This window comes from Equus asinus, chromosome 7 (assembly GCF_041296235.1).
Source record: "Equus asinus isolate D_3611 breed Donkey chromosome 7, EquAss-T2T_v2, whole genome shotgun sequence".
NCBI lineage: Eukaryota > Metazoa > Chordata > Mammalia > Perissodactyla > Equidae > Equus > Equus asinus.
In genome coordinates, this window is record NC_091796.1 from 60,529,475 (window position 1) to 60,601,563 (window position 72,089).

General features: G+C 41.3%; 1 protein-coding gene and 1 pseudogene across 3 annotated transcripts; both read left to right on the top strand.

Moving 5' to 3' along the window:
* Positions 1-23,281: 23,281 nt before the first annotated feature.
* Positions 23,282-47,021, top strand: LOC123287054 (uncharacterized). Of its 3 annotated transcripts, XM_070513574.1 has the most exons (4): positions 24,697-25,546; positions 25,896-26,213; positions 46,168-46,229; positions 46,696-47,018. In XM_070513574.1, exons 1-2 carry the CDS (start codon positions 24,771-24,773, stop codon positions 26,122-26,124), a joined length of 1,005 nt encoding a protein of 334 aa, XP_070369675.1. In that variant the 5' UTR covers positions 24,697-24,770; the 3' UTR covers positions 26,125-26,213; positions 46,168-46,229; positions 46,696-47,018. The 3 variants fall into 3 exon arrangements, 1 of the variants encoding a protein (XP_070369675.1); XR_006529974.2 differs by lacking the exons at positions 24,697-25,546; positions 25,896-26,213 and adding an exon at positions 23,282-23,414; XR_006529965.2 differs by lacking the exons at positions 24,697-25,546; positions 25,896-26,213 and adding an exon at positions 44,753-44,983 and having other exon boundaries at positions 46,696-47,021.
* Positions 47,022-57,168: 10,147 nt separating this feature from the next.
* Positions 57,169-57,958, top strand: LOC123286988 (protein angel homolog 2-like; annotated as a pseudogene).
* The last annotated feature ends 14,131 nt before the right edge of the window (positions 57,959-72,089 follow it).

The window sequence follows — 72,089 nt, forward strand, 5'->3', positions numbered from 1 at the left end:
TTTGTTCTTTAGTCGTGTGAGTTCTTTATATATTTTGGATATTAATTCCTTATTGGATATATGATTTGCAAATATCTTCTTCCACTTGGTAGGTTGTCTTTTCATTCCATTGATGGTTTCCTTTGGCATGCAGAAGCTTTTTTGTTTGATGTGGTCCCATTTGTTTATTTTTTCATTTGTTTCTCTCACTTGAGGAGACTGCTAAGACTGATGTCAAAGAGTGTACTGCCTATGTTTTCTTCTAGGAGTTTCATGGTTTCAGCTCTTACGTTCAAGTCTTTAATTCATTTTGAGTTAATTTTTGTGTGTGGTATAAGATAATGGTCTACTTTCATTCTTTTGCATGTGTCTGTCCAGTTTTCCCAACACCATTTATTGAAGAGACTTTCCTTTCTCCACTGTATGTTCTTGGCTCCTTTATCAACAATTAGCTGTCCATAAATGTGTGGGTTTATTTCTGGGCTTTCATTTCTGTTCCACTGGTCCGTGTGTCTGTTTTTGTGCCAGTGCCATGCTGTCTTGATTACTCTAGCTTTGTAGGATACTTTGAAGTCAGGGATTGTGAGCCTCCAGCTTTGTTCTTTTTTCTTGGAATTGCTTTGGCCATTTGGGGTCTTTTGTCGTTCCATATAAATTTTAGGATTCTTTGTTCTATTTTCTTGAAAAATGTCCTTGGGGCTTTGATAGGGGTTGTGTTGAATCTGTAGATGGCTTTAGGTAATATGGACATTTTAACTATGTTAATTCTTCCAATCCATGAGCATTCATCTCTCCATTTCTTTGACTTCTTTCAACAATGTTTTATAGTTTTTTGTGTACAGATCTTTCACTTCCTTAGTTAAATTTATTCTTAGGTATTTTATTCTTTTTGTTGCAATTATTGATGGGATTGTATTCTTGATTTATCTTTCTTCTAGTTTGTTGTTAGTGTATGGAAATGCAACAGATGTTCGCATGTTGATTTTGTACCCTGCAACTTTGCTGTAGTTGTTGATTATTTCTAATAGTTTTCTGGTGGATTCTTTAGGGTTTTCTATATACAGAATGATGTTGTCTGCAAACAGCGAGAGTTTCACTTCTTCCTTTCCAATTTAGATACCTTTTATTTCTTTTTCCAGCCTTATTGCTCTGACCAAAACCTCCAGTACTATGTTGAAAAGGAGTGGTGAGAGTGGGGACACTTGTCTCGCTCCTGCTCTCTGAGGGATGGCTTTAGTGTTTCACCATTAGGTATGATGTTGGTTACGGATTTGTCATATATGGCCTCCTTTATTATATTGAGGTACTTTCCATCTATACCCCTTTTACTGAGAGTTTTTATCATAAATGGATGCTGAATCTTGAATGCTTTCTCTGCATCTATTGAGATGATTATGTGATTTTTATTCTTCATTTTGTTAATGTGGTGTATCACATTGATTGATTTGCAGATGTTGAACCATCCTTGCATCCCTGAAATAAATCCCACTATATTGTGACGTATGATCCTTTTAATGTATTGTATTTGATTTGCTAACATTTTGTTGAGGATTTTTGCATCTATGTTCATCAGTGATATTGGCCTGTGGTTTTCCTTTTTTGTGTTGTCCTTGTCTGGTTTTGGTATCAGGGTAATGTAGGCCTCACTAATGAGTTAGAAACCATCCTTTCCCCTTCAATTTTTTGGAAGAGTTTGAGAAGGATAGGTATTAAATGTTCTTTGAGTGTTTGGTAGAATTTACCAGGGAAGCCATTTGGTCCTGGACTTTTGTGTTTTGAGGCTTTTTTTAAAAGATTTTATTTTTTTCCTTTTTCTCCCCAAAGAACCCCAGTGCATAGTTGTACACTCTTCGTTGTGGGTCCTTCTAGTTGTGGCATGTGGGACGCTGCCTCAGCATGGTTTGATGAGCAGTGCCATGTCTGCGCCCAGGACTCGAACCAATGAAACACTGGGACACCTGCAGCGGAGCGTGCGAACTTAACCACTTGGCCACGGAGCCAGCCCCTGTGTTTTGAGGTTTTTGATAAATGTTTCAATCTCCTTACTAATGATCAGTCTATTCAAATTCTCTATTTCTTCTTGATTCAGTTTTGGAAGTTTGTATGATTCTAAGAATTTATCTATTTCTTGTATGTTATCCAATTTGTTGGCATATAGCTTTTCATAGTATTCTCTCACAATCTTTTGCATTTCTGAAGTATCTGTTATAATTTCTTCTCTTTCATTTTTGACTTTATTTGAGCCTTCTCTCTTTTTTCTGGGTAAGTCTAGCTGAAAGTTTATCAATCTTGTTTTTCTTTTCAAAGAACCAGCTCTTAGTTTCATTGATCTTTTTAATTGTCTTTTTAGTCTCTATTTTATTTATTTCCACTCTGACTTCTATTATTTACTTCCTTATACTGATTTTAGGATTCATTTGTTCTTCTTTTTCTAGTTCCTTTAAGTGAATTGTTAGATTGTTTATTTAAGATTTTTCTTGTTTTTTTGAGGTAGAGCTGTATTGCTATAAACTTCCCTCTTAGTACTGTTTTTGCTGTATCCTATAGATTTTGGTATGTCATATTTTCATTTTCGTTTGTCATTTTCGTTTTGATTTCTTCACTGACCCAATGTTGTTCAGTTGCTTTTAGTTTAGTCTTTTCCAGTTTTCTTCTAGCAGTTGATTTCTAGTTTTATACCATTGTCAGAAAAGATGCTTGATATTATTTCAATCTTCTTAAATTTATTGAGAGTTGTTTCGTGGCCTAATATGTGATCTATCCTGAAGAACGTTCCATGTACATTTGAAAAGAATGTGTATTCTTCTGTTTTTGGATGGAATGTTCTGTGTATATCTACTAAGTCCATCTGATCTAATGTGTCATTTAATGCCAATGTTTCCTTATTCATCTTCTGTCTGTATGATCTATCCATTAATGTAAGTGAGGTGTTAAAGTCCCCTACTATTATTGTGTTACTGTCTATTTCTCTTTTTATGTCTGTTAATAACTGCTTTATATATTTTGGTGCTACTACATTGGGTGCGTAGATATTTACAAGCGTTATATCCTCTTGTTGAATTGTTTCCTGTATCATTACGTAATGCCATTCTTTGTCTCTCATTGTAGTTTTTTTAGTCTACTTTTTCTGATATAAGTATTGCTACCCCAGCTTTCTTTTCATTTCTGTTTGCACGGAATATCTTTTTTCTTCCCCTCCCTGTTAGTCTAGGAGTGTCTTTAGGTCTGCAGTGTGTCTTTTGTATGCTGAATGCATATAGGTCTTGTTTTTTTTATCCATTCAGCAACCTGTGTGTTTTGATTGAAGCATTTAATCCATTTACATTTAAAGTAATTATTGATAGTTATGTACCTATTGCCATTTATTACCATTTTTCTGAATGTTTGTAGGTTGTCTCTCTTCCTTTCTTCTTCTCTTAATCTCTTCCCTTGTGATTTGATGACTTTTTTAAGTGTTATGTTTGGGTCTTTTCTTTTTATTTTTTGTGTGTTTAGTTTTTGTTTGTGGTTCCTATGAGGTTCATATATAATGACCTACGTAAATATCAATCTATATTAAGTTGATGGTTTCTTAAGTTTGACCTCATACCAAGAGCCCTACACTTCTGCCCTGCCCCCCCATGTTTTATGTTTTGACATCATATTTTACCTCTTTTAATTTTGTGCATCCCTAACCTCTTATCATAGATATAGATGATTTTAGTACTTTGGTCTTTTGACCTTCATACTAGCTTTATAGATGGTTGATCTACTACCTTTACCGTATAATTGCCTTTACCAGTGATGTTTTTATTTGATAATTTTCTGATTTCTAATGTGGCCTTTTCTTTTCCAGTTAAAGAAGTCCCTTTAACGTTTCTTGTAAGGCCAGTTTAGTGGTGATGAACTCCTTTAGCTTTCTCTTGTCTGGAAAACTCTTTCTCTCTCCTTCCATTCTGAATGATAACCTTGCCAGATAGAGTATTCTTGGTTGTAAGATTTTTCCTTTCATCACTTTGAATATATCACGCCACTCCCTTCTTGCCTGTAAGGTTTCTGATGAAAAGAGAGCTCATAGACTTATGGGGTTTCCCATTGTACGTAACATGTGGCTTTTCTTTTACAGCTTTTAAGATTCTCTCTTTATCTTTAATTATTGACATTTTAATGATAATGTGTCTTGGTCTGGACCTCTTTGGGTTCATCTTGATTGGTGCTCTCTGTGCTTCCTGTACGTGGAAGTCTGTTTCCTTCCCCAGGTTAGGGAAGTTTTCAACTACTGTTTCTTCAAATAAGTTCTATGCCCCTTTATCTCTCTCTTCTCCTCCTGGGACATTTTTAATGTGACTGTTAGTATGCTTGATGTTGTCCCAGGGATCCCTTCAATTGTTCTTTTTAACTCTTTTTTCTTTTTCCTGTTCAGCTTGGGTGATTTCCTCTACTCTATTGTCTAGATCACTGATCCATTCCGTGTCATCTACTCTGCTGTCGATTCCCTCTAGTGAATTTTTCACTTCAATTATTGTATTCTTCAGTTCTGATTGGTTCTATTTAATATTTTCTAACTCTTTGTTGAAGTTCTCACTGTCTTCATCTGTTCTCCTGAGTTCAGTGAGCATCTTACGATACTTACTTTGTACTCTGTTTTTCAATTTTTATTTTTTACTTTGTACTCTTTGTCAGGTAGATTGTTTATCTCTGTTTCACTTAGTTCTCTTTCTGAGGATTTGCCCTGTTCTTTGATTTTGAACATATTCTGTCTCTTCATCATGCCTACTTCTCTGTGCTTATTTCTGTATATTAGGTAGACATGCTACATCTCCTGATTTTAGAAATGTAGCCCTATGTAGGAGATGTCTTATGGGGCCCAGCAGCATGCTCACCTCTCATCACCTATGCTAAGTGTTCCAAGGGTGTCTGCTGTGTGGGCTGCATGCGCCCTTCTGTTGTGGTAGGGCTACTATTGCTGTGGGTAGGTAGGAAGGTAAGGCTTGCTTCTGGGCCAGCTGGTTGCAAGGACCAGCACATCTGGCTGCTAAGAGTGCATTACTGGACAGGGCAAGCCCCTGATGCAGCTGGCTATGAGGCCTGGTAGTGCACAACTACTGAGGGTTTGCTGGTGAGCAGGTCAGACCCCCAGTGTGGCTGGTTGTAGGACCCACTGGTGAATGACTGCTGCAAACTCACTGGTGTGCAGGGCAGGCCCCCGGTGTGGCTGGTTGCTAGCCTCAGGAGTGTGCAATTACTTCAGGCACCCAGTGTGGCTGGCCGCGTGGCCTGGCAGTGTTTGGCTGCTTCAGATGCACTGGTGGGTGAGGCAGGCCATCCCCACCCCCACCCATGAGGCTGGCTGCTGGCCCATGAGGACTGATGCTAGTTCACTGGTGAGTGGGGCAGATCCATGGGGTGGGCTTCCTGTACTGCCTAGATGCACTCAATTGCCTCGGTGCTCTAGTGGGTGGGGCAGCCTGCTGCACTAACAGGCTAGAGGAAGGATTCCAAAATGGTGCCTGCCACTGTCTGTGTCAGCATGGCTGAACTGAGTCACAAAAATGGCTGCCACCAGTGTCTCAGTCCCTAGAGGAGGGGCCCAGCCGCCTCCTGCTCTCTGGGATGCTCTCCAAGCTTAGTAAATGAGTCTCTTTTACCAATGGAATACACACTTTTCTGTCTAGTGTTTTTTGTGCTGGTTTCTGGGTTGAGCGAGTCTGTGCATGGGATCTCTAAAAGCAGGTTTTCCTTTCCCTAAAGTTCTATAGTTTTCCTGGACATATTCTCCATTGGTTTTTAAAGCCTGGTATTTTTGGATCTTGTCTCTCTTGTGCTGCATCTAAGGGCTGGGGTGCCTAATGTGGAGCTCAAATCCCTCAGTCCTTTGGGAAAAGCTTCATACCTTTGAGAAATTGCTCCTGACTGTGAAGCGTGGCGGCCGGGGTGTGATTTTCCCTCAGCAGGGCTGTCCCTCTCCCTCTGCCCCGCTCTGTGTCGTCCCTTGTTGTGGGCATTCTTGTCACCCAGTTTCCAGATCTCTCAGGAGAAATTGTTCTACAGGGAGTTGTAGGTTTGTCATGTCTGTTGGAGGAGGCGAGCTCAGAATCCTCCTATGCTGCCATTTCCTCACTGTGGGGTTTATATATATATATTATATATATAAATATAATATATATATATTATATATATGTTAGTAATATATATATTAGATACTGCCTGCACCCCCAAAGAATTCTGTGAAGTTTAATGTATATTTTTAAAATAAAATACGAAGAATTGAAATCAGATTTTAAATTAGTTTTACCTAATCTGTACCCAAAGAAACTTATATCAATTAGTAAATTGACAAGCAGCTTTAGAATTATTTTAGTATTGAATTTAAAATAACAATCTCAGCACTCAAATATTCATTTATTGATGTCAAAAATAAGAAATGGTATTTTCTTATCATTTGGTTTAATATTTTGTTTTAAACTATGATTTATCAAAAATAATAAAGAAGCAGTTTTGAGCCATATAGAAACATGAATCTTTTACTAACTTTGGTCAGGGTAGACCTGGTAGTGGTACTCAGAAACCAGTTACCATCGAGGCAGTTGGATTTTTTCAGTTCTTCATTACTCAGAGACTCATGATTAGGGCCTCTTTCAAATATATGAGCAGAGAGCTTCATAAAAAGTTAATTAGAGAAGAATTAACTTATTATGCACATATAAGAACGGCCCAAATCCAAACTACTGACAGCACCAAACGTTGGTGAGGATGTGGAGAAACAGGGGCTCTCACTTGTTGATGACGGGAATGCAGGATGGTGCAGCCACTTTGGAAGACAATTTGGAGGTTTCTCACAAAACCAAACATACTCTTAACATATGATCCAGCCATTGCTCTCCTTGGTATTTACCCAAATGAGTTGACAACTTATATCTACACAAAAACCTGTACACAGATGTTTATGGCAGCTTCCTTCATGAATGCCAAAACTTGGAAGCAACCAAGGTGTCCTTCAGGAGGTGAAGGGATGAACACACTGTGGCACATGCAGACAATGGAATATTGTTCAGAGCTAAAAAGAAATGAGCTATCAAGCCAGAAAAAGACATGGAGGAAACTTAAATGCATATTACTAAGGGAAAGAAGCCAATCTGAAAGGCTACATACTGTTGTAGCCAACTATATAACATTCTGGAAAAGGCAAAACTATGGAGACAGTAAAAGGATCAGTAGTTGCCAGAGGTTGGGGAGGAGAGAGGGATGACTAAGCAGAGCACAGAGGACTTTTAGGGCAGTGAAACTTTTCTATATGATACTATAATGTCATTATACATTTGTCTAAACCCACAGAATGTATAACACTAAGAGCGAACTCTACTATAGACTATGAACTCTGAGTGATAACGATGTGTCAGTGTAGATTCATTGATTGTAACAAATGGACTACTTTGATGCAGGATGTTGATAACGGGGGAGGCTGTGTGTATGTGAGGGCAGAGAGTATATAGGAAATCGCTGGACCTTCCACTCAATTTTGATGTGAACCTAAAACTGCTCTAAAAAATAAATTCTATAAAAAAATAAAATAAAAAAGAATTAACTAGGTCTTATTCAAAGACTTTGTAGAAAATTAAGCTTAAGAAGAACTATAACTATATTTTGGTGATCGCTGTCTTCCCAGTCTCTCTCATTATCCTGTACATCCAAGAAACTAACCTGGGGAATGAGGGGGGAAGCTCTTGCTTTCATACGCTGGTAAGACATTCTAGTATCACCATGTCCAAATATAGGCTTTACAATTATAGCCCAGTGTGGGACTCTGCTGTTATTGGAAAATAAGTAGATCCATCTCTGCTGGTTAAATAAGAGGGGATATGTAGAAAATACAAGCAGGGTCAGAGCAGACTAAAGCAGTGCTTCTCAAACTGGAATATGAGTACAAATCACCCAGGGAGCTTGTTCAAATGAAGATTCTGATCCAGTAGGTCTGGGACAGGACTGGAAATTCCTCATGTCTGCCAAGCCCAGGTGCCATCTATGCTGCTGGTCCCAAGACCTCTTCGGTGGCAAGGATGTGTATCTATTGTTGTAATTAGTCTTCCTATTGGCCCCGAGACCTTCTTACTTGTTTTATGCTTACCAGCACCTAGAAAGTACCTAATATCAAGCTGACAGTCAACAAATATTTATAGAATGAATGAATCTGAGCCTTTTTTTCTATGGAAAATGGGGAGAGCACCTCTCTCAGATCTGGATGAGAAACACCCAAAAGTATGCCCTACTCTTCCAAGTTGGAAGGAGACCTGCAAAGAGAAAATCTGAAAATCTTCCAGCACAACACGTGCTCATCATTCTGCCCATATCCACTTCCTCTTTGTAGAAATGATAGATGCAAAAAGAAAGAAAATATCTTGGTGAGACTAGATGGTTACTCTCTAACCTCCCAGATTAGATGAGAAGATTCCAGAGGGTGTGAACACGGTAAGGGCTCCAGCTAGCACATTAGGAAAGAGTCCTTTTCCCAGCAGATGTAGTCAGGTGCCACATTCTAAATGGTGATTTGCAAACACAGCCATGAGAAACATCGTTAGAAACTGAACCCATATGTGCCAACATAACAATTTCCTTAAAATTGTTTGATTCTAACGAGATCAACAGAGAGTATGCATGTCCATTCAATGACATTCTGGGGCATTAACAAGCACACTGGGGATTATTTAATTCTCTAGGAGAATATCCTTGTGTTTGCCTTTGTGTTTACTATTTGAATATAGCCCAGACACTATGAAGTTATGTGTTACTTTATAGATTTCTGTCTAGTAAAAAAGATTGTCACAAAGGTTGTGGTCTTCTTGCCCTGTAGGATACGAAGCAGTTTTGTATCTAACCTGGCCATCATATTTGAACATCCTTTTTTTCAAAATGCCTGTAAATACCCAGATCCTCAATTTGTCTTTTGAACCATTTTTAACATCTTACTGGATCCCTCATCAATGGATAAATATTTGACACATGTTCATTTTGCGTTTCTATGAGAGTCACGTTTTTAACTTTTTGAAAATTATGTTTTGACAGAATGCATTCCCAGAAGTAGAACTTGTCTCCCTACTTTATGTGTCTTCAGATCAAGAGCTACTGTGCCCAGAGAGTCTACGTTCTTGACCATATTTGAGGAATCTCACTTGTAGCTGAAACAGATTCGATGTCAACATCCTGGATTTTCACTGACATTTTATAAGGATGAGACTTTTGGGGGATCTTGACAGGGGATGAGTGTATTTTGCAAGTGGAATGTAATTAATCTGTGGCCAATGGGAAAACTGTGCCAGTTTTTAAGATATGTCCACAAATTCTTTGATTCTCATCCCTTTGAGTGTGGGCTGAACTTAATGACTCACTTCTAATGAACAGAATTTGTTCATTTCATAAATGACATAAAAGACATTGTGGCTTCCATCTTGCTCTTTGATTACTTGCCCCAGGGGAAGTCAGCTGCCATGTCTTAATGACACTCAAGCAGGCCTATGGCCCACATGGCAAAACCAAGGCTTCCTGCCAACAGCCATGAGAACGAGCCATCTTGGGAGAAGATCTCCCAGCCCCAGTCAAGCCTTCAGATGACTGCAACCCCAGCTGACGTCTCAAGTGCAGCGTCATAAGAGATCTTGAGCTAGAGCAACCTACCTAAGCCCTTCTCAAATTCCACAGAAACCGGGAAATAATACATACTTATTGCTTCAAGAGACTAAGTTTTGGGTAATTTTTTATACAGCTATAGATGACTAATACAGCTGGCTCATCAGGCACATGTTAAGGCTTTTCATGTATATTGCAAAATTCCCTTCCTGAAATGTTATATCAATTTACACTCCCATCAGTAGTTTCATAATAGTGCTCATTTCTCCAATCACTCTTGTTAAATCCTACTATTTTTTTATCCTTTCCCAATATGAAAATAGAAAATGGTATTTCATTGTTTTATTGCTTTGATTTTTATCATTTCAAGTGAGGTGGAACTTTTTTCATATATTTATTGCCTATTTTGTGAATTTCTTGAGTAGGTGCATCCTTAGCATATATTTTAAATTGTGGCATTCATTTTTTGTTCATTGATTCCTTGAGGTCTTTGACTGTTAAGTGTTTTAACCTTTTGCCTGTCATTATGCTGCAATGTTTCCTCCACTTTGCCTATAAGTATCTAGATATCCTTGTGTAGTGGATATGGAGGTGCAGTGCCTGCAACCCTTTCAAGGAAGGACTTGTGCCAGCTGTCAATGATCTCCAGTTGCCCCTTGACTCATTTGCAGAGAGCTGACTTGCCCGAGTACATGCTCTTCCTGGGAGAACCGCATCCACTGACCGATTGCGGTAGGAGACAAAGGGCCAGCCATTTCATCCCAACATGGGACCCCTGTGACAGGCCATTTCTGCTCCAGAGCCCTCCAGAGGGTCACCATTGTTGGCCTGCAGGGTAGTTTAACCCTCAGACAAATCCTGCTTCCTTCCCCTCCATTCCACAGATGTTGATCTCTAATGGATACCCTGCACATCAACTCCATCTCAGCCTGTTTCTGGGAAACCCAGCCTGTGACATCTTGGAACTTAATTGCTTAATTAATAATTGACATAATATATACCTTTACATACAAATACACTATCCTTGAAACGAGTGTATTTTGTTTTTATCAAACGGGAAACTGGTTCTTTTATAGACTGATTATTGGAATGAAAGATTCAAAAGTTGAACACCAAAAAAGCCAGTTGAATTATCAAAACACAGTATTTTTCTAACCACTATTATACAAACCCATTATCTAAATTATGTTCCTCCAAATATAAACCACCCTTTTACTTGGGGATATATTCCCTATCACTGGTTACCCCATTTATCTTGCTTTATTTCTCTTCATAGCCTTTTCTTTGGATAACTTTTATATCTCTATCTGCCTCCCAGCACCTAGGATGGAGCATGACGTACAATAGGTGTTCAATAAACATTGGCTGAATACATAAATGAATAAATGAATAAGCGACTTAGGGCCAAAGGCAGATGAAACATCTAGAATAATACCACAATTGGGGTCCTTCTTCAGGAAAATGAAGCGCAGCATTAACTCACCTCATACAAAAGTTGCCCCAAATATTCACTGTGTATGCACAGATGTCCAGAGACCACTCTGGACAACATTTTCCTTTGCTTCCTTCTTTCTCCGAGCCTCACCCTTTAGTTGCAGGCTGCAGGATTGCATAGCTTCAGGGGAGCTTGCAAGAAGGTTGTGTTCAGCGGATCAGGAATGGTAACAGATGGCTAGATGGCCTCAATTTGCAAATGCCTCTATATCTGCGCTGCTTAAAAGCATTTTAACTAGTATAGGGTAAGATGTGTATTATCTTTTGGTCACAGCCCAAGTTTCTAGAGTCCCAGATTAGTGCCCAGTCCCCTAAACGTTGTGGCTGCTAATCTTCTGTGATGGTTCTCATGCACCTGTTGCTGTTTGGTACTTTCAGACCTCAGGGAGTTCTGCTTCATTATATCTCATTTGGGGCTGGATTTTCCCCAACATTAGATCTTTGGCTAATGTGGTCGGCTCATATTGTTTTGTTAGACTATTTAAAGACAAGCAAATAAACCTGAGGAGGTCAGTAAAGATGATACAGGAGACCCGAGATGGAGCTAGGACTTGCCCTCGATCCTAGTCATCAGAAGCAGTCACGAACCTTATCACTGTCGTGTGCCAGGATGGTGGGGAAGCACGGGTCGATTTAGAGATTTGGTAAAATGGGAACAGCCAGTCCCCAATTCTTCTGTGGAAGAGCTGACCCAAGAACATACCTGCAGTGCACGGAACATCAGAAAGGCACAGTCCGTGTTCATATTTAGGCTCGCCTGCAGCATTTTGGTCACCTTTAGCTACAGTCAGAAGACCTTTAAAGCTGGAATTGCCCAATAGCTTTCCATCTGAAAGAAATGAAGGTTTGTTATGCTCAATTTTTAAGCAGTAGAATCTTTCTTAGTTCCTAAATGAACCTTTTCCAGTTTAAGTAGTTTTCACGGGGGGAAAATGTCATCTTTTGTTTTTTTTCCTCAGAAGGAACTGATTAGACAGAACAAATACAGAGGCCCTAAATATCAAAATCAGCAGACGTTTAAATTGCAGAGAATCAAATTTCTTTAAAAATTTCTACCTGTGTTGCTCAAAGTAGAGCTCAGAAATCCATTAGCTCTTGGCCTTTTTTTCCATTTTTGTAATTATTGTTATCTTTTCCTCTATTGTAAAGTATCTATTATGCAAATCCCACAGGAGTGGCTTTTCCACCATAATCAGCTCATCCCCACTGTCAGCACAGAGCTCCCTGGAGCCCTCACTGGATGTCTACCCAGAGAAGAAAGGAGACGAGAGCTTGAGGAGTTTTGTTAGCGGGCGAGTGTTGCAGTCCCCATTGCAGCTGAGCTTTGCCGAAATGTTTGGGATGCTTTTGACATATGAAATCATCTCAGAGAAGATATCCAGGCTTTGGGGTATTTTTCATCCTTTTTCACAAAGACGTGACCAGCCACATTTTAAGGGCCACAGACGGAATAAAACCTTTTCCTCTGGTGGTAATTATTTTTGCTGCGTTTGTAATTTTAGAGTAACTGACATGGGGGGAAAAGTCCATCGCCCCCAGGAAGGCAAGTGGAAGACAGAACCTGACAAATCTTCTCAAAGAGGAGATTTAGGTAGACTGTAAAATCATAATCCTGAAGAATGGGACCATTCATCTGTCAATAATCTCTACTATGTAAGCCAAGATTCGAAGATGTCTCTCAATTAGGAACCAGGGAAGTAGTGTCATGTACAACAGAGAGTATGAGCTTTGAAACTGAAGGACTCTTACTGGCCACTAGCAGGGAACTAGTGAAGACAGACAGGCTTCTGGAAGTATGATTTTTGGTAAATATAGTTGACTAAGTGTGCATGGAAGAGATTTGTTGCCATCCCCCTACCATCTTTCTCTAAACATATATAACTCCCTAAAAATAGGTTTAAATGCATAGCCCAGCTTCCACAATTCAGGAATGTGGTCCAAAATAAAAAGGAAAGGAAAGCCAGAGCGGTAACTAAGAGGTGAAGCAGCATGGCCCAGGGAGTAGCATGCCCAAATAGAGGTCCTGTCAGCGGGGAGTTGGCGTTTTAACACATATTGGGACAGGAGGGTGCCTTCCAGGGCCATGGGAAAAGGAGACCCGCAAAAAGTCAGGAATCTCAAAATTCCATCTTTTTCATGAGTTTATGAATTAAAAAACTCTTCTTATTTGCCTGGGGAAGAAACAAGAATATTGCCATCTACTGCAGTCTTGGATAAAAAGAGCCACTCACGATACATCAAAATGGAGGTGTGACGTCTGAATTTACAATTTGGGTATGGTGGGGAAAAAACCCATGCTAAGAAATTAATGTAAAAATACAGAAATGCGTGAAGCCACTAGAAACACAGCAGAGGTCCATGCAAATCTATTCTATATAGACATTGCTTTACCCTCGTTATGCGCTGAATTATGTCCTCCCACAACGCATATGCTGAAGCCGTGGCCCCAGCATGACTGATTCAGGAATAGGGCCCTTAAAGAGGTAATTAAGATTCTGTGAGGTCATAAGGATGAGGCCCTGATCCAATAGGACTGGTGTCCTTAAAGGAGAGGAAGACACATCAAGGATGCTCACACACAGAAGAAAGACCATGTGAGGACACAAGGGTAAGGTGGCTGTGTGCAAACCAAGGAGAGAGGCCTCGGGAGAAACCAACCCTGCTGACCCCTGGATCCTGAACTGCCAGCCTCCACACTTATTTAAGTGGGAAACTAAATGATGGTTGTTTCAGCTCCCCAGGCTGTAGCGTTTGTTGTGGCAGCCTGAGCTGACGGAGACACGCCTGGGTACGTGGCACCCTGGATACCCTCACTGAAGATAAGTTCACAAGAGAAATCTGTAGACTTCACAAAGAAAGAGTCACAAGAAATGACAAACAAGAGAATTTTCACTCTCCCAAATGAAAGGTAATGGAAAAAGCTGGAAGTGGTTATAAAATAAGTTGGTTTAATATATTTAGAGATAAAAGGTGGTAAAGTGGGGCAGCCCTGTGGCATAGTCATTAAGTTTGCGCTCCACTTTGACAGCCTGGGGTTCATGGGTCTGGATCCCGGGTGCAGACATACACACCTCTCATCAAGCCATGCTGTGGCAGCAGCGTCCCACATACAAAATAGAGGAATACTGGCATAAGATGTTAGCTCAGCAACAATCTTCCTCAAGCAAAAAGAGGAAGATTGGTAACAGATGTTAGCTCAGGGTCAAAGATGTTAGCTCAGGGCCAATCTTCCTCACCAAAAAAAAAAAAGAAGAAGAAGGTATAAAAACCATAAGTACAGGGTAATATGGGAAAAGAACACCTGCTCTTGAAAGGCAGCCATATATAAACTGTGGAAATAAAAGGTATAACTATTGATATTAAAGATGTAGTAGGTGGGAAAACAGCATATTAGACCCAGTAAACAGAAAATTAGTGAATTGAAATATAAATCTAAAAAAATGTGTAGCATAGGGATAAAAATAGCAAAGAGAGGCCAAGATACATGAAGGATAGAATGAGAAATCCCCAAATACGTCTGGTAAGAATTGCAAAAGAACACAACAGAAAAAAATGGGGAGGGAGCAGTCTTTGAAAAGTTAAAAGCTAAAAACTTTCCTGATTGAGGAAGGAATCCATCTTCAGACCAAAGGAACATATCAGGACCTGAGCAGGAAAAATAAAACAAAATCCCATCTAAACATATTGTAATGAAATGGCACATTATCAAAACTAAAGAAAAAATCCTTAAAAACTACCAGGTCATTTATCAAAGAATGGCAATCATCCTGGAGAAGGCTTCTCAACAACAGAAATGACGATGGAGTGACATTTCAAAGTTCTGAGGAAAAAAATGACTGTCTCCCTAGCATTCCATCCAGTGTCACTATCATTCAAGAGAGAGCAAAGTAAAGATGTTTTCAGATGAGCCAGTTCACTAAGCGCGGACTTTCCCGAGACAACTGGCTAATCATCTACCACAGAAAGAATGAAGTTGAGTGGTGAGCAAGAAGCCCAGGGAAGGAGGTTGGTAAATCTAAGTCAGCATTTGCTGTAAATAATGATAGTGAGGATGCTGACTAGAGAGATGGAAGTCGGGGGTAAAAAAAAGGTGGAATTCAAGCACCAGCAAGTGAGAATGCGGCAGATAGAAGAGTTCCAAGGTCTTTATATCGTTAAGAAAAAGGATAGAAATATTGACTTTACAATCTAACTAAATATGTGTGTTAAAAGTTAAGAATAACAAATAATTTCTTAAATTAACGGAGGGGCGTAGAAAGGAAAATAAAGACAGACCTGATCAATTCAATAGAAGTCAGGGGTTGGGGGGAGGACCATGGTAAGTGGAAAGCACAGAGTAAAATGATAGAAAAAATCCAAAGTATCAGCAAGCAACATAAATGTAAATAGAATTCATTTGTCTGTTAAAATCCGGAGACTTTCAGACTCCACGTACAAAATCCAGCTAGATACTTCCCTACTCTTTCTGTCTTGCATTTTTACTGACGAGAAGTTAGTCTGCTGTCGTTCCTATCTTTGTTACTCTCTATGTAATGTGGGGTTTTTTCCCTCTGGCTGCTTAGAAGCTTTTTTTTTTTTATGATTTTATCTTTTTCCTTTTTCTCCCCAAAGCCCCCCGGTACATAGTTGTATATTCTTCGTTGTGGGTCCTCCTAGTTGTGGCATGTGGGACGCTGCCTCAGCGTGGTTTGATGAGCAGTGCCATGTCCGTGCCCAGGATTCGAACCAACGAAACACTGGGCCACCTGCAGCGGAGCATGCGAACTTAACCACTCGGCCATGGGGCCAGCCCCTAGAAGCTTTTTTTTTTTAAGATTTTATTTTTTTCCTTTTTCTCCCCAAAGCCCCCCAGTGCACAGTTGTACACTCTTCGTTGTGGGTCCTTCCAGTTGTGGCATGTGGGACGCTGCCTCAGCGTGGTTTGATGAGCAGTGCCATGTCCGCGCCCAGGATTCGAACCAATGAAACACTGGGCCGCCTGCAGCGGAGCACGCGAACTTAACCACTCGGCCACGGGGCCAGCCCCTCAGCCCCTAGAAACGTTTTTTAATTATTGGTTTTAAGCAATTTGATTATGAAATTATAGTGGCATTTATCCCCAAATTGACCTACAGATACAACACAATCATAACAAGCTTTTAAAAAAAATTTTGTAGAGCTTGATAAGCTTACTGTAAAATTTATGTGAATATGAAAATGACCTAGAATAGCTAAAACAACTTAGAAAAAAGTTGGAAAACTTATAGTACCTGGTTTATACTACCTGATTTCTAAGCTTATTATAAACCAACAGTAATTGAGCCAGTGTAATCAAGACAACAGATCAATGGAACAGAATAGACAGTCTAGAAATGGACCTACACACATATGGTAGATGGATTTTTGACAAAGGCAATTCAGTGGAGAAAAAAGTGTTTTCAACAAATTGTGCTGGAAAAATTGGATACCTATAAGACAATAAGAAAATGAACTTGAATCTATACCTTATACCATATACATAAATTAAATGGATCAGAGACCTAAACGTATGAACTGAAACCATAAAACTTCTAGAAGAAAAATAGGAGAAAATCTTTGGTTTGGTAAAGATTTCTTAAACAGAACAAACCGTGCAAGCAATCCCTCCCTCCCCTTTCCACCTCCCCCTACCTGTTTCCTATACCACTGATGTTCTTTCTGTCACTATGGAATAGTTTGAATTTTCTAGAAATTTCATATAAATGGAAACATACAATAGATAGTCTTTTGTGTCTGGCTTCTTTCACTTAGCAGAATGTTTTTAAGGTTCATTCTTGTTGTGTGTGTCTCAGTAGTTTTTTTTTTTTTAAATTGCTAAGTAGTTTCCCATCGTAAGGATATATTCCACATTTTGTTTGCCCATTTCCCAGCTAATGGACTTCAGGGTTGTTTCCACTTTGAGGCTATTATGAATAATGCTACTATGAATAGTCACAAATGAATGGATACAAGTCCTTGTGTGTGGACATATATTTTCATTTCTCTTGGAGTTTTTCAATTCCCCAGGAGTGGAACTGAAAGGTCATATGCTAAGTGTATATTTAACCATTTAATCAACTTCCAAAATTATTTTCAAAGTGGTTGTTATGTTACATTTCCACTAGAAATGCATTAGTGTTGCAGTTTCTCCATATCCTCATTAACACCAGTTATTATCTGTTTTTTTGAGTAGAGTCATGGGTGATATATAGTAGTACCTTATTTTTATTTTAATTTCATTTCCCTAATGATATTGGGTCCCTTTTCATGTTCTTACACATCATCAATATATCAATTTTGGTGACTATTAAAATATTTTGTTCATTTAAAAACTTGGCTTGCTTGTATTTGTATTGATTTATGAGTTTTTAAAAATTCTAGATACAAGTCCATTGTCAGCTATATAATTTGCAAAGATTAACTCCCAGTCTATGGCTTGTTTTTCATTTTTTTTAAGGTGTCTTTTGAAGGACAAAAGTTTTTTATTTTGGTGAATTTTAGTGTACCAATTTTTTTCTTTAATGTATCATTCTTTTGGTATCATATATAAAAATCTTTGCCTAGTCTAAGGAGCCTAGACATAATTTCTCCTTTGTCTCTTTCCGGAAGTTTTATAGCTGTATTTAGTTCTTAAATTAGATCTATGATACATTTTAAATTATTTTTTGGGTACTGACTGGGTTCATTAAAGACATTTTTTTTGAGTACAAAGACAGTCAATTGTCTGTGTCCTACATGTTGGATAACAAATACAACCAAAAAAAAAGACTGTCTTTATATACAAGACAGATTGAACAGTCATACATAAACACATAAACACAATTATAGTCTGGAAAATTTTATACCATCTCAAGACCTTCTGTTAGGAACAGGAAGCATTTATTTCAGCTCCCATCTCACACTGGTTAAAGTTTTGCCCCACGAGCACTAACTCTCTCACACTTACAGGTTGCACATACACGGACACTGAACATTTCCGAGGTGTTCTACACCCCGGGATCAACAGGGAAGCCCCAGGACAGGAAGCAAGAGGCCACAACACGTGCCTGAGGCAAGAAGCTCCCAGGCTGTACCCGCATGAAACTAGCTGGAACCCATGAGAACTGGTCTCAGTGGCTGGAATGCAAGTCAGGTAAACCAAGGGATCTTGAAGTGATGCACAAGAAGTGTCCGAAATAATGTCTTATCCCTGTCTCCAAAAAGAGGAGCTGTAGTTGCAGGACTATTTTTCTGGACCACAAGCAGCAGAATGCAAAGGTGGCATGGTTGAAATCCGATTGCACAGCAATAACAGCACGAAGCAAACTCTCTGTCACAGCAAGAGAGACAGCTGCATTAGCAGCCGAGACTAGCACCTTAACCTCGGGCAAAGGAGGCTTAGAGGGAGATTGGGGGCAAGACCAAGGGTCAGTATCAGCAGCAGTGACGCTCCCGAGCCCTCGGGTACCATCAGGGTGGCCTGACCAAGGATCCGTGACGAGTGCCGTGGGAACCAGGCGTGCCAAGTGCAAAACAGGAGTGTGGGGGACTACAGTGGCAAGACCTCTAGTTTCAAGGCTACTGTGGATTAATGGCTGTTAGGGAAGTTCATTACTTAAACATGCCAGGCAGGCTGTTGCCTCACCTAAGGTGTTACAGGGATGAGAATGACCCTACATTGAGAGAGGTGCCTAGGGTAGGAGGCTACAATGTCAGCAGAACAGTGCCTCCTGGCACTGGGGAGACAGACTGAGGTAGGTCTGAACTGTCCCAGCGAAGAGTGAAGCTAAGGTTGTGGCATGAGAACGTGTGTGACAATGACCATCTAATCCAAGGGTGGTGTTCAAAATACTTAACCGCAAGCAGGCACGGGTGCTGCCTAGTAAGAATGGATGCTGGGTGTAAAGAATCAGCGGGTCATACTGGGCACACGGATGAACACTGGCCCTGACCCGGGCCTTGTCTTGTGCCAGCTAATGCAGCTTACACAAGGGTAACATTAGGTTAAAACCAAGTGACAGTGGAATTTCTTCTTGTGTGCTAACCATGATCTATTCACAGTTGCTGCCTGGAGCGCTGTCAAGAAGAATTCTAGTGGTTACGTCCCAGCTTAGTGGGAAAGAATGTGTGATCAGTGATCAATTAGTGATGTCTGCTATGGTCAAGGCGCTGGAAATGTCAGCATTTGGGCTGGTACAGACTAAGTGGCCCTGGGTTAAACGTTTACATTCATTCATTCAACAAACATTTATTGCTTTTGTACTGTGTGTGTGGCCTCTTATTAAATACAAAGTTGATGCAAAGATGAAAAAGGCACAATTCCTACACTGAACAAGATCTTAATCTAGTTAGGAAGACAGGTATGTAAACAGATTATTTCAACACAAATAAGAATAGATCATTAGAGATATACACAAGGTATCACTATAAAAATGTAAAAGAACATTACGTTAATACAATTTTCCAGGCATATGAATTTAGATGTGGTAATAAATGTATTATATCAGAGTTCACATAAGGAAAAGAGACGGATTAGGGCAGAGAATGCCCACTTTATAAACTGACCTGCAGAATGCTGAAAGCTTGGAAAGCTAAACACTCCGAGTGGTCACCATCTGCATCATCCAAGCTTATCTGGATGTTTTTGGTATTTGTAGATTATGCCCAGAGCAAACCGGTGACCGATTAGTAAGCTTCCGGTTCTCTGCAAGTTCATTTTTGTGAATTGGTCCGTGCATTCCGAAGGCCTTTGTGGATTGTGGGGCAGGTGTGCTGCCGTCACGCTGCTGTGCACCCCTCCACGATGGGCTGTTGGCCAGGTGTAGGCAGTCGGGGAGAGACAACTGGTGAGCAGAAGAAAAGTCTTAATACAAATTCTTCAATTCTCAACTCCCTTAAAAAGAGAAATGCAGAGATGGAAAGAAATCACTAAGTCTACTTACCTCTGAAGCCAATACCTTAGCAAGCAGCATTGCTTTTTTTTAAAAAAAGCATATAAAATCAGAACAAGACACATTAATTCCACCAAATGGACGGAACGTTCTCTTCAGTAAGACCGAATGTGACCACATTCAGTTACCCTTTTTTTCCACTCTGGTTGCGGCTTTCCAGCCAAGGAGTTCTGACTCGTTGCTTTTCCTGGCTCATCCGGGCTGGACAATGGGCCCTGTGAACCAGGTACTGCAAGCTTAACCTCAAGCTGAAGGTGGAAGTGTGAGGAAACTGAAGCCCAGAGAGGTCAAACGACTCGCCCCAAATCACTCACTCAACAAGTGTTTGCTGAGCATCGCCCTGTGCTGCGCTCTGTTTAACACCTGCAGGACCACACTGTGGAGGCAAATTCCAGACTGGAATCTGTGATCTTAAATACCAACTTAGGGCCTTTTCCCTGCCCCGCTCTGCCCTGGTGGTCCCATGTGTGGGTATCCAAGGCAAGCAGGATTTGATTCCAGGAGACCAGGGCTTCCAGGACTGCAGAGCAGAGACAAGAATCAGAGAGTCTCAGTCCCAGATGAGGGAGAGGCTCTGACACTGCTTGAATCGTGAGAGAACAGAAGTGCTGGGGCTTAGAAGAAGATTCTCCTGGTTCTGGAAGGGGATGAAGAGTAGGCCCAGGAGCAGAGGGACCTACTACATTACAGAACTCCACATGGGGCAAAACCTCGGGGAATGGCCTGCATGGTACACTAGAGGGGCTGTCCCCTGGGTTTGAGGGTCCCGGCCTCAGCAAGCCTGTCCTGGGCCGGTTTGTCATGGAAGTCATGGCGCCACACATCCTTTAAGAACTGTAAGAATTCAGACCTGAGCACAGAAGGCCCTCCCCAAAAGCTGGCCTGCAATGAGACTCCATAACCTTTGCAGGACCCTGAGAGGGTTGGAGGAAAGAACCACGATAATGACCAAGATCAAATTTTCAACAGTCCCTAGAGAGTAGGAGCTTGGGAGTTAACTTACCTTGATTTTTTAAAATAAAATAGTTTGGGGTCAGCCCAGTGGTGTAGTGAAGTTGGCATGCTCCACTTTGGTGGCCTGGGGTTCACAGGTTTGGATCCTGGGCACGGACCTACACATGGCTCATCAAGCCATGCTGTGGTGGCATCCCACATACAAAAGAGAGTATGATTGGCACAGATGTTAGCTCAGGGCCAAGCTTCCTCACCAAAAAATAAATAAATAAATAAATAAATAAATAAATAAATAAATAAATAATTTGTTGTATCTTGCTGTGAAGGTCATGGTACAAAAAAATCCATATGCACTATACCTATTTTTAGAACTCTAAGCTATTATTAGACCAATGTGTTTCAAGCTGTAGGTTGAAACCCACTAGTAGGTCATGAAATCAATTTAGTGGGTCTTGACCAGCCAGTTTTCATTAAATGGAATAGAAAAGAAAAAAATATCCCAGTGGTATTTCTGGGTTTTTTTTTCAGTTATAGATCAGTGTGTGTATACAGGGTAGCAATGTAAATGTATTTCATGTTCTGGGTCATGGTCAAAAAGGTTGAGAAGCACTGAATCAGACCGCATCGCTGTGAGTAATTCCCCCTCCACCAGCTAGTGACATTTCCTCTCCTACTTCTGTAGGAGGAAATATATAGTCTAATGATTCCCAACCTGAGATCCTTAAAAGAAATAATGGGGATATTACAAGCTATTTTTAGTAAAAATGATCACCACTTATTAAGCATACCCTGGACAAGGGGTATATGGAGTATACCATCTCTATTTTCTAGATAAGCTAAGGTCACTCATACACACATTTTAAATCCAGGTTCTTCCGACTCCAAAAAAGCTTCTTTTCCAATATACTACACTGCATCCCCCCTTCAAAAATTTATAAAGCTTACTGAAAATACTATAAGTGCCCACAGTAAGGCTGCCCAACCAAAAAGAAAAGAACAGCTTTGAGAATATTTTGTAACATTGGCTAATTCATGTGAAAAATCAAGTAATAAGAGGACATGTGTGAAATATTTGATAAATAATATAGCAAAACAAAAATACAAGGTGGTCAGACAAGACGGTTTTGGTGTCTTTTCGTCAGATCTCTCAGCTCCGATAAGTCATCTCATCCCACAACAGGTCAGTTAGGGTTGGCCTAACCACGCCATCTGGAGGGCTCTTTCTGGAAATTTCCGTGTGCACAGGAACCTTCGTGTCACCTCCTGCGCGTTCCTGTCCTGCTGCTGTTCTCTCCACTGGCGTCTCCTCTCCTGCCCCGTCTCCTTTCCATGCAAGTGCACAGCAGACTCCTTCCTTCTGCCTGAGCATCTGCGCCTCTCACTCTCAACACGGTCTTGGCAATTTATCAGGATTCACTTCTAGCAGAAAGACAAGCTGAGAGCCAAATTTATGGTCAATTTCTACATTAACCTCAGGCTCCATTTCATATCCTTATCTTTGTTTTTATTCTTATGTTTTCTCTCCTGCTTCAATTTTTATGTCTCCTTGTATCGCAGTAAGCCATCTTAAATTCTTTCTGGAACAAGATAGCGACGGAGATAAATTTTTTTAACTTATAAAGAGAGACGGTTTTGTGTTTCAGGTTTTCTGAGTCAGCACTGTCTTTCTTCCCGGTCTAACAGAGGCGTGCTGGAACGGTCTCCGCCGGAAGATTCCTGGCTCAGCTCGGCTTCTATAGTCATGGATCCGGTAGGAGCCTATTTTATTTCAACAACTCTGCCTCTGTCTTCTTCTGGACCCAGAAACAATTGCGTCCAGGAATTGTTCAAGAATAGAATGGACTCTTTCAGCCTGAGAGCTAATGCTCACCTGATTGATTCCCAAACAACCTCATTCTCAGGTTTTGTTCTCGTTTTTTTTTTTTTTAACAATGTACCTTTAAAAATGGACCAATGAGCTTCCTTCATCATATTTTTGTCCTCAGCTTCGAGCCAGAGGATATTTATCAAAGGAAGAAGGAACAGTACATTTAAAAAGGAAGAGTCCTAGGGCTGGCCTGGTGGCGCAGCAGTTAAGTTCGCAAGTTCTGCTTCTTGGCGGCCTGGTGTTCACTGGTTCAGATCCCGGGTGCGGATATGGCACCGCTTGGCAAGCCATGCTGTGGTAGGTGTCCCCTGTATAAAGTAGAGGAAGATGGGCACGGATGTTAGCTCAGGGCCAGGCTTCCTCAGCAAAAAGAGGAGGATTGGCAGCAGTTAGCTCAGGGCTAATCCCGCCCCTGGCAAAAAAAAGAAGAGTCCTCAGGAGTAAAGTTCCTCAGAACTAACTGGAGACTCAGGGTGCTCAGTGGAGAAGGCTGGGCAGCCCTGTGAGCCTGCTGGAGAGGGGCCTTCCACACAAACCAGCCGAAGCTGCCCCGCTGGATTGCTGTTTCGCTCATGAAGACCTGAGCCAATCGAGTAAGTAACTGCTGTCTACTGAGTGCCTGCTATATGCTAGGAAAACGGTTTTAAATTTATATTTCTAAGCAGGAGACTTTTAAAAAATGAAATATTACACTGAATTTCGATATATAAATGGTAGGTGGAGCTGGCTGGACTAAAGTGAGGGAAATGGAGGGCGGATAGTGGGAAAGAGAAAGCATCTCTGTGACTGGACTATTTCATTCATTCATTCAACATGTACTCCCATTTGGAGATTCTTTTTCCAGAATCCTTTAGCAAACCTGAAGTGCCTTGTGTTCAGTTTCAACAAATCAATGTTCTCATACACGGAATGTGAAAGGACTTTGTAAAGGTCTTTCTCTGCCTGCCTGCTCTTGACCTGGGCCCATGAGGCCAGTTCAAGACCGTGGACAGTTACACATGTTATATACTGCACAAGGACATTACATTTAAAGGGGTAAATTTCACATGTATATTTATCAGGACAGCTTTCTGGCAGATGGAAGTACGGGCTTGTACTAACAGGGTCTAACGTATTATGACAATTTTCCTGACAAATAGAATATAGTTCCTTGAGGAAGATGTGCCTTTTCCCACCAGCATAAAGGTGCTGTGCCACACCCAGTTGGTGCACCTCCCCAGATGTGCTTGTCCTGACTCCTGGGCCCCAGCTGCTTGCTCCAGGAACAGCCCCACTTGCCACACCTCCGCCGGACACTGCCGCCCGCCTCAGCCTCAGGCATGGCGGCCACCACATCCACTGTGGTGGGCTTGAAGCCCTAGCTCCCCTGTGCGAGCAGATCCAGAGGCTCTGACCCCTGGGGGCTAACCAGAGAGGCCGGGTCTCTCACACCCGCACACGCACGGGCAGGGGGCGTGAGCGGTTAATGCCCTGGGGAGTGCACCTGGACCAGTGAGGGTCAGGAGATGGGAAATTGCTCACTCATTTTCACACGCGCAGTGGCTAGCCCAGGAGCAATGGTCCCACACAGCCTCTCCAGAGTGACCTGTGTACACTGCTCTCTTCCTGGGGGGGGGGGGCGGGGGGAGGGCTGGCCACTTTGAATTGTACCTCCTTTTATTTGCTTTCCCTCCTTCCCTGCCTCAGGGTCCTTTCTCCTCCCCCGACGCCCTGGGCTGTTGTCTGGGGAACCTGGGCGGAAGCTGGCATGCTGGGCCAATCGCTTCCCTGGGCCGCTGCACTTACAAATACACATAGAAACACACATCAGATTCCAATGTGGGGAAAAGCAGTTTGGGTCTTTACGGAAGTGTTTTTGAGGCTATGTCAAGAGAAGAGAGTTTGCCCCACATACCACATGGAAAACCTCCTAAAACCCCAGTTTCGATCTACCTTTCCCCCAAAGTCCCATGCCCTGCTCTGGCGGCTCACGTTTCCCTCTGATATCTCCGGACCCTCCACACCCTTCCCCGCAGCCTTCCTACCATTCAACTGCAGATCGATCACTTTCCTCTCCCTTCCCGGGCTCTCCCTTCATCGCACACGTTTCCCATTTAAATTACCCCTTCCCGCGTACCTCCAGGAAAGGCTGGTGCACAACCAAACAAAGGGTCAGTCTCCTAGCAGGGAGACAGGGGGCTGTGACGGGTCAGAACTGTACCCCAGGTGTAAATCACCTAACGCTGTTCTCACTTTTGTTGTCCATCCACACCTTCTTACCACATTTGACCTTGAGACCAATGGCGTGTTTTGAAAAGAGGGCTGGCGAGGTGCAAGGGGGCAGTCCGTGGCCGTGCACACCCCGCTGGCGCAGCCTGGCCCTCTGGGCACAAGGGGCCCTTGCAGGGGCGGCTCTCTCCCTGCTGTCGGCCCTCCCAGCCCAGGTCTCGTCCCCTGCACACAGGACGTCTGGTGCCCTCCCCCATCCCACAGCTTCACCTGAAGCTCAGAGAGGAAGGAAGGGACTGGGGCATCTGGGGGACGTGAGGCGGTCTTCCGGCTTAAGGACAGACACGGCCCATGGCCAGAAGCAGCCAGTCCGAGTCACGAGTCACGCTGAGCTGGCCGTGACTCAGCGGCGGGCGGGCGGCGCCCTGGCGGCCACACTTGAAGCCTGCAGCCGGGTAGATGTGCTCCTCAGCGCAGGGTTTCTCCGCTTCTCTGCAGAAGACAGGGCAGTCTCCGGGTAGGCTGCTCTCTTGAACAATAAGCAATCCTTTTCCTCCTAAAGTGGGGTTTCCCTCTGATACAACCGTATGCTCCCGCCAAGAGGAGGTGGGCGCTGCCCCTGGGGTACCCGGCGGGGAGGGGAACAAGCTGCCACGGAGAGGGTTGCCAGCACAGCGGGCTGCACAAGTGAGCGGGTTGCACAAGTCAGCGGGCACTCTGTGTTTTTTCCCCAACTGCCTCCTCTTTTGGGTCCCCCCTGAGCCGGCAAATGGGCCTCAGTGCAGTTTCTCCTGTGGGTTTGGTGAGTCAGGGCTGGCTCACACGCAAACACCACGCAGCAGCCCCGGTGACTGACGTGCTTCCAGGGACAAGAGGAGCCGTTCCCTCTGCCCCATCTCGGCGGGGCCCACAGCTCCCGAAGCCTCGCGGGTGCAGTTCACGTCAGTGAGAGAGAAGGCTCCACACGCCCCTTGTCTAGCAGAGGTGAGAGCACAACAAAGACCAAGACCCGAATCCTGTGGTGAACCCCGTGAGGCGGGGCGCAACCACGCCCAGCGGGAGGAGGCCCCGGCTGGACCAGCACCGGCCCTTTAGTCACAGTGGGCCTCACCATTTCCTTAGTGAGAAGGAACTGAAGACAGGTTCCAGAGCTTGCCCTATTTGGAACGTGTGGTTCATTGCGTGTAAGTAAACTCATACGATCTGATTCCATGGAATTGATTCAGCCATTTTAGAAAAATTATGCTGTTGTTTACATAAAGGCTGCAGTTTGCAAAAATGTAAGTATCCCTGGCTAGGGATACCAGAAACTCACCGGGCCCTACCTTTTAAATAGTTTATTATTAGTTTTAATTTTGAACAGAAAATAATTCATATATTCGGATAGCAAATCCATATAAAATGATAGACAGTAAGAGTTCTCTCTTCCACCCTGTCCCAGTCCCCATTGCCCATCTGCATAGATAGCCACTTTTACTATTTTCTTATGTATCCTCCCAGTGTTTCTTTATGCAAATTGAAACAAAAATAAATATATATATGCGGTAGTCAGAATAATGACCCCTAACGATGTCCATATCCTGATCCCCAGAACCTGTAAATATACTTCTTTACGTGGCAAAAGGGACTCTGCAGACGTGATTCGGTGAGGGATCTTGAGATGGGAAGATGGTCCTGGGTTATCCAGGTGGGCCCAGTGTCATCACAGGGGTCCTTATAGGAGGGAGGTGGGAGGGGCCAAGGACAGAGGAAAATAGAGAGGGATTGGGAGATGCTACACTGCTGACTTTGAAGATGGAGGAAGGGGCTACGAGCCAAGGAATGCAAGAGGCTTCTAGACGCTAGAAAAGACAAGGAAGTGGGTCCCCCTCCACCCTCCAGAAGGAACCTGCCCTGCCTACCCATTTCAGACTTCTGAACTCCAGAGCTAGCAGAAGATAAATTTGAATCGTTTGACACTGATGCGGGGTCGGTGAGCTGAGGAGTCGAAAGAAAGATTTCTTAGACTCTTAAGATCTGGCAGTAGTGCTCTTTTATTTAGAGAATAGAATAGCATGGGGACAGGACCCATGGGCAGTCAGAGCTTCTGCTGCCACCGCTTCTGCTGCCCCCGCTGGCATGGGGACAGGACCCATGGGCAGGTAGAGCTGGTTCGTGGGGACAGGACCCACGGGCAGTCAGAGCTCCTGCTGCTGCCCCGAGTTGAGGGTTAGGGCTAATTTTATAAGGCATGGGTACGTGAGTCATCTCTTCACAAGACAAAGGAAAGAACATGAAAAAAAAGTTAAAATGGTATCAGAGACAGGTGGGGTCTGGTCATTGGGTGATCCCATGACTTTTAGACAAGAATCAAATCGGATTAAGTAAAGGTCAGAAGCCACCACCCTAAATCAGTTACATGAGATTGCCAGACGGCAACCAACTTAAGTTCTTGCCTTCCCCATTAAGAGTTTCTAGCGATAAGGTCATCTCTCTTCTTCTTGGTACAGAGAGGGAGGCACCTTTTACAGATAGAGATTTACCTTACAAATGTAAATGTGTCCCAACAAGGGCAAGTTCCATTCCTCAGAGCCTCCTTCCCTGTCCCAGTTTATCAAAAGCAATCAGCCCCAAAACAATCCCGATGCCAAAGAGACATATCTTGGGGTGGCCAATTTCAGGTCCCTACAAGGTCAGCCCCCTTCCTTCACAAATGCAAACGTCTCTCAAAAGGGCAAGCAAAATTCCAGTCCTCGGAGCCTGCTTCTCATCTGTAGTTTTAAAAATAACCAGCCTAAAATCCTCATCAGACACCACTAGGTTTGTGGTCATTTGTGACAGAAACAACAGGAAACTAACACAACTTGTCTTCACTATTGTCTTAAACAAAAACTAGCACACCCTGGACAGGGCGTCCCAGGAGGCCTGGGCCGAAGGCTTTAATAGCTTCTGAAGTACAAATGCCACAAACTTACAAGCAACACGTTTGCAAGTTTTAATATTTGAATCTCTTTTACTCTTGTTTAGTTATGTGAATTTTAAGTAATACATTTTATTTTAATTTTGTTTCAGTATCTCTGAGTGAAGATAGCAAACACTGACTGAAACAAAAGCCTTAATTAAAATTTGTTATTCCAAATTCATGAAACTAAGTAAGTGAAGAAGAAATGTATACAATTTAGTTTCCAAATCATCCTTTTCTAAAGTTTATAGTGTTTGTACTTCTGACATTATTAAGGTTTAAAACTGCACTAAGACTTTCGGGGCACAGTGTTCGTTCTTTAGCACTTTGATTTTCGTCAGTCAGCAATATGTCCTAGACACTTCTCTGTGCACAAACATCAGCGCCTCCTAATTCCTCCTGCAGCTGCAGTGTCCTGCCATGTCGGTGTGCTACCGAAACCAAAGTGGGCTCCCTCCTGGCGAGTTAAATCAGACTGTCCGCCAGAAGCAGTTGTCTCACCAAGTGAAGTATATTTGTGGCAAATAGGAGACCATGCAGAATCATTTCAAAAGTCATGGCATCCTCGAACAAAGGGAAGCAGCGACATTTATTTTGCATGGGGAATGAATATGCATAAGGGAGAGGTGGGGATTCGATGGCATAGGCTCAGTTGTGTTACCGCACCAGGTTTGTTTTTGCCCGCCGCCCAGAAAGCCAAACAGCAAGACAACGAGATTGCAGCAGACAGAGGGTTTAATCACAAGGCAGCCACGTGAGGAAGCGAGAGCAGGAGCCTCAAATCCGCTTCCCTGGAAACAGGGACTCAGGGATATCTATGGGATGGGGGCAAGGTGGTCTGAAATGCGGAGAGAGGTGATTGGAGGTGAGGAGAGGTGAGGGAATTGATGATCTGCTCAAGCATTGTCAGACTTCATGCCTCTTCACAGGACGTGTGCTCACAAAATGGCGGTGTTAGCATGATCTGAGGGTGGAGTTTTTAGCCTCTTGACAACAGAAGGTTGCCTATTGACATCCGCAGGCCCAGTTGATGAGTTGGTGGTCTAAACCGGCCTGGAGTAGACAAGGGGTTCTAATTCCTGAAGAACAGCTCACACACCCGTTACCATTGTGACCTAGGCTCCAGGGAGATGTTGTCTAGTTGTCTATAGGAGCTTAGCGGGAGTCAGGTAGCATATTGCCCAAGCAGCATAGTTAAGGATGAGTGGGTTAAACAGCTAAAAGCTGTAATCAGTGATTGCAAAAAGGAAAAAAAACTTTAGTTCCTAGCTACTTAATCATCACTGGCTAACTCTCTGCTGGTTTCAGTTGGAAAACATGCTTCCACATACACTGCAGGTTACAGTAATAAGGCCTCAGCTCCTCCTGGAGGGATCTTAGCATTAAAAATAAGGCAAAGGTCATAGGCGTGGCTTACGTGGTGAGGCTGGGTCTGGTTCAGGGTGGTTGGTGATTGCATCTCCTTAACATAACAAGAGGAAAGAAAACAATTTGAAACAACAATTAAATGCTTCCAAAACCACCCTTGACTTCCTCCGGGCAACTAGTCAGTGCCAAAATCCTTCTAGTTTTTATCCTGCTCCTCACAGGTTGAAGGTCCATCTTCTGTAACTGCTTCCTGCTGAGCATGGGCGTTGTCATAGGGACCAGTAGAGGAGCAGAATTTACAGCTAGTCTCAAATAGGTTTGTGGGTCACCACAGGCAAAGCCCCGAGTTGTTCACAGCAACCACCTGTAATTTAATAGCCTCAATGCATTTAGTACAATATGTTTAGTATATGCTTAGGATCTGGGCATACTTGTCTCCTCCCTCCAGATTCCACCAGCTCTTTTGTAGTCTAGATACTGGGTTGCCCATCCTTCTCTGATGGACCTAGTCTTGCTGCCCAGGAACGTGCAAACTTCTTGGAAGCACAGCGTGCCTAAATGGTATAGGGTTGGTTAGGATCCAGGGCAGAGCCTGGAGTGGATAACCAGTCATTCAAAGGTTGACAGTGATGAGGATTATTTTGGGCTGGTTACTTTTAAAAACTGCAGACGGAAAGGAGGCTCTGAGGAGTAGAATTTACTTACCCTTTGTTAAGAGACATTTACATTGTAAAGGAACTCTCCATCTGTAAAGGTGTCTCCCTCTCTGTACCAGGAAGAAGGGGGGATGACCTTACCTCTAGAAATTCTTAATCAATGCCAAAGGCAAGGACTTAAATCTGCATTTTGTTTACTGTACTTGTGTGGTAATCTCCCATAATTGATTCCCCCTCCACCCCCAACATCCTCCTTTGTCTCTAGCTGAAAATAATATTTAAGGTGATGGCTTCAGCCATTTACTTAATCCGGTTTGATTCTTATCTAAAAGTTATAGGACCACTCAATAACCAGACCCCACCTGCACTGATACCATTTTAACAACCTTTTTTATATATTCTTTCCTTTGTCTTGTAAAGAGAGAACTCACATACCTATGCCTTAAATTTAGCCCTACCCTCGACCCATGTTTGCAGCAGCAGCTCTGACTGCCCATGGGTCCTGTCCCCATGCCTGCAGCAGCTCTTTCTGCCCATGGGTCCTGGCCCCATGCTATTCCACGCTATTCTCTGAATAAAAGAGCACTACTGCCAGACCTTGAGAGTCCAAGAAATCTTTCTTTCGACTCATCAGCTCACTGACCCCACATCAGCAGGTGGTTGGGATTTACTTATCTGTATAGTGTCACTGAAACAACAGTTTCAAATCAGAGAGTGGTTTGCAGGCAAATTTGGAGTTATCAGTTGTCTGTGATGATCTCTCGTGATGTTCAGGCGTGGGTGCCTTTTCTACTCTTGTGTGGTGGGTCCAAGGAGTGACTACTTCTAATTTTAGGGAAGAGTGAGTGGTTAAACACCAAGTGAGGCCCTAACCAAATAGGATTTAGCGGATCTTGGGGTTAACAGCTTTTCCAAGTTTTAAGACAGCATGAACACTCTTATGTAGCCCCCAAGCTGTTGGTTTTGGGGCCCAAATCTTCCCTTGTTGGTTTATTGTCCAGTCTTTCACTATTGGGGACCACTGGTAACCCTGTGTAGTGGCTTCCCTTACTTCCTCAGGGAAATATACTGGTGTAAATTCATAGAAGGATAGAGTGGGAATTAATGGTAATTGGAGAAGCTCTCCTGGTATAGTGGCCCTTTTTGCAGCTGCATGTGCCAAGTTATTCTCTTTTGTGGCCTCTCATTCCCCACTTTGATGGCCTTTACAATGGACCACAGATACGTCCTTGGGACCCTGTACCATTTCTAGCAGTTTAACGATCTCTGGCCCATGTTTAATTTCTTTATTGCTGCTGTTAAGAAGTCCTCTTTCTTTCCAAATGGCTCTGTGAGAGTGAATTACAGAGAAAGCATACTTAGAGTCTGTGTATATTGTTATTATATCTTACATTAGCAAGTTTTTAAGCCTGTTGAAAGCTTGGTCACATAGCTCATCCCCTTCAAAGGGGTCCGTTTCTGGCCCCTGTAGTTTATCATAGAGAGGCTTAGCAATTAATCCAAAGTTAGGGATCCACATGCAGCAAAAGCCAGCCATCTCCAAGAATCCTCGTAGCTGCCTATGAGCTTTTGGTGAAGCAAATTGACATATTACCAATTCCCTCTCTAGGGAAAGGCTGCATTGTCCTCTTGAAATAATGAACCCCAAATACTTTACAATCTCTTTAGATATTTGTGCCTTCCCTTTAGACACTTTATATCCCTTACTGGCTAAGAAGTTTAGATATTTAACTCAATTCTGACACTATCTACCTGGGGATAGAATCATGTCTCACAGGTGTGGGGGACTGGAAATGGCCACCCCAAGATATGTCTCTTTGGCATGAGGATTATTTTGGGCTGGTTACTTTTTAAATAGCTACAGACAGGAGAGAAATCCTGAGAAGCAGAAGTTACCCTTTGTTAATAGATATTAACATTTGTAAAGGAAATCTCCATCTGCAAAGGTGTCTCCCTCTCTGTACAGGAAGAAGGGGATGACCTTGTCTCTAGAAACTCTTATTAATGCGGAAGGCAAGGACTTAAATCTGCATAATAACCTTACCCATGTTTACTCTGCTTTTCTGGTAATCTCCCATAACTGACTCCCCTCACCCCCAACATCCTCCTTTGTCTTTAGCTGAGGGTGGTATTTAAGGTGAGAGCTTCTGCCATTAGGCGAGTTGCTCAGTTTGCCTGAGCCTCTCCCATGTATACATGTTATAAAGGTTTGTTTAATTTTCTCCTGTTATCTGTCTCATGTGAATTTAATTCGTTCTCTGCCAGAAGGACCCAGAGCGGGTAGAGGAAATGTCTTCCCCTCCTACACAGATTAAGGATTCAGTCCCACAGGATTATCCTTCAGCTTCCAGTTTAGATGCCAATTGAAAGTCCAGGTTGTCACCTGTGCATCTGACCAACCAGCCACAGACAAGAGGTTACCACAATCCCCTCCTTTGGTTTGATTACTTTGATAGAGGGGCTCACAGGACTCAGGAAAACATTTTACTTAGCCAGATGGAAGAGATGCATAAAGCAAAATACGTGGGGAAGGGACTGGAGCTCCCAGATCCTGTCTGGGTATGCTGCTCTTTCCCAATCTCCACGTGTCCACCAACCCAGAAGCTCTCCGAACCCCATCCTTTTGGGTTTTAATGGCATAGTTTTTGGGTTTTATATAGGCATAGTTTATTAGATCACTGGATGTAGGCAATTGAACTCAATCTTCAGCCCCTCTCTCCACCTCCCCAAGGTGTGGGGAGGGGGATGGGGCTAAAGCTCCAACCCTCAAATCACACAATTGGTTTCCCTGGCAACCAGCCCCCACCCTTAGGGGTTTTCCAAAACTTACCTTTCTGACATAAATTCAGGTGGGGTTGAAAGGGGCTTGTTAGGAATAACACAAGACAAACCATTTCACCTTTATTGCTCTGGAGTTATTTCAGGAACTGAGGGCTAAAGTAATTATTATAACAAAAGATGCCCCTATGGCTCTTATATGGGACATTACAAGAGTTTTAGGAGCTCTGTGCCAGAAACAAATGAAGATACTTACTGTTATAACTCCAGGAGCGAGCGTACAGCATTGACAGCACTAAGGTCTTGAACAAATCTATATTCCCCGGTTCTAAAAGACTATTGATTACAGGAAAGGTTCCTCTTTGTGGCTTCTGGTTCCAAGGGGTTTTGTTTTACCCTGGGGCCAGTGATCTACCCGCTTCAATTTTACCTTTATTGGCGTGGCACTGGCTGCTCATTCCACCTGTCCCTGTGACCATAATTCCGAGTTAGCTTGGGTTAAAACATTTAGGAGAATCTCTTCCTTCTCAAGTGCTGGTGTATCCTTTAAGAGGGCCATAAGCTCACCTCCCCAACTTTTGGGGACTTGGATCTCTATTTTATCTTGTTCCCAGCCTGTTGAGGCCCCTAACTTAGAAAGCATGTCCCTCCCTAGAAGGAGAGTGGAACGGGGCATTTGGTACACACAGTAAGGAGTGCTTCAACAGTTTTGATCCTATTTCACAGGTCCAGGGCTCCAGAAATCTTTGGGTGTCTCCTTTTCCTGAGACCTCTTTCAGTTCACACTTTCCTTCAGAAAGGTTTCCCTTTGGGACATTCAACACCGAGAGCATGGCTCCACTAAGGAGCAAAGATTCAATCTGCTCTCCTCCTCCTGTCAAGGTCACCCAGGCCTCCTGGAGCCAACTGGGGAGCACCACAGCCCCATCACATCTCATCTGTAGTCAAGGGAAGCTGCCACAGCTCAGTCTTGTTCAATCCCTTCCCTCTCTGGGGACGGTTCAGACAATCCTGCCACCAATGCACTTCCTGTAGGCAGTATGCACACCGATTAGCCTCAAACGTTGTTGGTGGTTTTCTGGTCCCTTGATGGGCACCAGGGTCACTCAACCATGGCATATTCCTTCTCTCGCTCTGGTTACCTTGAGTAGACTGGAGGGCCACAGCAAGCAGGATGGCTTGCCTTTTCATCTTCCTGTCTTCCTTTTCATCCTCAGCTTCATCTTGGTCATGAAGCACCCTAAATGCAGCCTCTTGTAGTTGTGCAGGACTGATATCGAGACCTATAGCCAACTTTTGGAGTTTCCTATGGATGTCTGGAGAACTTTCATATACTGATGCCAGCCCTGATATCAGTTCCCCTACATTAAACGCAGCATATGTGAGGTTACAACTAAAGCACTCTTTTCCCTGCTTACTCCCTGGCTCCAGAATCCACCATCCACCAAAAGACAAACAACCAAGGTCGCCCACCTGCAATTCCCTGATCATCCTCCTCCCTGCAAGCAGTGTCCCAAGGCTGAATGCAGGCTGGTGGGGAAGCTCCAAGCAGCAAGGTCACTGACTCACCCCCACCCCATCTACAAGCAGCCACACTCCTCACAAACCTTTAAAAACCCTTCACCTCACCTCTTTTGGGGAGAGGAGATGAAATGAGACAAATTTGAGGCTCAATCTCGTCTCCTGGCTGATATCACCCACAACAAAAACCCTTTCATTGCCATAAGCCTGGCGTTCCAGTTTTTATTTGGCCCCTCTTGTGTGGTGGGTAAGGAACCTATGTTTGTAGGTGGTAACAATCTAGTGAGCCGGCCAGGAGGCTCTTGCCCATGGCTCTGTGGCCCCAGGCTGACTGGGACTTCCTGGAAAGCAGTCCAGCAGCTGCATAAGTGATCTGCCCTAGGGACTGTCCCCAGTACTTTCCGTCTGACCTGGCACCGCTGACCCTAGGTATGTTTTCTTATGGCAAGAAAACAGGTTCTAGATTTGTTTGTAATGTTTATTTGTTTGTTCTTCGTTCTGGTGAGTTGACAGACTCTGAAATAGGGTAAGTCACCTTGGAGACACCGTGAACTTCCTTCCCCTCCTCTGGGGTCCCTTCCATTCATGGAGGGGCCATCTGGGGTCCTTTTCTTCCACGGAGGGACCATCTGGGGTCCTTTCTGCTCTAGGAGGGTCCATCTGGGTGTGCATTCAGAGTGGGAACAGTTATAGGACTTTCTACCCTCAATCTGGGAACCAGTTCACTAGTGTCTGGCTTTTCTGTGTCTGGATATATGTGTCTGTCTGTGTGTATCAGAATGGGAAACATGCTGTCTGTCCGCAAGCAGAGCCCATTGGGGCTAATTCTGAGTAGATGGTCTAATTATAGTCATAAGCCAATGTCTAAAGAGGGATGATTTTCTTTTTTCCTTTTTTATTGAGTTCACAATAGTTTATATCAATGTGAGATTTCAGTTGTACATTATTTCTTGACTGTCACCACATGAGTGCTCCCCTTCACCCCCTGTGCCCACCCCCCACTCCATTTCCCTTAATAACCACTGAACTGTTTTCTTTGCCCTTGTGCTTGTTCATATTCCACATATAAATGAAATCATCTGGTGTTTGTCTTTCTCAGTCTGGTTTATTTATTTATTTATTTATTTATTTTTATTGAGTTTATGATAGTTTACAACCTTGTGAAATTTCAGTTGTACATTATTGTTTGTCAGTCATGTTGCAGATGCACCCCTTCACCCTTTGTGCCCACCCCCACCCCACCTTTCCCCTGGTAGCCACTAATCTGTTCTCTTTGTGCACATGTTTAAATTCCTCATATGAGTGGAGTCATACAGAGATTGTCCTTCTCTATCTGGCTTATTTCACTTAACATAATTCCCTCAAGGTCCATCCATGTTGTTGTGAATGGGATGATTTTATCCTTTTTTATGGCTGAGTAGTATTCCATTGTATATATATACCATATCTTCTTTATCCAGTCATCAGTTGATGGGCACTTAGGTTGCTGCCACATCTTAGCTATTGTAAATAATGCTGCAATGAACATAGGGATGCATGGGACTTTTGGAATTGCTGATTTCAAGTTCTTTGGATAGATACCCAGTAGTGGGATGGCTGGGTCATATGGTATTTCTATTTTTAATTTTTTGAGAATTCTCCATACTGTGTTCCATAGTGGCCGCACAGTCTGGCTTATTTTGCTTAGTATAATACCCTCCAGATCCTTCCATGTTGTTGCAAATGGGATGAATTTGTCTTTTTTTCTGGCTGAGTAGTATTCTATTGTATATATATACCACATCTTCTTTATCCAATCATCAGTCGATGGGCACTTGGGCTGCTTCCATGTCTTGGCTATTGTGAATAATGCTGCAATGAACATAGGGGTGCATATGTAACTTTGGATTGTTGATTTCAAGTTGTTTGGGCAGATACCCAGCAGTGGAATAGCTGGGTCATATGGTATTTCTCTTTTTAGTTTTTTGAGAAATCTCCGTACTGTTTTCCATAGTGGCTGCACCAATTTGCATTCCCACCAGCAGTGGATGAGGGTTCCCTTTTCCCCACACCCTCTGCAACTATTGTTATTTTTAGTCTTAGTGATTATAGCCATTTTAACAGGTGTAAGGTGGTATCTTAGTGTAGTTCTGATTTGAATTTCTCTGATGATTAGTGATGTCGAACATCTTTTCATGTGGTTATTGGCCATCTGTATATCTTTGGGAAAACTTCTATTCATATAGTCTGCCTATTTTTTGATCAGCCTTTTTTTTATCATTGAGTTGTATGAGTTCCTTATATATTATGGACATTAACCCCTTGTCAGATATACAATTTGCAAATATTGTCTCCCAATTGGTCAGTTGTCTCTTTGTTTTAATTCTGGTTTCTTTTTCCTCGCAGAAGCTCTTTAGTCTCATGAACTCCCACTTGTTTGTTTTTTCTTTTGTTTCCCTTGTCTGAGAAGACATGGTATTCAAAAAGATCCTTTTTAGTTCGATGTCAAAGAGTGTACTACCTGTATCATCTTCCAGGAGTCTTATGGTTTTAGGACTTATCTTCAAGTCTTTGATCCATTTTGAGTTTATTTTTGTGTATGGCATGAGATAATGGTCTACCTTCATTCTATTGCATGTGGGTGTCCAGTTTTCCCAACACCATTTACTGAAGAGACTATCTTTTCTCCATTGTATGTTCTTGGCACCTTTGTTGAAGATTAGTTGTCCATACATATACGGTTTTATTTCTGGGCTTTCAGTTCTGTTCCATTGATCTGTGTGCCTGTTTTTTTTACCAGGACCATGCCGTTTTGATCACTATGGCTTTGTAGCACACTTTGAAGCCAGGGATTGTGATGCTTCCAGCTTTGTTCTTTTTTCTCAGGATTGCTTTAGCAATTCAAGGTCTTTGGTTGCCCCATACGAATTTTAGGATTCTTTGTTCTATTTCCATGAAGAATGTCATTGGAATTCTGATTGGGATTGCATTGAATCTGGAGATTGCTTTGGGTAGTATGAACATTTTAACTATGTTTATTCTAATCCATGAGCATCGAATCTCTTTCCATCTCTTTATGTCATTATCAATTTATTTCAGTAATGTCTTATAGTTTTAATTGTATGAGTCCTTCACCTCCTTGGTTACATTTATTCCTAGGTGCTTTATGTTTTTTGTTGTGGTTGTAAATAGAATTGTATTCTTGAGTTCTCCTTCTGTAAGTTTGTTATTAGAGTATAGAAAAGCAATTGATACTTGTAAGTTGATTTTGTACCCTGCAACTTTAATTAATTTTTGTACCCTGCAAAAATAATTGTTAATTATGTCTATTAGTTTTCTGATGGATTCTTTGGGGTTTTCTTTATATAAGATCATGTCATCTGCAAACAGCGAGAGTTTCACTTCTTCCCTTCCTATTTGGATTCCTTTTATCCCTTTCTCTTGCCTAATTGCTCTGGCCAAAACCTCCAGTACTATGTTGAATAAGAGTGGTGATAGTGGGCATCCTTGTCTTGTTCCTGTTCTCAGGGGGATGGGTTCAGTTTTTTCCCACTGAGTATGATGTTGACTGTGGGTTTGTCATATATGGCCTTTATTATGTTGAGGTAATTTCCTTCTATCCCCATTTTGTTAAGAGTTTTTATCGTAAATGGCTGTTGAATCTTGTCAAATGCTTTCTCTGCATCTATTGAGATGGTCATGTTGTTTTTATTCCTCAATTTGTTGATGTGGTGTATCCACATTGATTGATTTGCAGATGTTGGGCCATCCCTGTGTCCCTGGTGTAAATCCTACTTGATCATGATATATGATCCTTTTGATGTATTGCTGAATTCAGGTTGCCAAAATTTTGTTGAGGATTTTTGCATCTACGTTCATCAGCGATATTGGCCTGTAGTTCTCCTTTTTTGTGCTGTCCTTGTCACGCTTTGATATCAGAGTGATGTTGACTTTGTAGAATGTGTTAGGAAGTGTTCCGTCTTCCCTAATTTTTTGGAATAGCTTGAGAAAGATAAGTATTAAATCCTCTCTGAAACTTTGGTAGAATTCCCCAGGGAAGCTGTCTGTTCCTGGGGTTTTATTCTTTGGGATGATTTGATTACTGTTTCAATCTCTTTCCTTGTGATTGGTCTATTCAGATTATCTATTTCTTCTTGATTCAGCCTTAGGAGGTTGAAAGAGTCTAAGAATTTATCCATTTCCTCTAGGTTATCCATTTTGTTGGCATATAGTTTTTTGTAGTATTCTCTTATAATCCATTGTATTTTGCGGTGTCCTCTTTCATTTGCAATTTTGTTTATTTGAGCTTTCTCTCTTTTTTCTTTGTCAGTCTGGCTAGAGGTTTGTCAATTTTATTTATCTTCTCAAGGAACCAGCCCTTTGTTTCATTGATCCTTTCTACTGCCTTTTTTGTTTCAATAGTGTTTATTTCTGCTCTGATTTTTATTATTTCTCTCCTTCTGCTAACTTTGGGCTTTGTTTGTTCTTCTTTTTCTAATTCCGTTAGGTATAATTTGAGATTGCTTATTTGGAATTTTTCTTGTTTGTCAAGGTGTGCCTGAATTGCGATGAATTTCCCTCTTAATACAGCTTTTGCTGCATTCCATGTGAGTTGGTATTTTATGTTTTCATTTTCATTTGTCTCCAGATATTTTTTGATTTCTCCTTTATTTTCTTCAATGATCCATTGTTTGTTCAATAGCTTGTTGTTTAGTCTCCACATCTGTCCCTTTCTCAGCTTTTTTCTTGTAATCAATTTCTAGCTTTATATCATTGTGATCAGGAAAGATACTGTTATTATATCAATTTTCTTAAATTTATTGAGGGTTGATTTGTTTCCCAACATATGGTCTACCCTTGAGAATGTTCTGTGCGTACTTGAGTAGAATGTACGTTTCCTGATCTTTTTGGATGGAGGGTTCTATATATGTCTATTAAGTCCAACTGGTCTAGCTTTTCATTTAATTCCACTGTTTCCTTGTTGATTTTCTGTCTGGATGATCTATCCATTGATGTGAGTGGGGTGTTGAGGTCCTCTACTATTATTGTGTTATTATTAATATTTCTTTTTAGGTTTGTTAATACTTGCTTTATGAACTTTGGTGCTCCTGTGTTCAGTGCCTAGATATTTATAAGTGCTATTTCTTGATGGAGGGTCCCTTTGATCATTATGTACTGCCCCTCTTTGTCTGTCTACCTGTCTTATCTCAAAGTCTACTTTGTCTGATATAACTATTGTGACACCTGCTTTCTTTTATTTGCCATTAGCTTGGAGTATCATCTTCCATCCCTTCACTCTGAGCCTGTGTTTGTCATTGGAGCTAAGATGTGTTTCCTGGAGGCAGCATATTGTTGGGTCTTATTCTTTAATCCATCTCTTCACTCTGTCTTTTTATTGGAGAATTCAATCCATTTATGTTTAGGGTGATTATTGATGTATGGGGGCTTAATGCTGCCATTTTGTCACTTGTTTTCTGGTTCTCCTGCATTTCCTTTGTTTCTCGTCCTGTGTGTTTTTGTCTACCCATTGAATTATGTAGTTTTTTATGATGTGTTTCTTTGTTTTCTCCTTATTTATTATTTGTGTCTCTGTTCTGCTTTTTTGTATAATGGTTACCATGAGGTTTGTATGCAGAATCTCGTGTAGAAGATAGTCCATTTTCTGATGACTTCTTATTTCCTTAGTCTAAACCAAACCAGTTCCTTTCCTCCTCCCCTCCTAAGTTGTTTTTCTCACATCTATTCCATCTTGTGTTGTGAATTTGTGGTTAAAACGACAAGATTATCTTTGTTTTTGGTGTTTTCCTTCCCTTCGTCTTTAATGCTATACTTGAGTATTTGCTGTCCTGTCCTGATTCTGTCTACCTCTTCATCTCCTTACTCCATGCTTTGTGACCCCTTTCTCCCTTTTTTTCACGTATTAGGGCCTTCTTGAGGATTTCTTGTAGGAGGGGTCTCGTGGCTATGAACTCCCTTAGCATTTGTTTGGGAAAGTTTTTATTTCTACATCATATCTCAAGGATATTTTTGCTGGATAGAGTATTCTTGGCTGAAGATTTTTTTCTCTTAAGATTTGAATATGTCATTCCATTCTCTCCCAGCTTGTAAGATTTCTGACAAGAAATCCACTGAAAGCCTGATAGGGGTTCCTTTGTAGGTTATTTTCTTCTGCCTTGCTGTCCTTAGTATTCTTTCTTTGTCATTCATTTTTGCCAGTTTTACTACTATATGCCTTGCAGTAGGTCTTTTTACATTGACATATCTAGGAGATCTGGAATCCTCTTCCACACACGTTTCACTCTCTTTCCCTAGGTTTGAGATGTTCTCTGGTATTATTTCTTTGAATATACTTTCTGCTCCATTCTCCTTCTCTTCTCTTTCTTGAACACTTATAATTCTTATGTTGCATTTCCAAATTGAGTTGGATATTTCTTGGAGACTTTCTCCATTTATTTTTATTCTTAGTTGTCTCTCCTTCTCTGTCTGGAGTATTTCAACATGTCTATCTTCGATTATGCTGATTCGCTCCCCTATGATGTCTACTTGAGCATTCAGGGAATTTGTATTTTGTTTTATCTCTTCCATTGTGTCTGTCATCTCTAATATTTCTGATTAATTCTTCTTTATAGTTTCAATCTCTTTTGTGAAGTAGCTTCTGAACTTGTTGAATTGTTTCTCTACATTTTATTTCACCTCATTGAGTTTTTTGATGAAAGCTATTTTGAATTCATTGTCATTTACATATTTTTGTGTCCTCAGGACTGAATTCTGAGTACTTGTCATTTTCTCTCTGGTCTGGAGATTTGATATAATTTTTGATATTGCTAGAGGAGATGACTCAGATCTTATGCATCCTGATATTATTTGGTTGCAGTTACTGCCTATCACCACTGGGTGGGGGTCAAGAACTGTGTATGCTGCACCCTCTGCCTTTAGCCAAGATCCTAGGCTGTGGAGCAGGCACAGAGCAGGTGGGGGGAGGTGTGCTTTCTTTTGTATGCACTCTGGGCTTCCTCAGTCTGCTCTCACTATCTGCTCTCCTGGGGTGTTGGCTTGATGATGTCACCCCCAACGAAAGCTTTCCACCCAGTAGAGGTCTTCCTTGTAGGCTGCAGAGCTCCTTGGGGGTCCTTGAAGTTCCCAGGAACAAACCTCCCTTCCCCGACTCCTTCCCTCACGGATCCTCCTGTAGTCATGGATTGCAGTCTTTAGGGGAGGGAATGAAGGTCTCTCTTACCCCATTCCAGCTCCCCCAAGGGGGGCTCCAGCCTCTCTGCCCTGTGTCATATGGCTGCATGTCTCTCCAACGCTTTTGTGTTGTGTTAGGATGTCCTCTGTTGGAGTGTGGATGCCCCTTCTTGTTTCACGTTGGAGGGGAGAGAATCTCAGGAAAGTTCTCTCTGCAGTGATGCTGACTTCACTCTGGATGATTTTCTTCTGTATCACTGCATGGCCACCATGTTCTTTAAACTCCAGAGAGAAAATAGCCAAACAATGGATCCTTAAGGTGGAAAATTTTTAGAGAGCTCTAGTCATAAACAGCTGTTTTATTGGTACTTATGGAAAGACCAAATTAAAAGGAAAATAGAATGACTAGTATTAAAAACTTAAACTTGGGGTCTCAGCTTCTTCTAGTGGTTTTACAGATGCTAATGAAAACAGCAAATTAACAAAGAGAAATCAGAAAAGGAAGAGTCACAGGACTCATCCGAATAGGATGAAAATCTTTAGTCATTAAAAAGGAAAATGGGATAAATAGAACAGACATAAATAAAGTTAAAACAAAGCTTTTATTAAAACACTGCCTAAGGTTGGATAGGCTAAAGGGACCCCCCTATTTGCCCTCCAACATAAAAGGACATCAGACAAACCTGTTCTATTCACCCCAGTTTGAAAAAAATTTAAAAGGTCAAGAGACTGAAATCACAGTGAGAAAGCTGACCAACAATTGTTTGGGGCAATAGTTAGGCTGCATGGATTAACAAGACTATAAAAATTAAAGTGTTTAATCTAATATTATGTGAAGAGTTTATGGCAACTTTTCCTGAATATTTTTTTTGGAATAGATGTTATGCCTAGCTCAGAATGCTTCCCCTACACAACATTGTAGTACCGAAACTTGTTAATGGAATACTAATATGTTATATTTAAATGTATAAGAGTTGGTAAAGGTTAAGATAAAGTTTTGTAAAATTGGTACATTTAAATGGGCTTTATATAAAATAATTACATCTCTTTTGCCCAATTGTATTATAGATTATGTTGTGGGGATAAACATGCCTCACTAGGGGACATTTCCTCTGCCTGATATTTTAAGAGCATATAAATCAACCCTCAGACAATGTTAATTAAACATGCTAAAGTACATCTCACTTTAATATGGACAAAATGGGGCAATTTCAGTTTACCCAAACTGATGTATGCAATTGGAAAAAGCCAGCTACAACAATGGGAAGCCTGTTTTAATCTTTTGAGGCTTCTAAATGAAATCAGAAATACTTTACTGCCTCTTTAAGAGAAAATAATTAAATAATTAAACAAACCAGCAGCAGAAGCCAAATCTGCTGCTTTGCTCTCTTCTTTCACTGAGATTTGCCACTTCAACTCCTCCAAAATTCCTGATCTAAAATTAAGCAAGTAAAAATAAATAAACTTTTGAGACAATTTGGGATTGTAACAGCCATTCTGGGGAACCTCTGTTTAGAATGAGTCCAACTTAGATGTCACTATTAAAAGAGAGGATTCAAAATCTCTCGTAATGGAATGCAGTCTTTGATTAATATACAGAAATTTCTACAAGACAAAGTTATTTAACACGATATAAAATGATCTTTGGTAAGTAAAAGGCTATTTAAGTTTACTGGTTTGATTTAAAATAGACATGTCCCCAGAGTTATCAGCACTGGCCGTGATGCAGACATACAGCCTGGGTTTCCTGGTCGAATGAGCTCATGTTATCTCTGTTACAAAATTTATCAGCAACACTAATAACTTAGTATAACAGCTGATTTTGGTTAATGTCTCGTGAGGTTTTTATAGATGGACTAAATATAATTGTTGAGAACAGGTAAACTAAATAAATGTAAAAGGATAAATATTTTTTAAAAACTTTTTAACAATAATTATGTGTTATAATGTATGTACTTAAAACAACTTAAGATGATGTTAACTGCTTTGATGTCACATGAAGTTTTTAAGAGTAATCAAAACATAATTGTTAAAACTGGATAAGACTTCTTAAGTACAATAATTATGTTTTATGGTCTACGCACTTAAAAAACATCTTCCAAATTCTTTTTGGAAACAAACCTTAAAGCTTTACTAAGTTAAGTTAAATAATAACAGTTTATTGGGTACCTAGATCATTTCCACATAAGATGAAATATTCAAAGTTGATTACTAGGCATAGATTTGTCTGCCTTTGGTTTCTTGTCTCAAAGAAACTAAAGGGTGCTTAGGTTTATTGATAAACATGTTTTATGTATGGTGAGGAATTTTCTGTAAGAAAACATATATTTATAAAAGGTCTGTGTACAAGAAAAGTAAAATGTATGTTTTCAGTAAAAGGTATAAAAAATAAATGTACTTTTACTTGTTGGACTTTAAAAAAAGATAAATTTGTCCTAAAGTACTAAAAGAAAACCTGGGAGAAATCCTACATATAAAAAAGTAAGTGACAAAAGGTTTATAAAAGTAAAACACTGAGGAGTTTTATGCCTGGTCAGGTTGTCTAAGATTAAAGTAAATCCAATTGAGTAAATAAGTTTTAAATGTCAAAAGTAAACTGGTACAAAATTAAATCTTGGTCTTCTCTTTCTTAAAAAGATAGCTTTCATAAACTTTTAGTCTGCTCATAGTAAAAAAAGATTATAAAATGTTTCTTTTTTGAGTTGTCTACCAGAAGGATAGGGATGTTATGTTTTGTCAAAATAAATTTCCTATATTCTTTTTTTTTAAAAGATTTTATTTTTTCCTTTTTATCCCCAAAGCCCCCCGGTACATAGTTGCATATTCTTTGTTGTGGGTCCTTCTAGTTGTGGCATGTGGGATGCTGTCTCAGCGTGGTTTGATGAGCAGTGCCATGTCCGTGCCCCGGATTCGAACCAACAAAACACTGGGCTGCCTGCAGCGGAGCGCATGAACTTAACCACTCAGCCATGGGGCCAGCCCCCCTATATTCTTTTTATCAGGTCCTTAATCACAGATGCTACGGTTTTTCTTACAACTATTTGATTCTCTGCATTCACCTAAAGTTCTTTAACTGTCACCATGATTAAAGGGATAATTAACCATTGCTCCATGGGGACCTATAATATTATATGGGCAAATGTTATTGATATAAATGTTTAAAAATTGTATAAATTTCCTGAAATTCTGATTGTCAGCCATGATTCTGGTTATTATCTCAAGGTGTTATATGTCACAAGAATGGTAAAGTGTCTTTGTTAATTGCCACTTTAAAATATTTTATTATTTACAGACGGTTGTTTTACTCTGATATCTTTGCAAATGAAACACATTTTCAGAGAAATTCATGGAAAGGACTCTGGCGCTTACTCTAGAGTACGTGTTTCTGATAAACTTCCAGATCATAAACTACACTGGGAAAAAAGTTACAGAACTCTAACAGAAAAACTGATGATCTCATAAAACTGCTGACAGAAGATTAAGATCAAGAACCAATTACATGGGACTGAATAAACTGATAGGGGTGATTATAATTTTTGTGACTTCTTCTTTAAAATATTGCTGACCTTTTCAATTGTTTTGTGTTTTGTTTTCTCAGATTTAAGAAAATCTTTTCCTCTTTTCTCTTATGCTAACTATGACTTTATAGCAATTTAATAAATTATACATTTGTAAACAGAATTAAGACATTTATCTTTTTCTCCCTGTCTGATCCCTCCAGAATTTAAAAACTCCTGATGAGTAAATATTCTTATTTTCATGGCTATATAGTTGTTTGCATAAGTTCAACAAGAATCTGTTCTTCTTATAACAAGACACAATTGGAAACACTAGTTATAATACCAAGGGTTTGACTGGAATATCATATTTGAAAAAAACATACAGGCTCAGATATGATCAGACAGGTTTTGAGGAAAAAAGGTTGACTTTCTGGAATAAAGCCACTTGGAAATATTGGCCTGGTACCTTGCTTATGGGTTGTCAGCAACCTAGTAAGGTTGAGTAAAGAATGTCACTCCCTCTGGGAGGTGCCAAGAACCCCAGGACATTTTGGGGACTTCAGAAGAGAGGAATTCACCCAAATCTGTAGGTGTTGCGAGTGATATCTTCTATTTTTTTTTTTTTTTGAGGAAGATTAACCCTGAGCTAACTGCTGCTAGTCCTCCTCTTTTTGCTGAGGACCCCAGCCGCCAAAGCGGAACATGTGAACTTAACTGCTGCACCACCAGGCCAGCCCCTGCAAGCGAAATCTGATGACAAGTTCTTGCTCTGGCTTTCCTGGTCTTGAGAGGCCCCTAAAGTTCAATCTGAGATTCCTTATAAAAGGTTCCAGCAAGGCAGGTTTAAAAGAGCCTATATGATTTGTTGTTTGTCTTGCTGTACTTATGTAAATAAGTGGGCCAGACTTATTAAAACTAGACTTATTTTGTAAACCAGTGGGTCTTAATTTGGCTATCTTTGGTAAAAATGAGGGTGATTTTAGAGAGAAAAGTTATGTTTCAATAAAAACTATAATACACATTTATAATTATTGGATTTTGGTTTTGTCAATTGTCTCTGAGGTTTTTGTTTTATATCTGTAAACTGAACTAGATCCTGAATTCTTCTCATCTCCTGAAATAATAAACCTGCAAACTAATGTATTCCATTTTTTCCACCATTTTCACTTGAAATCATTAAAAACTGAATCTGCACTTTTTCCTGAAGGCTTACAAACTGGAGCTGTACAACTTGGTATAAACTCAAGAGAGATTCATGTCTGCTGCCAGGTAAGCCACTCAAAAAAGCTACCTGAGTGCCTGATGACACCATCAGAAGCATTCAAACTGCAAAAGATGCTTTGACCTTGACGTGTCAGAATCTTGACTGACTGCTCCCTGGGCTCAGGAACTGATTTACAATTTGCTCCAACCATTAACCTTGTTTTTTCTTTTTGTTTCTCTAAAAATGCTTCTTATTAAATACCTGTTTACTTACTTATATGATACAGGCCTAACTTTGGGAGCCCACCTATATCGTCACCTTATTATAAGGCTGCTTCAGTGAGATGAAACAACCTACACCCCAATTCAGCAGGAAGTAGCTAGATTGGTCATCACCCCAAATCCCCCAAGATTGAGAAATGAATATAAATTTAGGGGGAATTGATGCTGGCCCTGATATCAGTTCCCCTACATTAAACCCAGCATATATGGGGTTAAAACCAGAGCACTCTTTTCTCTTCTTACTCCCCAGCTCCCTGGCTCCAGAATCCACTATCCACCATGGTGACAAACAGCCAAGGTTGCCCACCTGCAATTCCCTTATCATCCTCCTCGCTGCAAGCAGTGTCCCAAGGCTGAACACAAGCTGTTGGGGAAGCTCTGACCAGCAAGGCCATTGACTCCCCTCCTCCCCCCCCCCCCCCCCCCGCCCAGCTACAAGCAGCCACATTCCTCACAAACCTTTAAAACCCTTCACCTCCCATCTGTTGGAGAGACAAGATGAAACGAGACAAATTTGAGGGCTCATTCTCATCTCCTGGTTGATATCACCCAAAATAAAAACACTTTCCTTGCCATAAGCCTGGCGTTCCAGTTTTTATTTTGCTCGTCTTGGGTGGCGGGTAAGGAACCTATGTTTGCAGGTGGTAACAGTATGAAATAGGTATTAAGAACCACTGTACTGCCCTGGGCCTTGGGGTCCCAATTCGTACATCTCCTGAGGCAGTCCTTCTGCCTCTGGAAAAAAGCAGAGGGGTTTTCCTCAGCACCTTGTTGGACCTCTCTTAATTTAGACCAGTTAATGGGTGGCTGGCTTACTATTTTCGTGGCTTTCAAAGGCAGAGCTGAAAATATCCTAGCTTTTCTTGATCATCAGGATGATACTGAGCAATGGGCTCACTCTGCTCGCCGTGATCTGAGCCTATTAATTATGGGTTAGAGATCGAGAAAGGAAATTTTAATTCAATTAGCCAGTATAATTGGTAAGATGGCAGACTAATATCTCAAAAAAGAAACATTTTCTAGGGTTACAGAATCCTGAAGCCGTTATATAGGAAACACGGGCAGTGAGGAGGTGTCCGGGGATGTTGGTCTCTAGGCATGATGAGCTCCAGGCATCACATTGTTCCGTTTTTTCTGTCAGCTGTGATGGATAGCTTATCAGTGTGTTTCCTGCCTGAGATCAGCCTGTTCCTAGAGAGAGAAACTCATAGAACAAAGTTTTAATTTATCAAGGTATGGGGGAGTACATATATAAGCAGAGGCCATAAATCAGGAGAACACATGAATTCTTTAGAGTATGTGCAGAGCAGTGAGTAGTCACACAGAGGAGGGGCTGGGGCCATTTAGCATAACAAGATGGCCTCACTTATGCTCATTTACAAGCATCTTTGGGATTCCATGCTGGATCAGTCCCTGGCACACCTGTTCGGTCCTGGGTCATCTTCCTTATCTGTGGATGTCCAGTCCTGGGTCATCTTCCTTATCTGCTTGTTCTCTAGCTTTTAACAGAACAGATGACTTTCCCTTGGCAGTGAGGAGTGTAGTTAACAGGCTTGAATATCTGCCCAGGTTGGATCATGAGTGGAGAAGATTCCCTTGGTCAGCTTTATGAACTCCTCTGGGTCAGCACTCAACCCTTTAGTGTGTGCCTTTGACTTATACAGATCAGAGGTGGGAAAAGGGACATGCACATTAATGTGTCCCCTCTCCATCAGGCACCTGTCTTAGGGGTTACATCCCAGGTGTGTAACTGGTTCCTAATCTAGTTGTACTATCTGGAAGAGGAGGGTGAAGTGTCTTTGGTTGTTGCAGAGTCCAATTCCCTGTAGAGGGATTGCTCAGGGGTTTGGGGGGGGGGGGGACAGTAAGCAGTTTGACTCCATTACTGCCTCTGGCTTAAGCAGGGGTGAGGTAGGGGAATAAGGTGGAGGTCTCAGGGCTCGCTAGCTGGTCTAATGGTGGGGCCAAAGCTGGGGTATGTGAGTGACGTGTGTTCTGAGGTGGGCTTTCCTTATGATACTGGCTCAACATAAGGTTGACATAAGGGGAGCCATATTGTAGAAAATCATATTGTAACTTTAAATGACCTCTGATTAACTATCCCAGACATGCTAGGTAGATTTTATGGCCCCTCCAAGCTGCAACAAGATGATAACTTCATTCTTTTGAGTTCTCTAGGAATGTAATGACTCCTGGGCAGAGAGTCTGCTGATAGCCATCATCAATGACAACTCTAACATCAGGGTTTAGGGCATTTTTCCCACCTCTGATGCATATCTAGTAAAACAAAGGGCTATCAGCAACTGGACTCCCACCTGGAGACCAGCCACCTCTATAACTGGCTTATAGTCTCCATTCTATAAGATGGTTCTTTCAGATGGGAGTCGGCCATCTTCCCTCTTGCTAGAAAGCAGTAGTAAAAAAACCTTTCTCTCCAACATCTTGCCTCCTGACTATTGGCATGTCTTGCGGTGAGCAGACTATACCCCTTGGGCAGTAACAGTCTCATGTTTCCTGAGTTGGAGGAGCAGGTCTTCCTCATCAGAAAGATCTTATAATACGGGAAGTATTTTTGAAGACTTAGATTCAACCTTTAACCTTTCATTGGAACACAGTGCCACGAAGCTCTGGGTAGAAGGGATTTCTTCCTCTTTCTTGGTTCTCTTGCAAATTAGATCTAATTGTAGTATGGTGTTAACACTTAGGGTCTCATTTTTGGCCTGTCTTTCCCCATCTTCCAGTGAATATTGTGGCCAGGCTCAGTCACATAAAAGCATCATCTGCTCTTGGGTCAATGGGGAATACCTAAGGCCTTCCAACTCTGGAGGATGCAGCACAATGGGCTTTCCTCTGGGATGGAGCTTGCTCCCGCATGTTCTAGTGTCTTTTCCAAACTTCCAGGCACAACTTGTAACAGTGGTGACACAGATGCCACAAGGCTGTGCCAGAGGAGGTTTAGCACCCTAATAGCCTGAAACTAAACCCAGGCTGAGTCACTAAACCCTTAAAGGGAAAAGAAAACTGCTGGATGCTGGGTTTCACTCAGGGGTCACTGATGGGGAGGATGAGGGGAAAAAAAGAAAAGAAAAAGGAGACCCAGGAGTCCAGAAAAGCCAGAACTGTGGGAAAACAAGATTGATGTTGAGCATCCTCAACAGAAACAGACAAACAAACAAACAAAAAACAGACTCAGCAACTCCAGAGGGGGCTTGACCCCATTTAAGGGGACCCCTCCTCTGATCACAAGCACAACACAAAGACAGACTCACTGACTTCAGTGGGCCCTCAAACCCCCACCTCATCACTCCAGAAGAGACTCCATTTCCAGAGGGGACTCGAGCCCCTGACTAGCCAACAGGGATTGCTCCCGTTCCACCAGAGCTGAGCATTGGCCGTTCTGGAGTGGCCAGGTCATGTACGCCTTCCAAGCAGAGGGGACTCTCACTCCGCTGAGCCAGGCTATCCCCAGATGGGGACTCGAACCCTGAAGCCAGGCCCCAGCAGAAAGGCTTTGTGAGACAACTTAAAGAAAGAACTCTTATGGCCGTGCTGTGGGGTTGGCACCATTCACCTCCATTGAGAGATCCTCCAAGCAAAGTGCTCAGTGTGGCTTCTGGGTCTCCTGATGAGGAAGTGACAGCAAGCCAGCAGCACAAGCACCATGAAGGGGTAAGCCCCACTTTGGGCGCCAATTTGTTACCTACTGAAACCGAAGTGGGTTTGCATCCTGGTAAGTTAAATCAGACTCACCAGAAGTAGTTGTCTCACAAAGTAAGGTATACTTGCAGCAAATAGGAGACCATCAGGAATCGTTTCCAGAGTCACGGTGTCCCTGAGCAAAGGGAAGCAGGGATATTTATTTCAGACGGGGAGTGAATATTCCAAAGGGAGAGGTGAGTATCCTCTTGCGCAGGCTCAGTTGGAAAACATGCTTACACACACATTGCAGGTGATGGTAATAAGGCCTCAGCTCCTCCTGGAGGGATCTTAGCATTAAAAATAAGGCAAACGTCATAGGCGTGGCTCTTGTGGTGAGGCTTGGTCTGGTTCCGGGAGGTTGGTGATTGCATCTCCTTAACATAGCAAAAGGAAAAAAACAATTTGGAACAACAGTTAAATGCTTCCAAACCCACCCTTGAGTTTCTGGGAGAAACCAATCGGTGACAGGTGTCCCAGGCCCCTGCTGATGGCCACTTGGGTTGTTTCTAATCACAGGGAATGCTACAGTGAATAATCTTTCACATACATCATTTTGTATGTGGGCAGGTCTCTCTGCAGGGCACGTTATCAGATGTGGGGATGTGGGGTCTAATCCTACTTTTTAGAACAAGAGTAGGGTATGGCTGATTGTTGGCAAAGATGGTTATGGTAATCCCTCCCATCTCTGTGTGCACATCCTTTTGCAACGTGACTTTCCTGTTCCTGTTTTCAAGAGGTGGAGTTCATTTCCCCACGCCTGGAATCTGGCCTGTGACTTGCTTTGGCTAATAGAATGTAGGGACGGTGCTATTGTAGGACTTCCAGATCCTCAGCCTCCAAAGGCCTTGCAGCAACTTCTTTCTCTCTCTCAGAATCCTGAGTCCTCAAGTGAAGAAAGCTGGACAAGCCCCGACGAGGCGAGAGACCTGAGAGACAGGCGCAGCCAACAGCCAGCACTAAGGAGAAAGACCATCCAGCCACAGCCCCAGTGGAGCCGACAGATGACCGCAGCAGCAGTGCCCCCGGGAGAGACAGCAGGAATGTCAAGCTAGGCCAGCCCAGCTGCCAACCCAAAGACCTGCAGACGTGTAAAGCCACCCATTTTTTAGGTGATTTATTATGCAACAACAGACAACTGATATCTCAAGGAAGCAGTTTCTCTTAACGAGACTTATTTTGAAAGCATGTATAATATGTTAGCCACGGCAAGTCAATGACCTCCTTCTAGAGCAGTCTGTGGACTCAGAAGTTTTCTGAGCAAGTCCGATTCAGTCTTGTGTTTAGCGGTAGGTGTCATAACTACTGATACACACCTCAACTGTGAGCATGCCAAAAAACCTACGGGCCCACCAAATCATCTCACTTTCAAAAAGAGACAATAGACAGCTGGCATGTGTGGCAGGGTGGCTAGATTAGGGGTCCACTTCACGAGGCATCACATTTCACTGTTGGACAACCTCCATTGTTAAGGAAAACACTCCCCTGCTCATCCCTCTGGCACAAACCAGGCTCTTCTTAGTCCAAGACATCAGGAACATGAAGAGTCAGAGAGTGCCCAGGTTAGCTTGCTCTGGCTCAAAGGAAAGAGGACATTTGATTTCAACATATGAACTAGCACGCCAGGGTTTCTCAAGATGAAGAAAATCAATTTAATGTGCTGCATTAAAATTTTTAAATGATATTTATACAGCCATGTTCACAGCAGCATTATTCACAATATCCAAAAGGTGGAAGCAACCCAAGTATACATTGATGGATGAATGCATAAACAAAGTGTGGTCTCCATACAATGGAATATTATTCAGCCTTAGAAAGGAAGGAAATTCTGATACATGCCCCAACATGGATGAACTTAGAGGACATTACTCTAAGTGAGATAAGCCAGGTACAATAAGACAAATACTGTATGATTCCACTTATATGAGGTCCTTAAAGCAGTCAAATCCATAGAGACAGAAAGTGGAATGGTGGTGGCCAGGGGCTGGGGGAGGAGGAAATGAGGAGTTGTTGTTTAATGGGGACAGAGTTTCAGTTTGGAAAGTTGAAAAATGTTCTAGAGATGGATGGTAGTGACGGTTACACAACAGTGTGAATGTACTTAATGCCACAGAACTATATATTTAACAATGGTTAAAATCATAAATTTTGTGTTACATATATTTTACCACAATAAAAAAAATAATTATAATAAAATGAAGTGAAATAAAATATAGGCTACATGGATGTGTTCACTGTGTGAAAATTCACTGAACTCTACAATTATAATTATGTACTTTTCTATGTATTTGCTATGCTTCAATAAAAGAATTAGTTATTAAAAACTAGAATAGAATAGAAAATGTCAGAGTGCATTGCCTGTAATAAAGGTAAGTGCTGTTTTGTGAAACTTTTGTTATAGTCAGGTGCGTGTGTGTGTATACTGAACCATCACATAAAATGTATTTCTGATTGTGGTTTTAAAAAATTGAAAAAACATTGTTCTAGGGGATAGTCTCCATTTCCCATTGCTGTAGCTCCTTCCTTTTAAAATTTGATATGCTTTTCCCAGTGGAAGTGATTTAATTTTGACATTCATTTATTCAAGCAGAAAAATCTTTCCCTGGGGTCTTCTCTTCATGATAATCATTTTTCTCCATCTGACTGCTCACGGTAACTAGATTTCATATGTTAGATTAGCCAGTAAATTCATGGACAGACATTCTATCATCTTGTTCCACGAACTGTTGAGGGAAGCATTAGCATACACTGTGATGAGAGATTATGATGTGGGCTTTCTGCTTCAGTGCAGAAAAACCAGAGTTCCCTTAAGTCATAGAGTGTTTGAATTTAAAGTCCCTAGTGGTTATGGCTTCTAAACCTCTTCTGCTCATAGGCATCCTCTCTCTAACATCCAAATGGTGGGTTGCTCATCTTGTGTCTGAATACTTCCAATGACAATGAGTCGCTCACTTCATTGAGTAGCTTCCATTGCTAGAGAGTGTGTAAGAGCAGTTTCACAGCAGAATTGGGTGGTGAATCACTCTAAAGCTTATAGGGACATCTCTGATCAGCTGAGCTGTGGTCAAGCAAACAGATGCTTGGATATATTCGTTACCCGTGTTTAAAAGGCATCCTTCACAGGGCGTGTGCACAGGCCAATAAGAGTGCACTTTAATGTTCCATGTGCTTTAACAGAAGTGAGCACTTAATACCAGGCACTCCCAAAATAGAAGGAGAGGAGCCATTTCTCTGGGGGTTGTGAACAAAGGATCAAGGGGCATTGTCCACTGGTCATTCCAATCTACACGCATGGTCCTGGGGAGAGAGTGTCTCATGACCTGGGGGATCTTCGTCTTGGATGGATGTGGCCTCTGCTCCCTGTACCCTCCCTGATATAGGACCCACCTCCAGTGGGCAGTGGAGAGGCCTGAAGTGCTCCAGCAACACTTCTGGCTGGTGAGTGTCTAATGCTGAGAATTAGTATTTGGAAGTCCACTTGTCTGATGATATAAGCCACATTCTCCAATATCTGTTTTATCTATAAGGAAGGCGATATTTTGGCGCCCCTTGTCTTACATTTGTATCTTAGAGGATGTTGCTCAATAAGCCTCCTTGAATGCCAGGAACAAAGACTCCTACACGCAAATGGCTGACAGAAGTTGCACAGCTGTGCAGATTTGTGGAACCACAAGTTAGACTCAGGCCATCTATGGCCACTCCTCAGTCCTTTCACCTGGCTTCGGCCAATTTCCTTTCCTATCCTCCTCATCAGTTATTCCAAATCGTCCTCAGTCATGAAGCCTCCTCCCCACCTTTCCTACTGCCACTGCACATTCCTCCAACCTCAAGAAGCAAGTGAGGCCATGGCAGAAACATCGCAACTCCCTTCTTCCCTTCTATGAACTCTTCCCCAAGGAAAGAAGAGAATACCAATGTCACAGACATTCTGAAATTATTAGACTTATAGGCAGGAGGAAAAAAACAACTTGTCATGGTGAAGATCTTCCGTTACCAGCACACTGTACAAGAAAAATTAAGTGGAACAGTAGATAAAATGGAAACTAGAATAGAGGAAGAAAAGAAACGAAGGAAAAGGACATGGAAAAAGCTCCTCAAAAGAGGCAGTTATTGGGGGCTGGCCCCGTGGCCGAGTGGTTAAGTTCGCGCGCTCTACTGTAGGCGGCCCAGTGTTTCGTTGGTTCGAATCCTGGGCGCGGACATGACACTGCTCATCAAACCACGCTGAGGCAGTGTCCCACATGCCACAACTAGAAGGACCCACAACGAAAAATATACAACTATGTACTGGGGGGGCTTTGGGGAGAAAAAGGAAAAAATAAAATCTTTAAAAAAAAAAAAAAGAGGCAGTTATTTAGCAGTACTACTGTCACATGTTCACAGCGTATCTATTTCTACTTAAATTCCCCCCAAGACTCTGAGACAATTTCCTAAAGTTACGACCCAGTCCATCCTTTCTGATCTTTCCAAGATGCTGCTTCATCAATTACTCCTCGTGCTCCCAGGTTGTCATCTCTCCTTGAACACTAACTTACCTCTTTAGCTTATAAACAAACTCTCCTGTCCCTGAAACACACCCTGATCCTGTGCCCTGTCTGTTATCAACCCATCTCTCCTGATATTTACATACAGATGTTTCAAACATCCTTTATTCACTGTCTGCACATCCACACTCCCCATTCACGACTCCACAATCTGCCTCATGCTTCCACCACTGCCCTAAAATTATGCTGGCAGAGAGCATAAATAATACCCGAATTCTCAAATCTTCTGAGCATGGTCCAGACATGTAGCATTTGACTGAGCTACTTTCTTCTCCTTGAACACTTTTTGTCTCTTGATAGGAACTGCTTTAAGCATATTTCCATGTCAGTGTCTGACATGGAGCCTATCATGATGAATGCTTAATACATCTCCAGCTTTGGATGTCTCAGTTAAAACTGAAAGAGAAGGGGCCAGCCCGGTGGCGTAGTGGTTAAGCTGGTGCATTCTGCTTCGGCGGCCCAGGGTTTGCCTGTTTGGATCCTAGACGTGGACCTACACACTGCTCATCAAGCCATGCTGCAGTGGCATCCCACATACAAGAACCAGAAGGACTTACAACTAAGATATACAACTATGTACTGGCGCTTCAGGGAGAAAAAAAAGAGGAAGATTGGCAACAGATGTTAGCTCAGAGCCAATGTTCCTCACCAGAAAGCGTACCTTTAAAAAAAAAAAAACTGCAAGAAAATGATGACTTCCTAACCAGTACCAGATTAGCTTCATAAAGTAAACTTACTAGGGCAAACTTGGGAATTCCTGTGAACTTTTTATATATTGTATATTTTTTCTAATTCTTCAGGGATCAGGACTGTTCTTTGAGTACCTAGAATTCTGCCAGAAGATATCTGGACTAGATCATGGCTATTTCCCATCTTTCCATTTGCATGGCTATTTCTATAAAAATTAGTACTTTCTGTTTCTTGGTAACAAATTAATTTTGTTACTTCAATGAAGTGATAAAAAATCTTAATGAAATTACTCCTCATCTGGGGCATATAGTAGCAATGGCTATATTAGATATGATTGGTGGATTAATTTGTCTTTCATAAATGAAAATCCTTTTAACGCCCTGTTAGAGACACTAGATTGCAGAACACTTTATTAATCATTAAATTGTGTGAGTCCCAAGGCTCTAAGCACACTGAAATACTTTGGAAAAGTGGAGACTTCTGGAACAATGAACCGTCGTGTTGTTCCTCGTCTCAGGATACAAAAAGAGAGTGTTCAACCTGTGAAACCAGATGCAAAGCAAGAGTAGGTATGGGCCCTTCAGATGAGTGGGAAAAGACAATAATGAAAGCTTACCCACTGGTCCTCACAAGGAGTCACAGCAAATTTGAACTGAAAAAGGCAAGTCAGCCCAGCTGTGTGGATAGGGAGTGTGGGGACCACCTGGCACTTTGGCAGTTGATTCTCATGTACATGAGACTGAACCTGAGAAGTGAATGGAAACAGAAGAAGAAAATAGAAGTGCCAGACCATACTCCCGATGAGCAGTTATCACCACAAGACTCTGGTCAGAGATTGGATTAGCCAGTGGGAGTCCACAGGTGGCCTGGACATTATTTTTGTATTCCTTATCCTTATTTTAGTAATAGGCAATTTTCACTGAATAGGAAACCACTTTGTTTGAGCCTGGAAGTGAGTTTCAACAGTGAAATCGGAGACCGAACAACTTGACACAGACATGGTTATCTTGCACTCATCTCTGTAGGTATACCATGCACTTTGAGGGAGATAAGTTCTCATCAAAAAGAAGGCATGATAGAGAGGTATTGGTGTTACCGCACCAGGTTCGTTTTTGCCCACCGCCCAGAAAGCCAAACACCGAGACTTGCAGCAGAGAGAGAGTTTACTTACAAGGCAGCCTTGTGGGGAAGCGAGAGCATGAGCCTCAAATTCACTTCCCCAAAAATAGGGACTCAGGGATATTTATGGGATGGGGGCAAGGTGGTCTGAAATGTGGAGAGAGGTGACTGGAGGTAAGGAGAGGTGAGGTAATTGATGATTTGCACAAGCGTACTCAAACTTCATGTCTCTTCATAGGACGCATGTTCACAAAATGGTGGTGTTAGCATGATCTGAGGGTGGAGTTTTTAGCCTCTGATGTCAAAAGGTTGCCTATCAGACATCTGCATGGGCTCAGCTGATGAGTTGGTGGTCTCAACAAGCCTGGAGTGGACAAGGAGTTCTAATTCCTGAAAAACAGCTCACATACCCACTACTATGGTGACCCAGGCTCCAGGAAGATGTTATCGACAGGAACCAAGTGGGAGTCAGATAGCATATTGCCTAAAAAGCACAGTTATCAATGGGTGGGTTAAACAGCTAAAAGCTATAGTCAGTAATTGCAAAAAGGAAAAAACTTTAGCACCTAGATACTTAATCATCAATGGCTGTTTCCCAGTTTCATTGGGAATATTTATGTAATCATAATACAGAAAAAGAATGAAGAAACTAGAAGACAAAATATTGACCTCAAATGTATGAAGCCAAAGCTGATTTTTCAGTGATGTCCTATAATATATCTTAGGGAGACTTATTGGAAGACAATTCACACCACGATAGACATTCCCATCAGCCAGTATTACACTGGAGTTTTAGGTTTCGCAGTATTCCAAGAAACTACAACATTAATGTAGATGTACTTTGATGGCAAGAAGACCAAGACAATTATGAGACAGAGGTTAGATCAAGTCTGGAATCATTTGCCACCACTGGGAATACAAATGTGGACAGGAAGAAAACGTGACGACCTCCATTTGCTTCTCACGTTTCAGATGTTCGCCCTTATCAGCGAACCCATAGGATTTCCACCAGACTGACATTCCTCTGTTGGAGAGAGAGTGTTAGATTAGTGTTACTCTTGCAGCTCAACATTCAGTGTGCTGCTCCTGCAATCTCTGTAGCTAATACACATTTATTATAAATCCAAGTTGATGTGATGTCAAGCTGGCCCAACTGGCAATACTAGCAACAGAGATGCTCAGTGTTGCCCATCAGAAAGATGAAGGCTTCTGCCACATTATTATGTTTGGTAACTTTAATTCCATTCTTGTTCTCTGCTCTATTTTTTCACAAAGGAAGGAACACTGAATTATAAAGAACTTGCCATAGGAAAGGTATCAGGCGAGGAACCATCTTTATAGGAACCAGGAATTTTACCTTTTCTAACTGTGGGCATGAAGTAAAGCAAGAATCAAAAGTAGAAAAGACAAGGTGATAAGACACACAGACAGCTGGAGAAAACAGAGGTCCTAAGTGATTGCTGAAAAATTTTATCTTTAAATCTACAGCATCCTTTCAGCTCACCATCTGTTTACTACATCAATTTCTGTCACTAGGATTCTAGGAGTGAACACTTGTCTTTGTGAAGTGCCACACCACACATTCTATTGTCTGCTTTTCAGTAAAAGAATGTATGTTCCTGGGCAGTCTCACTTGGTGGCTTGAAACTCTAGCTACGCTGTCACTCCAGAGCAAGACTTCCAAGTTCATGAGCTTCCAGATGAAAATAACTTCCCAGCTCATCAGCCCTTATTGGCAAGGTTCAGACTTGAGCTCTCACACTTCTTCCAGTATACACACAGTGTTTTCCCCATCCTGTTTTCTTTTAAAGGAAGGCGAAGTTGGTCCTAAGACTTTGCGTGTTATTAATTTTTCCATCGTGGAGTTTTTGAAGAAGTTACATAAAGTGATTACAGGAGTGTCCTGCTCAATGAGATATCAGGACAAACAAGTTTACAATAATTTTTTCAATAAAGAAAAATATTTGCCAGACTACTGAGATGTAAATGGTTTTATTGCAAAAGAGATGTAGATATTTTTATATTTGAAATTCCAGTAGAATTGACAGTGGTTTTTAAATACAATGTACCCACTTTAGTCCTCTTTAGCAAGTTATATCATGATTCAAAGTATCTTTATTTTGACTCTTGCAAACTACTAGTTTCCTTTCCAGAAGTTCTGATTTTGTTGAAAGAATACTGAGTTTGCAAAATATTAATTAGCTCATCTGAGAAATCATTATGAGCTGTTCACAAATGTTCAACAAACCAGTATAAGTAATTCTTGTGGAGAAGAGATATGCCTTTTAAGACAGTAAAAATATGGATTTCCTGATATAACTCTCCTGGACAATCTAATGTTACTGCATTTTCAGGTGAAAGGTCTGGAAATGCAGGCCCACCGTCCTTAGGCAGAGGGCAAAGTACTTTGCGGAGGCCCATTCTTTACATCTTGGTAACCTAACAGAGACATGAACTCTGGAATTCTGCCTTTGTTTCTTTGGCCTTCTTTTTTTTTTTTTTTTTTTTTTTTAAAGATTTTATTTTTTCCTTTTTCTCCCCAAAGCCCCCCGGTACATAGTTGTGTATTCTTCGTTGTGGGTTCCTCTAGTTGTGGCATGTGGGACGCTGCCTCAGCGTGGTCTGACGAGCAGTGCCATGTCCGCGCCCAGGATTCGAACCGACGAAACACTGGGCCGCCTGCAGCGGAGAGCGCGAACTTAACCACTCGGCCATGGGGCCAGCCCCTCTTTGGCCTTCTTTTTCTATTTTCTATTCAATCTCAAGAAAAGATCCCCAGGTCAGGATATAGGTTTTCTCTTACTGAACAAATTTATAGAAATTTGTTTTTTTAAGAAAATTGTCTTTGGAATGCAGAAGCAGCTATGATTGTTTTGAAGCATAAGCTGTTATGCCTCAAAAATGTGAGAAATAATGGTGAAAAATGGACAGGATTTCCCCTAAGATTAGGAACAAGATAAGGATACCTGCTTTTGCTACTTTTATTTAACATTATATTGGAAATTGTAACCAGTATAATTAGGCAAGAAAAAGAAATAAAAGGCATCTAGATTGGTAAGGAAGAAGTAAAACTATCTCTATTTGCAGATGGCATGATCTTATATATAGAAAATCAAAGAGCAATAATAATAAAAACCCCAACCACGATTAGAGCTAATAAATAAACTCAGCAAAGTAGCAGGATACAAGATAAACATACAAAAATCGTTTGTATTTCCAGACTCTAGCAACAAATAATCTGAAAGGAAATTAAGAAAACAATTCCACTTACAATAGCATCAAGAAAATACTCAGCTATAGATTTAACTGTGGCGATGTAAGACTCTGAAAACTAGAAAACATTGCTTGAAGAATTAAAGACCTAGACAACCCTTAGAAGAACACACAGGAGTAAACTTTCATGACCTGGGACTTGGCAGTGGATTCTTAGCTATGACACCAAAAGCACAAACAACAAAAGACAAAATAGATACTTGGACTTCACCAAAATTAAAAACTTTTACATGCCAAAGGACACTAGAAGAAAGTAAAAATATGCTCACAGAATGGGAGAAAAATTTGCAGTTCATATACCTGATAAGGATCTAGTATCTAGAATATACGAAGAACTTGTACAATTCAACAACAAAAAGACAAGAAATTTAATTTTAAAATCAACAAAGGATGAATAGATGTTTCTCCAAAAAAGATACAAAAATGGGCAATAAGCACCTGAAAAGATGTACATCACTAGCCACCAGGGAAACACAAATCAAAACCACAACAAGATACCACTTCACAGTCAGTAGGATGGCTAGAATCAAAAAGCCAGAAAATATCAAGTGTTGCTGAGGACATAGAGAAATTAGAACCCTCATACATTGCTGGTGGGAATGTAAAAACTGCAGTCACTATGGAAAACAGTTTGGCAGTTCCTCAAAAAATTAAATATAGAATTACACCATATGATCCAGCAATTCCAGTCCTTGGAATATTCTCAAAAGAACTGAAAACACATATTCACACAAAGTCTTGTACATAAAATGTTCATAGTGGCACTATTCATAATAGCCACAAAGTGGAAACAGCCCAAATGTCCTCCAAGTGATGAATGGATAAACAAAATTGTATCAACACAACGAAATGAAGTCATAAAAAAGAATGCAGTACTGTACATGCTACAACATGAATGAACCTTGACAACATTATGTGAAATGAAAGAAGCCAGATGCAAAAGGTCACATATTGTATGATTCCATTTGTATGAAATATCTAGAATAGGCCAATCTATGGAAACAGAAAGCAGATTAATGATCACCAGAGGCTGGGGAAGGGGGAGTGGGGAATTGATACCGACCCTGATATCAGTTTCCCTACATTAAACCCAGCATATGCGGGGTTGAAACCAAAACATTCTTTCCCTGCTTACTCCCTGGCTTCCTGGCTCCAGAATCCACTGTCCTCCCCGGAGACAGACACCACCAAGGACAAGCACCTGGATTCATCATCTCCCTCCTGCAAAGGGATACAGGCTGGTGGGAAAGCTCTGACCAGCAAGGCCATACACTCCCCCCCCCCCCGCCCCCCCCCCCGCCCCGCAAAACCCCAAATAAAAACCCTTCCTTTTAGTTTTTCGGGGAGTTTGGGATTTCAGCGATAGCTGCCCTTTCTCCCTGCTCAGCACTGTGCAAATAATAAAAGTTCTACGTTCTTCTGCTACACCTGGTGTCAGAGATTAGCTTGCTGCTCAATGGATGAGCTAACTCACTTCAGGTTCAATATCAGAATGACTGCTTAATGGATACCATACATTAAAGTGAACTTGAAAAGAATGCTAGACCTAAATCTAAAAGTTAAAACTATAAAACTTATACAAAAAAATATGAGAAATCTTTGGAAGCTTGGGGTAAGCAGAGATTTCTTAAGACATCAGAAACATGGGTCACTAAAGAAAAAAAGTGATAAATTAGACTTCATCGAAATTAAAATTTTCTACTCTTCAGAAATATAAATAAGAAAACACAAAGACAAGCCACATACTGAGAGGAAATAGGTACAGTGTCTGACAAAAGACTCATGTTCAGAAGATATAAAAAATACTTGCAACTCAATAATAAGAAGACAATAATTCAGTTTAAAATTTGTAAGAGATTTAAGTGAACTCTTCACCAAAGAAGATACACAGGTGTCAAGTGAGGACAGGAAGTGGAGCTCAACATTGTCAGTCCTCAGGGAAGGCACATTGTGACTGCAGGAGATACCTCTGTGCACCCACTGGAATGTCTGAGTTAGAAGCTTGAAAATACCAAGTGTTGGGGAGGGTATGAAGCAACCAAAACGCTCATACATATGTAAAATAGTATAACCACTTTGGAAAACAGCTTGGCAATTCCTGATAGAGTCAAACACATCCTTACCGTATGAGCCTGCCATTCCACCTGAAGGATTCTTCTCCAAGAGACATGAAAACCTATGTCCAAAGACCTGTACAGTAATGGTCATAGCAGCTTTACTCATATCAACCCCAAACAGAAAATAACTCAAATGCTCATCAACAGTTGAATAAATAAATTGTGTATATCCACTGAACAGACTATGTCAGCAATAAAAAGGACCAAATTACCAACACATAGATGAATCTCACAAATATGCTGAGCAAGAGAAGCCACAAAAGAGTAAATACTGTGTGATTTTATTAATACAAAACTCTAGAAAAGACAAGCCTAATCTTTAGTGACAGAAGGGAGATGGGGCAGAGAGGACTTTTTGGAGTGATGGAAACGTGCTGTATCTCAGTCACAGTGGTAGCTCACGGCTGTACGCAACCGTCAAGTTTCACGGAACAGAATACTTACAATGGGTGCATTTTAGTGCATGTAAAGGATACTTCAATAAAGTTGATTTAAAGAAATTCTCTCTTCCCTGTATTTCCCCTTCTCCCCAAATCAGCTTACTTTATTATTATTTTCAATAGACCTTTATTCATTCATTTATTTAATCTTTCCTGGATGGAAAAATATGTAACACATACATATATTTCCCAGAGTAATTCTACTTTATTGGGGTACACTTATGCTGAGGATCAGAAAGATTTAGAAAACAAAACAAACAAACAAAATCCAAGCTATCTAAAACGTTCAAGAATCTTGGATGAGGTTAGGAGTCCACAAAGCGAAAGTTAAATGTGCTTAAAAAAAACTCGCAAAAAGTGAGAAAGCTAGTAATCATGAGAGATTCTTTGAAGATGTCTAGAAGAGTTTCCCCCTCAGATTGTTTCATTGGTTATTGCTGACCCCCCCACTGCCGCAAACTCAGCCTATTAATTTCCCTTTTGTCCTTTTAAAACAAGAACAAGACTTAACAACTCTCTCTGAAGCCTTGGTTTTCCTTCATCAACTGTTTTCTGATAGGATGAACGTGTTTCTTGTGCCAGCTGCAGTTAGTATACAAAATCCCCTTTTGTGTTCTACTTTAATACATAATATTTGAACAAACATCAGATAAATCCCATATTTTCTCCAAGAGGTTGGCAGATGTTAATTTACGATTATTATCAGATGTCACGTGACCCAGGCACACTGCTTTACAGAAGAACCTAGGTAACTATCACAAGCAAAGGACACACACAAATCAAAGGTCCTTTGAGCAGAAGTTATTTGACTTAGGGATTTGGTGATGTTCTTTGTTGTTGCTGCTGCTTGTTTGTTTGTTTTGTTAAAAAAAAAAATAGCAGCCAAATGCACAAATTTAAGATATTTCAATCACAAGTTTACCGAAGAGCAATTCACTTATTGTCTTTCTAGTATTTCCAGCTACCTTCATGCTCTCCTATGTCCTAACCCAGGACAACGTACTCAGTGGCTATTTCAGCAGACCTTATTCAGGAACTTTCAGCATCAAAGCAGTTTTTGCATTGTTGCTGTTCTTGTTTATATCAAACTAGAAAGGTTGGCAACAAAATGATACAGCCAAAAATTAGGGCAGGATACACTTCAAAGTACTCAGAAGCAAATTTACATATGTCCAAGTGTTCCTGGCTTTTTGTTCCAAATTACACGGGAAAAATCTCAATACTAAATTCTAAGTAGGAAAACACTCAGAATAAAACATGTATAATTAATTCTTTTCAGGAGCTAAATCAGATAGGACGGCTGCTAGTGGTAGTAATGAAATTAGAGCCTGTTCTTAAAGATTTGCCTAATGGGTATTTTTCTCTCTTAATGACTGATGGGGCGCAGGACACACTCCCCTAGAATCTGGCACCGGGGCATATTGAGGACCTCAAGCTGAGGGGACACAAGAAACAGCAGGTGCAGGAGGGACTCTGACCCCCCACCAAAGCAGGTCAGAGGCCCTCCTGTGAGAGGGGCCTCCCTGTGCCTGGAGGAAGGGTGGGCCCTCATCCGAGGACATAAGGACACTGAGGGAGGCTGCGGAGCCCTCGCTAAGTCCCTGTTTAACACACTCAGCTCACACCCATTGTCCTCGCACGTCTTCCCTCGACTTTTCCCTCTTCATCAGGCAGCATAAAAACACTCAAGTTTAACTGCTTCTTTGGGGTCTTCGTTTCCTTGTGAAGGCTCCTGGGTCACATGAAACTTATATTAAATAAATTTCTCTGCTTTTCTCTTGTTAATCTGTCTTTTGTTACAGAGACCCAGCCAAGAACCTAAGATGGATAGAGGAAAGATATTTCCCCCCACCACATCACAAACTAAGTTCAGTTTTAGACTCCCAACGTTTGAATATTTAATAAGTTTTTTCACTGGCTGGAGATTTTGTTTTCAGATACTCTGTTTAATTTAAGAATTATTCTAAAGTTCAGGACTAAGGGACAGATTCTAAGAATCTCTCCCCAGTCCTGTGAGTTCTCCCAGGTACCAGATTAAGGAGGAAAACAATTCAAGCCTAATTGTCTTGGAAAATAGGACTAGAGGACTTTTTTGTTTTTTTTAATCAAGGACTGTTAATCCACAGGAAAAGAAAAAAACCAGTCACAGTTCCCCTGGTTTGGCTTTTCTGCCTTTTTTTTAAAAGTAACGTTATTTTTTAAGAGAAAGATATAAAATCTCCTACTTATCTGCTTTTCATATTAATAGCAAGAACTATAAAGCTTAACCGATTATGTAAGTTAAAATGCATTTTGTTTTTATATTAAGACCAGTTACAGCAGACAAGAAAAGTAAGACAAGTGAAGAGAAGGCATGGACTCATGCCTGTCAAGGGAAGTGCAGGGGCCACCTGTAGAGAAAATGGTACCCAGAAAACAACAGGGAGTTTAGACTTTCGTGGAAGAATAGCCCTTTTCCCCCATCTGGATATTTCCTCAAAGACTTTGAAAATCCTCGTTTCATTAGTACAGACCTCAGCATAAATATCAATATCACCAGGATCCAAATAAACTTGAGTGTGAACATGGGTCTGCTCACTGGAGCTATGAGATTTCAATCTATGAAACCGCTTACTCCACTCACTCAGGGTTTTAAACTATCTTTAAACCTCACTTTTCAGAACTTGGTAAATCAGGAAATCCAAAAGCAGCCAAGACTCCAGATCAAGTCCTAGGAAAAACTGTGAGGGAGGCAAGGAAAGTCTTGGGTCCTTTCCTCACTTTTGACCTGTAGTCCAGGAGCAATGGAGGGCCCCAGCTTCCCAAAAGGCAGAATGCCTAATGGGTAAGGACTAAGACTCTTGGCCACAACCAGACCGACCAGGGAGTGAAGACAAGCTCCACAACATACTAAATGACCTTTAGAAACAGCTTCAGCTGTAAAGTAGGGGTAATAATAATGGTACTGTATTTACTAATAAGATTTTATTGCATCCAAAGAAACTATTTAAAACGCTTGGCACAGTACCTGTCATTGAATAACCACTCATTAGATATCAGCTATTACCCTAACTAAGCCTACCTTCTCTTTAGTGACACTCAATCTTGCCCCTGAAATAGACTGATGTGTGTTGTCTAGACAACAGAAATAGGGTTATAGGGAGACACAGTTTCAGCTCAATAAAGAGTCCACGGCCTCTGAAGGGGAAGCATCTCTTTGTGATTTGTGTCACATGGAGAGAATCTGGATGAGAGGGTCCCTAAGGTTGCCTGCAACCAAATACCTGTAAGGTTCTTTGAAGTCTAGGGTCCTTAGGAAGAGATCTGGAGAAGCAGCCATTCTGCCTTCTTGTACAATCATACGCACTTCCCACCCTCCTACAGTCTCTAGCTTCCTCCTTCCTCCAGTACACAGCTGGGCTCAAACCACACATTAATGAACAGCACTGGCTTCCTTATCAAGTCATACAAATATGGATTAGATCCTGTCAAGGTTCCTTTTTACTGAAAGACAAAAAGAAGAGCTCAGTTTCTGTTCTGTATGTATGGAGCTTGGAAGTCACGACTCCATTCTAACAACAAGTAGAAAGTTGAACAGACTGAAAAATCAACAACTCTTCTTGGATTCATAAGAGAGAGGAGGACACAGGGCAAAGTACTGCCCCAAGATTGGACAGATGGACAGGCAAATACAGAGAATGACAACTTACTGGAACAGAGATTCACGAGCAGAAACCACCATGGGGACAGGGCTGGGGCAGGAGAACCCGCACTGTAATTGACAAATTGCTGGAGGCTCAGTGTGGACAATTCAGAGTTAGAAACTCCAGAGAATCCGATCATAGGGAGCCCCACAATGTTGTGAGATTTATCTCTAGTTGCTGGACCAGGTTCGAACCACAGTGAGTATCGGAGAAAAATCCCCTCACATCCAGCAGGAAGAGGGCAAAAGGAACCATTTTGAAATATGCCAGAGCACTGCATCTTCTTAAGAAAAAAACCTGCCCTTGGGAGAAACTAGTTAACCAAAGCCTAACCTGCAGGGGTATTACCAGAGCCTAACAGACTTGGGGGAAGGGAAATACCTAACTCCAGCTAGCTCTAGCTGTCCTGTCCCACCTGAGCAGGAAGAACAAAACTGAGAAGTACTTGTGAAGGTCACAGTCCAGACACATGGGCTCACTAAAAGACTGAGACCTACTCACAGGACTACAGAACGCTCCCCTCCCCACACCTCACCAACACATTAGTAAAGGCCTATTTATAGCAGTTCCTTTCACCAGGCCCCTCATGTCTGGCTATCAAGAAAAAGTTACAAGGCATACCAAAATGCAAAAACAAACAAACAAAATTTGAAGAGACAGAGCAAGCATCAGAACTAGACATAGCAGGGATATTGGAATTATCAGGCCATAAATTTAAAATAACTATGATTAATATGCTAAGAGCTCTAACAGATAAAGTAGACAGCGTAGAAGAACAGATGGGTGATGTAAACAGAGAGATGGAAATCCTAAGAGAGGACCAAAAAGAAATGCTAGAGATCAAAAACAATGCTGGAGAGGGCCAGCCCTGGTGGCCTAGTGGTCAAAGTTCATTGCGTTCCACTTCAGTGGCCCGGGTTTGGTTCCCAGGCATGGAACCGCCCCACCCATCTGTCAGTAGCCTTGCTGTGGTGGTGGCTCACATAGAAGAATTAGAAGGACCTACAACTAGAGTATACAACTATGTACTGGGGCTTTGGGGAGGGGAAAAAAAGAAGAAGATTGGCAACAGATGTTAGCTCAGGGCAAATCTTTCCCTGCAAGAATGACAATGCTAGAGAATGCCTCTGAGGGACTTACAAGCAGATTGGACACGGCTGAGAAAAGAATCTCTGTGCTCGAGGGTATCTCCATAGAAAACTCCAAAACTGAAAAGCAAAGAGAACAAAGGCTAAAAAAACAGAAGAGAATCTCCAAGGATTGTGGGACAACTACTAAAGGTATCACATATGCAAAATGCGAATATCAGAAGGAGAAGAAAAGGAGAAAGAAACAGAAGAAAGATTTGAAATGATAATGAGAATTTTCTTTCTCATTATTCTCAGTCTCATTTGAGATCTAGGATGGTCCAGGAAGCTCTGAGAATACAAAGCAGGATAAATGCCAAAAAAAAAAAAAAAACCCTAAACAAACCCCACTACACTTAGGCATATAATTTTCTAACTACAGAAAATCAAAGATAAAGAAAAAATCCTGAAAGAAGCCAAAGGGAAAAACACCTGACCTACAGAGGAATAAAGATAACAATTACATTTGACTTCTCCTCAGAAACGATGCAAACCAGAGAGTGAAGTACAATGTTTAAAGTATTGAGAGAAAAAACCCAGCAATGTAGAATTCTGTACCTGGCAAAATGGTCCTTCAAAAGGAAAGGAGAATAAAGGCTTTCTCAGACAAACAAAAATGGAGGGAATTTCTGCTTTGCAAGAAATGTTAAAAGTTCTTTAGAGAAAAGTAAAGTGGTATAGGGCAGAAACTCAGATGTACATAAAGAAAGGAAGAGCATAAAAAAAGAATTAGTTGAAGGTAAAATAAAGACTATTTTTCCTATGCTTAATTGAGTGAACAGATGGTTTGTTCAAAACAATAATAGTAACACATAGTCACTGATCTTTGACAAACAAGTGAAGGCAGTACAATGGAGCAAAGAGAGTCACTTCAACAAACAATGCTGGAACAAGTGGACATCCACATGTAAAAAAATGAATCTAGACACAGACCTTACACCCTTCACAAAAATTAACTCAAAATGGATCACAGACCTAAATGTAAAATACAAAACTATAAGACTCCTAGATGATAATCGAAGAAAATCTAGACAACTTTGAGTATGGTGATGGTTTTTCCGATATAGGATGAAAGGCATGATGGATGAAAGAAATCATTGATAAGCTGGGCAATGTCAAGAGAATGAGAAGACAAGCCCTACACTGGGAGAAAATATTTGCAAAAGACACATATGATAAAGGACCGTTATGCAAAATATACAAAGAATTCTTAAAACTCAGCAATAAGAGAACAAACAACCTAATTAAAAAATGAGTCAAAGACTTAACAGACACCTCATCAAAGAAGATTTGTAGATGGCAAACGAGCATATGGAAAGACACTCCACATCATACATCATCAGGGAAACGCAAATTAATACAGCAATGAGATACCACGACCTACCTCTTAGAATGGCTAAAATCCAGAACACTGACAACACCAAATAGTGACAAGGATGTGGAGCAACAGGAACTCTCATTCATTGCTGGTGGGAATGCAAAATAGTACAATTTGAAAGACAGCTTGGCAGTTTTTCACAAAACTGAACATACTCTTACCATATGATCCTTAGTTGTGCTCCTTGCTATTTACCCAAATGAGTTGAAAACTTATGTCCACACAAAAATCTGCACACAGATGCTTAGAAAAGCTTTATTCATAATTGGCAAAACACAGAAGCAACCAAGATGTCCTTCGGTAGGTGAATGGATTAATGAACTATGATACATCCAGACGGTGGAATATTATTCAGAGCTAAAAAGAAATGAGCTATCAAGCCACAAAGAAACATGGAGGAAGATTAAATGCATATTACTAAGTGAAAGAAGCTAATCTGAAAAGGCTACATACTCCATGATTTCAACTATATGACATTCTGGAAAGGGCAGAACTATGGAGACAGTAAAAAGATCAGAGGTGGCTGACAGCTGGGAGCAGCAGGGGTGGGGGGAGGAGATGAGTAGGGAGAGCACAGAACATTTTTAGGGCAGGGAAATACTCTGTGCGATACCATAATGATGGATATATGTCATTATATATTTGTTCAAACCCATAGAATGTACAACGCCAAGAGTGAACCTTAATGTAAACTATGGACTTTGAATAATTATGTTGTGTAAATGTAGGTTCATCAGTTGTTCAACAATTGTAACAAACTCTGATGGGGGAGGCATGTCTGAGGGAAGAGAGCTTATGGGAAATCTCTGTACCTTCCTCTTAGTTTTGCTGTGAACCTAAAACTGCTCTAAAACAAAGAAAGTCTTTAAAAAAATAAAATTTAAAATATAAACATTAATTAGTTAAATTATTTATTATTATTATTTTTTAAAAAGTTATGCCTTGCTCTGGGATGGGAGTGCTCACTATTGAATAGTAGGGTGCCTGGTAAATTAGGTCTTAACCACCAGAATTATGCTGGTTACATCTACTTTTGGAGGTTATATTAGCCCGCTTAGGCTACCATAACAGAATATCACAGATTGGGTGGCTTAAACAACGGGGATTTATTTTCTCACAGCTTTGGAGCAATGAAGGCCAAGATGAAGGTGCTGTCAGGGTTGGTTCCTGGCGAAGCTCTGTCCTTGGCTCACAGAAGGCACCCTCTCTCTGTGTTCTCATGTGGCCTTTTCTCTATGCGCACACAGAGAAAGAGAGAGCGCTAGTGTCTCCTCCTCTTCTTACAAGGACACCAGTCCTCTTGGGTTAGGGCCCACCCATCTGACCTCATTTGAACTTAAACACCTCTTTAAAAGGCCCTGTCTCCAAATACAGTCACATTAGGGGGTAAGGGCTTCAACATGTGAATTTTGGGGGACACAATTCAGTCCATAACAGAGGTAAATGCTGTAAGTCACTCTGGAGAAAATGTTTATTATTATAGGAAAAATCACTTTGGTAATTCTAGTGTTGATCAAAAGCTACCTCTTGCATTAGACCAAATTGTTTACCAATCTAGTCATTGAGGAGGCAGGGAGTAAATTGTCATAGAAACCATGGAGTCTACAGAGGGGACAGGCTCTGATACTTTCCCTTTTGAGGTTCAATGTTAGAATAACTCTAGCAGGTTGAAGGCATTACAAATGATGAATGCTAACAAGAAAGCACACCAAGGACCCTGATGGGGAACTCACCCTGAGGGAGAGGGTAGTCTAGACTGGTGACCCAGGCTTAGGCGAGGAGCCTGTCTCTGTCATGGAATAGCAGCAGAAGTTGGAATGCCTTTCTCACCAGCCACCCTCAGACAGAGTGCCATATTTGCAGAATGACTGTAGCACGCATGAATTAAAACAGCTCTAACATTGGAACTCTGGCAAAGAGTTCTCTTGATCAAGCTGGACCGGTAGGAATGCCACTGTGGGGAAGAATAAGAATAGATCAAACTCATATGAAAATGCATGAGACTCAAACCAGCCAAAACAATCTTGAAAAAGAAAAACAAAGTTGGAGGACTCACACTTCTTGATTTCAAAACTTATTACAGAACAATGGTAACCAGGAAACTGTGATACTGGCATAAAGATAGACATATAGACCAATGGAATAGAATTGAGATTTCAGAAATAAACCCATACATTTAAAGTCAATTGATTTTCTACAAGGGTGCCATTGTAGTGTCAACAAATGATGCTGGAACAACTGGGAAGCCACATGCAAACAAATGAAGTTGGACTCTTCTCTCACACTATATACAAAAATTAACTCCAAGTGGATCAAAGACCTAAACATAAGGGCTAAAACTATAAAATTTTTAGAAGATAACATAGGGGAAAATCTTCATAACTTCACATTTGGCATTGACTTCTTAGATATGACACAAAGCATAGCCAACAAAAGAAAGAATAGATAAATTGGATTACATCAAAATTTAAAACTTCTGTGCATCAAAGAACATAGTCAACAGATTAAAAAACAGCCCACTGAATGATAGAAAATATTTACAAATCTTATATCTGATGAGAGATTAAAATCCACAATATATAAAGAACTCTTACAACTCAACAACAACAAAAAAACCCAAAAGCAAACAACTCAATTAAAAAATTGGCAAAGGACTTGAACAGACATTTTTCCAAAGAAGATGTACAAATGGCCAACAAGCATATGAAAAGATGATCAACATCATCATCCATCAAGGAAATGCAAATTAAAACCACAATTAGATACCACTTCACACCCACCAGGACAGTTAGAATCAAAAAAGTAGAAAATAACAAATGTTGGTGAGGATGTAGAGAAATTAGAACCCTCATACATTGCTGATCAGTATGTAAAATGGTGCAGCCACTGTGGAAAACTGGCAGTTCCTCAAAAAGTTAAAGATAGAGTTATTATATGGCCCAGCAATTCAACTACTAGTTATATAGCCAAGAAAAATGAAAATATATCTCTACACAGATATTTGTACATGATTGTTTACTTGAGCATTTTTCATTATGCCCAAAAGGTAGAAACAATCCAAATGTCCAACTGTGGAAATATGGATAAACAAAATGTTGTATACCCATATTATCAGCTTAAAAAGAAATGAAATACTAATACAAGCTACAACATGGGCAAACCTTGAAAACATCATGCTAAGTGAAGGAAGCCAGTCATAAAAGACCACATATTACATAATTCCATTTATATGACATGTCCAGATCCGGCAAATCTATAGAGACACAAAGTAGATTGATGATTGCTTCTGACTCGGGGGAGAGGGGCTGTTAGAGGGTGATAGCTAAAAGGTATGAGATTTCTTTTTTAGGCGATGAAAATGTTGTAAAATTGACTCCATAGTCATCCACTGATGACCCCATATATCTGTGGATATACTAAAAAATCATTTGTTTGTAAACTTTACATGGATGAGTTGTATGGTATGTAAATTATAGCTCAATAAAGCTGTTTAAGAAAAGAAGAGGGGCCAGCCCTGTGCCTGAGTGGTTGAGTTCACGCACTCCGCTTCGGCGGCCCAGGGTTTCGCCAGTTCGGA

Excerpts from the sequence above, each read along its gene's own strand:
- LOC123287054 (XM_070513574.1), top strand. The coding sequence starts at position 24,771 with ATGCCCTGCTCTGGCGGCTCACGTTTCCCTCTGATATCTCCGGACCCT. Across the intron at positions 25,547-25,895 it reads GAAGACAGGGCAGTCTCCGG|GGACAAGAGGAGCCGTTCCC; the intron begins GTAGGCTGCTCT and ends ACGTGCTTCCAG.